Source organism: Pinus tabuliformis, chromosome X, assembly GCF_031772625.1.
Source record: "Pinus tabuliformis cultivar Carrire ecotype Pingquan chromosome X, CPIR1, whole genome shotgun sequence".
Taxonomy (NCBI): domain Eukaryota; kingdom Viridiplantae; phylum Streptophyta; class Pinopsida; order Pinales; family Pinaceae; genus Pinus; species Pinus tabuliformis.
The window spans coordinates 644404447-644476535 of NC_142308.1; positions in this window are offsets into that span (position 1 = coordinate 644404447).

Genomic DNA, 72089 nt, shown 5'->3' on the forward strand with positions numbered 1-72089 from the left:
ATTGAAGGTATCATGGATCTAGGCCATAAGTTTTTTAATATCATATTTTGTATGAAAATGTAATTAGACAAGTAAATAAAGGAAATGTGTGAGTAGAGGATATCTGAGAGGATTCGAAAGGCAAGAAGGCCATAGGACGAGAGAGGGCATATTGTAAATCAAGTTGAGAGAGCCTTTGTAAATTTGTTGGTTCATTGAATAAAGTAGCACTCTATTGTGTATTTTGGGTGCTTGGAATTATTGTCTGTCTCTATTTGAAATTATATATATATACATACATATAGATATTATTGTGGAAACCAATACTGACTGCAGGATCGAATTGATTCAAGCTCAGGATGGATTTTCCACCTTACAGGAAGGAAGGGTGCAACATAAGAATTTTCATTAATTAAGAAGTGAAAGGAGTATAGAGGAAGAGTGCTCCTAGGGAGTGGGATAAATCCAAATTGAATAGAGAAACAGAGGAACCATGTGGAAGGAAGGACGAGAACTAGATTGGTTTCCTAAATCAAAGCTCAAGAAATATACACTTTGATCATTGCTCAATGGAGGATTAATGGTCCGTTAACAAGAAGAATCAAAATCTAGAATAGGAGTGAAATAAGAGAGGCACGGTGGAAGCATGTCATGGAGCACTAAAGGAAAGGTCAACACTTAGTCAAATTATCAATTTGGAGGAAGATCATCATGTAACAGTGTTGGGGAATGACAATAGATAGTGTTGGGAGATGGTAATTGATAGCTCCAAACTAGGGGTCGTGATCCTAGAAGGAAAAGAGAGAGTGTATAAGGGAGTGTCAGGTTGAATAAGCATTAGGAAAACATGAAATGTGGTCCAAGTCGAGAACAGAAAGGAAATAAGAACAAGGAAAGTGGATTTGGGGCCGCATATTTAGTTACTTCATCCCGAAAGAGAATGCTCGAGGAACTATTCGAAACCCCAAGTATAAGCAAACAGGAAGGAAGCATTGGGACATGTCATATCATAGATAATAGCCCAAAGAAAATGTTTGGAACCTAATAGAGGGTGAGTGTCAGGATGACTCAATGTCGGTAGGATGTGGCAAGTGGCGACCACCCGGAGAGAAAGCACTGGGGGTTCCATACTAGCAGCAACTATAAAGCATCAGGCTAATAGAAGTAGAACATAAGTGTTGGTCAAGAGGGAGAGTGGGATGCCAAATTTGCATTGGTGGATTTTATATAGCACAACGGAAAGGTGGGTCAAAGATAGACCACCTGGAAGGTCGAATATGGTGCACCAAAGTTCACCACCAAGTTGGAATGGAGCAGGTGGAGCCCGCCTGACCACTGCCTAACCTAGCAAAGGAAAATTGGAATGCCCAGGCTACGCACTAAGCTCTAAAGGTTGGGACATGTTAGCAATATTTAAAATTATTCCACTATGTGTTTATGCGGGATTTCAATCTTGAGATGTATATGTGTAGTGTATAGCGCTAAGTCCTATAGCTTGGTTTTGAGGGTTATGTGGCAATGACTACACCTCGATTGCAATGAAGATACAGTTGGGATAATTGAAGTATAGTTTGGGAGAAGAAGGAACAAGAGGATAGTAGAGAGGAAAGTGTCATGTAGGCTCAATCTGAAGGAATAAGGAGGACCCTGAAGGTCCTCCTGAAGAGGCTTGAATTGAAACTAATTCTTGGTTATACTCATGTAGAGTTTGCATAACCTATTTGTTGGCTCCTCCCTCTATAAGTTGTATAAAAGAATTTATAATCTCGTAAATCGACCTTTATAAGTAATGAAGGAAGCACCTTTTGGGCAAGGACTTGGCTGTGTGGGTTCTAAGTGAACCTGTGCTTAGATATGATGTTGGGTTTGCATAAAAATATTTTGTTAAGAAATGGTTCAGCATGGATTTTATAGATAATCCTACTCCTCAAGCTCTTAAAATTGAGTACATTCCATATATTGTTAATGATTTCCTTGTTGTTTCCATAAATGTTATCAGTGCAGCGGATTTTCGTTCATATTTTGACATTTGGCCACTTACTAAGTTTCAGTTACTATAGTTGAATTAATTTTTAAAACCCAATTTTATTTATTTAATTATTTTAATTAATATTATATTTCTTTTCCTTTTGTTAATATTAAATAGTTGTTATATAAATAATTTTGGATTTAGAATATTATCAATGAAATTGGTTAGTTGTTATTAGTCTTTGTTAATAATGTGTATTGAATAATATTTATAGCTTTTCTATTTCAATATGTTATTATGATTTTGGATACAATTTGTTTTAATATTTTTAATAATTTCTAGATATTTTGTTGTTAATTAATAATTAATAATAATAATTAATAATAATTAATATTACTAATTGTGATATATTATTCTTCTATCAATTAATATTATTAATTTTTATTATTTAATATATACTAACTTCTTATTAGATAATAGTAACAATAATTATGATTAAGTTAATATTCACGAGTAGTGTTAAATACACGCACACACACTTTTATTGCGCAATAAGTTTATAGATATCTTCAAATCATTAACATACATTTAAGAATTTTTATATTCAAAATTATTTGGTAGGGACTACCCTGCATACAATCCTTGTTCCATTAATAGATTCCTTTTAATTCAAGGTCTCAGGGAGTTGACATCTAACATTTTAAAAAATATTAATAGAAATAATAATTCAATGTGTGCATATATATAAAAATAAATTCCATGTGCGTGCGTGTGTGTGTGTGTGTGTGTGTGTGTGTGTGTGTGTATGTATATATATGGAGAGATAGATTATATCCTATGGACATATGTTTTCTACTTTCTATCATGTTCAGACATCTATTAACATTTTAATGTGGAAAATGTGAATCATAAAGAAAATATTTCAGTGTAAACAATGTATATACTAACTCAACCATACAAATTAAGTGGTTGGTAAATTTTGATAAGCATCAATTCATAATAAGCATCGATCAAAATACTTACTTCATTATACATCTCATGTTTATAATATAAAAATTAAAAATTAAGAAGATAACTAAATTATAACTTTATTTTAAATTATTATTATTATTATTATTCATTATAAAAGAAATTAATATATAAGTTAAACATACATACATTTAAAAAAATGTGGAAAAATATTATTAATTATGGATATTTACCTCCACTTTACCATGGAGACTTTTAATCTATAAATAGGCTTTATTACAATACCATGGGCCAATAACATGGTTTATCATTACTAAATTCCCAAAAAATAATAATCCACTACATATGGCACTTGTTCATATAACTTTTTTTTAATTAATCAATTTAAGTAGAATGGAAAAAAAAGGGCATGATAATTAATTGAGCTCTTAGAGCTCTGCGAACTTCTAAGAATTCTTTTTTCCAAACCCTTGTTCTATGATAGTCTATTTCCTTCTTCTACTTTTCCTGTGGCGAAAGCCATAGGAGGGAGTGACAATCCCCTTACATCAGAATTGTAGTGGTTATTCATGTTGCTGGTAAACAAAAGGTCATGAATCTGGGTTACTCTAATGAAGATCCAATCATAAAACAATCAAACAAGAAACAACAAGCTAATCAAGCCAAGTGTCTTCAACCAGGTAGTTGTTTTCCAAAATAATTTGTGGATCCCAATTGTGAAGTTAGTTCCAATGAGGTTAGTGAATTCATTTAATACATGCAAGAGTACACACTCATTGGAAAATTATTAGGTATTTGGCCATCAGAAAACACCTTATCCCAATGGATTCAAGTAAAATGGAAGCCTAAGGGTCAGCTCAAGTTAGATCTTAGTTCCAAAGGTTTTTTTATGTCATTTTTGCAAATTTGGAAGACCACAATAGATACTGCAAGAACAAACCTTATTTATTCAACTTTTTGGGTCTATACCTTCGATGGTAGTCAGAGAGGTTTAATCCTGATAAAGAATATTTCATAGTGGCACCAGTATGATCTACATGTACTCTTTTCCATGATAATTTTGGGAGGAAAAAGCATCAGCAGGAATTGTAAACAACTTGGGTCAATATGTGAAAGCATCTGAAGGTACGAAGCAGGGTTGATACATTTCATATGCTTGAATATCCATATATATGAACATCTCTGAGCCTCTCCTGGAATCCATTAAAATCTACTTCCAAGATGAGCTATGGAAATAGATAATTTACTATGAGCACATTTTATTCAGGTGCAGAAGGTGTCATGAACATGAGAATTTGTATCAAGATTGTCTGATGAAGAAGCAAACCAACAACACAAAAAAGCACCAACATAATAGGGAGACGATTTAACAGTACTAGATCGGGGAAGAAGAAACAAAAAGAAGCCCCCCTGGAGACAAAGTGAACCAAAAAATAAGGTTGGGTTCGAGAACTGCTTTAGACCACTAGTTGAATCAAACGACATTGAAAATCTCACAGTCGTCCAATCAAAAAAGGTGTTGATGCAAGAGATGTTAGATACCTCTAGGAAATTAGTGTAGTAGGCCATGCAGAATATTTTGAGACTTCAGTGTAGACATTGTCCCTTCCCTCACCATATAATCTAGTCCCAAGAACATTGGCCCCCATGCATGTTGATGCCCTAAGTGATCTACTAATGTATCAACCGATTGAACTGCATGTAAAGTTTGAGGACATCGAAGGAAACCCATAACAAGTCAAGGAAATGGAGAGATATTTAGATGCTTTGAACCTTCCAGTGATAGCAGAGGCTTGGGAAGGTAAGGATGTTTTTACTCTTCCAAACTAGTAAGTATCCATGGTAGGTAGATCTTATCTCAAATATAAAAATTTAGTTGCCAACACAGGCTTAGGCTTGGGATTGTTTGGTGTTCATTCATAAACAATGAAGGAAGTAGGGAAAGCATGCAAAGAGATGAATAAAATATGTTTTAAAAAAAATTATAAATGCTAGATGGGATAGAAGACAATTTGGTAAACTCAGGTAGAGTCAGGGTGATCACAGGGGAATTTTTTGGCTCCTCTAAACACATGACATGAAGATCGTCTCATGGAACATGAGGGGATTGAATATCCAAGGGAAACACAGACTTTTGAAGAAAAAATAGGTTGATAATAAGCCATCCATATCAATGCTCTAGGAGACCAAAACACTAGGGGTTTCCCTATCCAATATTACAAAATTTTGGAGGAGACAAAGCTAAGAAGGAGCGCTAGATGTGCACGGCCACTCTGGTGGGCTAGAAATCTTATGGGATGAACAATAAGTCGAGATATTAAATATATTTTGAAACTTCTAAATTATCACTAGTCATATTCAATTTGTAGAATTGAGAGATAAGTGTTTTATTTCTAATTTATATGGCCCAAACATCCCTCCAAATAATACCAAGTTTCTCTAATCAATAGGCCAGACTAATGCATTAATCTCTCAGGCCCCATGGATAATTGGGGGATATTTTAATTTGATTAAATCATTATATGAAAATAAAGGGGGTATAAGGATATTAGAAGTGGAATCCAAGTTGTTCTAGGAAACAACGAAATAACTTGGAAGTATTGAAGTAGACATGGTGAATGTTATTTTTACATGGAACAATAGAAAGGGTGGCCAACATCAAATTTCTTCAAAGCTAAACATACTTCATAACTAAAAGCCTTTCAGGCTATGATATATTAATAGAGGCATCTATACTTCCAATCCATGGCTCATATCACTAGGTCATTAACCTAAATTTAGATCTAAAGGAGCATCCATCTAATTGGCCATTCAGGTTCGAAATTTTTTGGCTTAAAGACTTGAAGTTTTTACAAAACATTGAAAAATGTGGGAGGAAACAAATAATATAAGAGGCACAACAATGTTTTCTATGTATGTAAATTGAAATATGTTAAATGGAAACTATAGGGGTCGAATAAAGAAATATTAGGGGAATTACAGAGGTAAAAATAAAAATAGGGACCAAAATGTTAAATATACAACATGAGGTTATCTTAAATGGGCGCTCAAAATAGTTAATTAAGGAGGAAAAAACCTTAAGGTATCTGAAGGAACAAAGGTAGTAAGGGGAAATAATGTGGAAGAAAAAATATCGAGTTTATTGGTTGAAAGAGGGGGAGAAGAACTTCTCTTTATTCCACAAGTTGATGTTAGAATATATATACTATAATTAGATATCCTCATTGAAAGAAAATAATGGATGCAAGATGGAATCACAATAGGAGATAGCCTAAAAGTTAAGTCAACACTATCAAATCTTGCTCTCGAAACCATCAGAATACTGACAGGAAGTAATTTAGAAGGTCACCAGAAACATCCCCAAGATCATCATAGTTGAACATAATTAGGCTCTCATGTAGGAAATATCCTTGGATGAGGTAGAAGAAACTATCAAAGAAATTCCTCTGAAGAGGTTCCTAGATCAAATGGGTTTACTATGGAATTCTTCCAATCCCATTGGTCTATCATTGGTGAGGTAGTCTAGAGGGAAGTTGAAGAGTCTAGGAAAGCCCAAATAATCCTCAAATAATTAGATGTCACCTTTAAATCATTGATATCAAAGAAATAAAAGGTTGAGGATGCAAGGTCTTATATACCCATAGCTTTATGAAATGTGTTTTATAATATAATTACTAAAATAATAGCCAACTGGCTCAAACCCCTCCTTCCCCAACTCATATCCACAAATAAAACATGGTTTGTGGAAGGAAGATAAATTTTGGATGGAATTATGGTGTCACATAAGGTGATTCACTCCCTAAAGATGATAAAAAACTAGTTATGTTGCTGAAGATGGATTTTTCTAAAGCATATGATAAGCTTAATTGAAAATTCTTAAAGTACGTTGAGAGTTTTTGGATTCACACAATAATGGATCATGTGGATAGCTAATATGATATCTTTGGTGTCCTACTCAATTTTATTAAATGGATCACCATCAAAGAACTTTCAATCATCTAGGGGCATTCGATAGGGGGACCCTTTATCTCATTCCTCTTTATCATAACGATGAAAGGAATTGGGTGCTTATTCAAGATAACAATATTGGAGAAAAACTAAAAGGCCTTAGGTTTTTTAGGGATGACTTTCCCATAAATCATAAACAATTTGTTGATGACACAATGGGGCTTGGAGTTACTACAATGCAAGAAGCAAGATTTATTAATAATATCTTGGATGTCTTCTCGCGAGAATCAGGTATGGACCTAAACATATCCAAATCTGAAGTTTTCTTCTTTAATACTCAAGTGAATGTGGAACGATATGTGGTTAGGATATTAGGATTTAAAGTCAACAAAATCCCCTCAAACTACCTTGTGTTGGTTCCCTATAATACTAGTGATTACCCCATTACTATTGTATTTGCATCCCTTATTAATATTGTTGTGCCCCTATTATCCCCATATTGTTATTACTATGCCCCATAGAATCCCTCTATTGTTATTTTTGTGGCTTTATATTACTATTGTTAGGTCGGCTGGGTTATATTGTGACTCCTTAGACTCCTATATATAGAGAGGAGGTTTTGTCATTTGAATCATCCAAGAATTGTTCATTTATGTAATGTAAAGGAGGTTTCCCCCTCGAAGAGGCTGAATTCTAAGGCGTTGATCTATCTTTTCTATCTTTTCTTGAGCTTGTTTCATAACATTTGGTATCAGAGCTTTGGATTCTAGGGTTTCGCTGCTCCAAATAGGTCATCGTGGAATTTTCTCTATAAATTTTTTTCTGGAATGTTTCAGAAGCTAGAAAAAAACACATTTGAGAAGATATCACGATGAACCTCGGGTCCAAATTTAAGAGCTTTTCGTGCTACAGTTGCATAGATATGATCTCAGGAAGTTGGTCTTTTTGCAGACTCCTGAATTACATTCCAAACAGGTGACCTGGGGAAAATTGTCATAACTTTCTCTCTGAACATCGGATTGAAATTTCGTAAGAATTTATAGAAAGAGGACGGACTGTAGTTTATTGTAGATATTCTTTAGAGCCAAAGGTTGAAACAGTGACTCGTGGAACGTTGTACAAGTTCGCCCTACTGAACTAGTCTATAATCAAGTCACTGTGGGAGATTTCACATAACTCTTCTTTGGAGAATCCAATTTGGGTCAGACTGGTGGCATTGGAAAGAGGACATAGAGGGTTACTATAGGTCGTAATTTTAGAACTAGATGATCAGAAAGTACAGAGATACATCAGAGGCAATATCGAGCTCCTACATAGTGAAAAAAGGTGTGTAGATTTTTTTAAATTTTTTCTTGAGATTGGTTTGAAAATTTATTTTGAAGGAATTCAAAGGGTATAGTAGAGAATTATTATCGGTAATTGATGCCCCAAGGAAAGAAAATGAAGAAACCTAGTAAGAAACCTAAAATCTCTAGCATGACTCATGAAGAAGAGGGAGAAATGCTACATGATATATCAAAATTACAAGAACAAGTGCAAAAAATGTCACTCTCATAAAAGCTAACAGAAGCTAAGATAAATGGCGTGGAATCTAAGATAAAGTGCATGGAAGCTAAGATGGATGATTTGAAGATAGATTTGAAGACAGATTTGAAGAGAGACATGGCAGATTTGAGGACAGATTTGACAAATTTTCTACAAGAAATACTTACTAATGGTGAAAAGGTAGTAAAGGAAACTCATGATGCAAACAAAAGAAAGGTTAATCATGATTTATTAAACTCTAATGTGGGATCAAAGACCCACCATATTCCAAAAATTGATATGAGGAAGTTTGATGGCAAGGATCCCGCAACATGGATATTACAGATGGAGCAATTTTTCAATCTCAATAATGTGCAAAACACACAAAAGGTACGTATTGCAACTTTATATTTGGAAACAAATCAGTTTGTATGGTATCAATCGCTTTGCTCTCATAAACAAATTATCACTTGGGCAATTTTTACAGAAGAATTGACAACACATTATGAGGATACAAAAAGCAACACTTTTCTTAGCCAATTGATCAGTCTCAAACAAAAGGTTCAATAATGAAGCACATTGAGGAGTTCCAAAAAATGAACATAATGGTAAAAAATATTCTAGAGGAGCATAGGATTGATGTGTTCATAGGGACTTTAAAGGATAATATCCAACATGATGTTCGCCTTTGGGAACCGGATTCATTAGAGAAGGCATTCAAGTTAGCAAGAAAAATGGAAAGAAAAATTATGGCAACCAGTAAGTATACCACTCACAACTATAAAGATGGAAGTGTTGTTGCCCCTAGTCTTCCACAACCTATAAGGTTGACACCACAACAATTGGAAGAAAAAGGAGCAAAAGGGCTTTGTTATAGTTGTGATAGCAAATACACTAAAGGTCATAAGTGTGCTGAGAAGAAATTATTCTACATAGATTGTGAAGAGGAAGAAGAAAAGGAGCAAGAAAGGTCAAAAGAAGAGGATATACTCCAGGAACAGAGCCTAGATAAAGAAGAAATGAATCCAACCATATCTTGTAATGCATTGGTGGGAATTACCACTCCTCAAACCATCAAGATAGAAGGACAAATCAAGAAGAAAAAGGTAATAGTGTTTATTGATTCAGGAAGCACCCACAATTTTATTCATTGTAAGGTAGCAAAAGAATTGAATTGCTTCTTATATCCAACACCAGAGTGTAGAGTGATGGTTGAAAATGGAGGAACAATAAATTGCTTTGGAAAGTGCCATAATATCAAGCTATCGATGGGAGAATATGTATTGACTAGCCCAATGCTTTCCATTCCAATGGGAGGTGCTGATGTTGTAGTAGGAGTCCAATGGCTACAATCCTTGGGTACAATAGCTTTTAATTTTCAAGAACTTTTCATGAAATTTTCTATGGAAGGAAAGGAAATTGAATTAAGGGGTATTGCAGGGAAACTGAGAAAGATAATCAATTCTAACGATATGACAAAGCTTCTAAAAAAGGAACAAAGGGGTGTAATTGCACAATTATGTTCACTAGACGTTTCCACATTGCAATCATCTATTTCTCCAGATCTCCAAAAAGTCTTGTACAATCATTCTAAGGTATTTGAGACTCCCAAAGGTCTCCCACCTATTCGTGATCATGATCATGCTATTCATCTGATTCCAGGAAGTGTTCCTCCAAACATCAGGCCGTACAGATATCCCTATGCCCAAAAGAGTGAAATTGAACGTATGGTTGAAGAAATGCTAGAGGTTGGTATAATTCAACCGAGTCAAAGTTCTTTCTCCACTCCAGTAGTATTAGTGCACAAGAAGGATGGATCATGGTGCATGTGTTCGGATTATAGGGAGCTCAACAAGCTCACTATTAAAGACAAGTTTCCCATTCCCGTCATTGATGAATTATTGGATGAATTGCATGGATCAATTTACTTCACCAAGTTGGATCTTCATTCAAGATATTATCAAATCAGAATGAAGACTGAAGACATTCTGAAAACAACATTTAGAACTCATGAGGGTCATTATGAATTTTTGGTCATGCCTTTTGGCCTTACCAATGCACCTTCAACATTTCAAGGTTTAATGAATTCCATTTTCAAACCATTCCTTAGAAAATTTGTGTTAGTATTTTTTGATGATATACTAATCTACAGCAAGTCTTGGAAGGATCATGTTGAACATGTTGACAGGGTGTTACAACTATTGGAGGAGAAACAATTATATGCAAAAATATCCAAATGTTTCTTTGAGTACAAGAGGTGGAATATCTGGGTCATATTGTATCTCATGAAAGAATTAACTTAGACCCTAGCAAAATTAAAGCCATTAAGGAATGGAAAATCCCCACATCCATAAAGCATCTACAAGGATTTCTCGAGTTGATAGGGTATTATCGTAAGTTTGTTAAGAATTATGGGAGAATAGCAGCACCTATAACAACATTATTGAAGAAAGATGCATTTTCATGGACTCCAGAAGCAACAAAGGCCTTCGAACATCTTAAAGAGGGAATGTGCCAAGCATCGGTCTTAGCTACATCGGACTTCACAAAAACCTTTATTGTGGAATGTGATGCTTTAGGAAACGGAGTTGGTGCTATTTTAATGCAAGATGAAAGACCCATTGCTTTTGAAAGTCATCCAATCAAGGGAAAGTTTTTACACAAAGCTATTTATGAGAAGGAAATGTTGGCAATACTCCATGCACTTAAGAAATGGCGACCCTACCTAATGGGAATCCACTTCAAGGTAAAAACGGATCATGATATCCTTAAATACTTTTTAGAACAAAGATTATCCTCTGAAGAGCAACAAAAGTGGGTCACAAAGATGTCGGGTTATGACTTTGAAATCATCTACAAAAAAGGGAAGCAAAATGTGGTGGCAAATGCACTCTTAAGAAAGGATGAGGATGTGGAAGCATTGTTGTGCGCCATTTCTATTATCCAACCAGATTGGATAAATGAAGCAAGGGAGGAATGGAAGAATGACGAAGAAGTGTGGGAACTTATTAGAAAGTTACAACAATATTCTAGTACGTCTGATACATTTGGCTGGAAAAATGATTCTTTATGGTACAAAGATTTCTTATACCTCTGTAAGAATTCCCAACTAAAACAAAAGATTCTTATGGAATTGCACACTTCTCCCTTAGGAGGGCACTCAAGATTTTTAAAAACTTACCACAGGGTTAAGAAGGAATTTTTTTTGGATGGCCTTAAATCGGATATTCAAAAATTTGTGGCGGAATGTTTGGTTTGCCAACAAAATAAAGTTGAAACAATTAAGACACTAGGTCTATTACAACCTTTATCCATTCCAAGCCAATGTTGGGAGGAGGTTTCAATGGATTTTATCATAGGTTTACCCAAGTCTAAGGGAAAGAGTGTCATCATGGTGGTAGTTGACAGACTTACCAAGTATGCACACTTTTGTGCATTATCACATCCATTTAAAGCCAGTATAGTTTCTACTACATTTATGGAAACAATTCAAAAGCTACATGGCAACCCAAAGATTATTGTAAGTGACAGAGATCCCATTTTCACTGGAAATTTTTGGACATAATTATTTTCTTGTCTTGGTACTTAGTTAGCTCATAGCTCATCTTATCATCCTCAATCTGATGGGAAAATTGAGATAGTAAACAGATGTTTGGAAGGATATCTTCGTTTCTTTGTATCTGATAAACAAACACAATGGGTCAAATGGTTGCCTCTGGCTAAATGGTGGTATAACACTTCCTTCCATACATCAACAAAAATGACCCCATATATGGCACTTTATGGATATCAGCCACCATCCATCACATCATATTTAAGAGAAAATTCTAAGGTTCAAGCAGTGGAACATCACATCGAACTTCAACAACAAGTCCTCCAACTCTTAAAGGATAACCTCGTGTTGGCGCAGAATAGAATGAAATAAGAGGCATATCAACATCGCAGCGAAAAACGTTTTGATGTAGGTGATTAGGTATTCCTATGGCTACAACCATATAAGCAAATGTCCCTCAATCAAGCTAAGAAGGATAATAAATTATCACCAAAGTATTATGGTTCGTACAAGGTGTTGCAAAATATTGGTACTATGGCATACAAATTGGAGCTTCCTGCAGCTTCCTGATTGCACCCAGTTTTCCATGTTTCATGTTTAAAGAAGGTTATAGGCGACAAGCTCCCAGTTCAAACAATATTGCCAAAACTTGACGAGGAAGGAAAAATTATATTGGAACCGGAAGCAGTCACAAAAACAAGAACTCAACAGCTACGAAATCGATCAATTTCGGAGTATCTTATCAAGTGGAAGAACTTATCCACTGAAGATTCCACATGGGAGGACGAGAATTTTATACAGAAGCATCCATAACTACTCAAGCATTGAGGACAACACTTTTTTGAAGGAGAGGGGCATGTTAGGTCCCTATAATACTAGTGATTACCCCATTACTATTGTAGTTGCATCCTTTATTAATATTGTTGTGCCCCTATTATCCCCATATTGTTATTACTGTGCCCCATAGAATCCCTCTGTTGTTATTTTTGTGGCTTTATATTATTATTGTTAGGTTGGCTGGGTTATATTGTGACTCCTTAGACTCCTTTATATAGAGAGGAGGTTTTGTCATTTGAATCATCCAAGAATTTTTCATTTATGTAATGTAAAGGAGGTTTCCCCCTTGAAGAGGCTGAATTCTAAGGTGTTGATCTATCTTTTCTATCTTTTCTTGAGCTGGTTTCATAACACCTTGGCAATCCTTTAGTGGAGAGATATCTTCATTGGAATGTATGGGAACAATTGATAATAAGAAATCATAAAAATTATCAAGTTGGGCTTTCCAATATATCAATATCGTGGTGTGCTTAATATCACTTAAAGCAATTATGTAGGCCTTACTGGTGTATTTATTCTCAACCCTTATGGCCCCAACATCCATTCTTCAGTAATTTTGGAGAATTCAAATGTGATATCCCTTGACTTGAATATTTTATTATAAAATTGTAACTATGGTTGGTTATGATTGTGCATAAATTTGAAATATTTATTTCAAAACAATTTATTGACTTGATAAAATGGTAAAGGTTGAATGTAAATCTTGTATTTATAGTGTTGTTAATAAAACAATTATTTGGGGCTCATGCTAGAATTACACCTAGTTGAAAAAGTTATGGCTGCAAGTTAATTGTTGATATTGATTACCACTAATTAAGTCCTAGGAATTTAATCTAAATGATTAAATTATAGATGATCATGGAAGCAATTGATCATAATTTCCCTTAAAGAGAGGAAGTTTTCTTGGAAAATAGGGAAGCGGAGCTCATAGATGAGCTAGTAACTGCCTACCACTTGTTGGGTGAGGTGGAGGTAGTTACCAACTACCAAATAAATGGTAGAGAGGATAATCCAATTTTGGTAACATTGCTGAGAAAAATAATCACACAAAGGAAATACAGTGAGAAGTGTTGGGAATGAGTCCCCTAGGGTCAATTTTGGGGTTAAATGCCCAAGTTTTGGGGCTCAAAAGCCAAAGTTTTGTATAAAGAATGTAAAGTCTCCACATTTTGTGGGCATGGAGTGTGAATATGTATACAATAAAAAAGGGTTTCCACCTTTAGTTTAGGAAGCTTGTGTCGGCTTGATGAGATCCACCCTTGGTCCATGGACTATGGGAATGTATAAAAAGAGAGTCTTAGAAGAGTCTAAGGCAGTTCAAGTTTTAGGAAGGTTTTGGGCAAATGATCGATGTAATGGGTTTGTGAGAGCTAAGAGAAAAGAGTCTTAGCGTAGGAAGAGGCTCTGTAGCTGAGTGCACAGAGGCCTAGGGTAGAAGTCCATAGCTAAGTGCGCAGACCCCTACAGCTGTGTGCACAGGGAAGTTAGAGTATGTACTGGAGATCTGAACTATCAATACAGGGAATTATTCTGGAGATATCTATTTATGAGCTATTTTTACTTATGTTATGAATGTATGTGGCTATTTTATGTTGAATACTGGGTTTATGATTTAATGCTATATTGATGTGCAAATCTATGTGTTTTACTTTGTCATATGAATGCAAGTAAGAATATCTATTTATGTGTAGATAATCATAACGCATGTTGAAGTTAATCAATACTCAAGCTAATCTGGGTGGACACAGAAGCAAGAGTAATTACAAAGACACATAAGAGTCTGAATTTCCTATTTAGGGTCTGCGAAGGACGATCACAGACCTTCACGAAGGTTCCAGAGCCAGGTAAGAGAAGTACATTGGTAAGCCTTAAAAGGTTTATCGACCTGAGCGAAGGAAGGGTTAGGGTAAGAAACGGCATCAAAACTATCTCAAGGTGTAGAAACCTGGTTCCTGCATCCCCCCATACTGCTTCGAGTGAGACTTCAATCCACACTCCGCGGATTGATGTCGAAAGGGCCAGTAGTGTAGGGATTTTCTTAGCTAATTAATGCTGAACCTAGGTCATGTCTCATCAAGCCAACTAATGTTTTCGTTGTCGGGACCAGGATCTGCATAACGAGATGTGTGATGTCACGTCAAGGGAATCCAACTAAGAAGGAGATCGAAGACTGGTTGGATAGAAAGATCCATGAATTCATGGCGCAAGAGAATAAGAATCCGCGATTGACAAAAGAACAGTGGTTGGATAGGTACCTGTACACAGAGATACACGAGATCTTCTTATGTTGCTTCCTGATCAAATTTTACGAGTGGAACGCAAAATTAGCAGATGGCCAAGGAAGGTGGAGGTTTGATGGTCCAATAGTCTCGACCCCGGAGTTAGTGCAGAGATTAGAAGCCTCTGAAGATAAGATCTCATGCGCTTTAGATCATTGGCTCGATCATATCATAGGAGGGTTCATGACAGAGTTTGTGGTTGATACCTCAATTAGTTATAGCGAAGGAGAGCGTCACTTCTTCAACGACGAGCGAGGTAAGTATCTAAAATCATTAAATACCTGGATTAAGATGATCTTATGTGATAAGTGGGTTATACATATACCTTGATGTTTAGAGTTATGCGAAGTGGAAGGACATTTAGAAACAAGGGGAAAACAGGCCCTGAATATAGCTAGCTAATTGAACCTCCTCTAAGTGACGATGAGGAAGCAGCATGGGCATCTCCACAGAGCGTTGTTCAGTTGATAAAGCAAGGGTTCCTGCAAATACCCCACCCACCCACCCTTCCTCCATCTTCACCTCCATCGCATACACCTTTGCCTACACCACTGCCACCTCTGCCACCATTCAATATGGCGAACTCAGTAAAGCTACGTATGATCAAGGTCATGGGAAATGAAGGTCCAGATTAGTTTTTGTTCGTCGTGAAGGTTGTATGGGAAGCTTAGGGTATCAAAGATGATAAAATGAAGAAAGAAATGTTGGTTAGTGCTTTGTAGGATCACGTGATAACGTTGTACATTAAGTACTACATTGATAACCTGATGTCCACATTGGAAAATATCATGACTGCGCTGAATAAGGAATTTAGTAGACCTATGTTTGAAGTGAAATCAATTGTGGGATTCAAAGAGATCATGATGAAGCCTAGTGAGACACCCTGGGATATGGATCATAGATTGAAGTGTACAATACATGAGGCTAACATGAATCTGACTGATGGGAAGCACCACAAATGGTTTGTGGCTTTGCTCTTGCCTCATCTGAGGGTTGTGCTATCACAATAGAATATTGGGACCCAAACAGAAGCCCTGGAAATTGTGATGAGACTACATCAAACACCGATACAAGATGTTATTCTGGGGGTTCATGAGATTCATGCGCAGTGGCAGAACCTTTTCCTAGAATTGTAGAGTCTGAAGAAAGATAGAACATCTTAGCCTAAGGTGCGCGAAGAAGTCTGGTGCCTAAAGTGAAAAAGCGAGGGGCATGACAAAGATCACTATCCAGTTTTCGCAAATTATGTTGTAGTAGGGGGACCAATGCCTCTGAGGCCAGAAGCTCTAGCATGGCCAAGTACAGGACCCACGCTATGGTGTGCTATCTATAAGGTATCTAGGAAACATGCATCAGACAATTGCCATTTGTTGTAGAATTTTGTATAGACACCACAATATCTCTTCTGCAACTTCTGTCAATCAGTGGGTCATGGTGAGTGCAATTGTTGTAGTTACGAAGTAATGATGGATAGAACGGCTACATATAGGGCGCAGGCAGAAACCCGGCCTCCATACCAAGGCACTGGGGGAGCGTGATGCGAGTATCAGTGGTGCGAATGAGGTCGAGGTGGAGGAGGACCTGGTAGAGGTCGAGGGCAGGTCATTTGTTACAACTGTGGGGGACCAGGACAGTACGTACGAGGCTGCCCGAATCCGATGCGTCTATCATGCCACTATTGTACTCAGTTTGACCAAGGGATGGAGGATTTCCCTATATTATCAGCTAAGATATGCAAAAAGGGGGCGCAACCTCAGTAGCTGACTCAGAACCTGCAAATGATGAGTGCTCAGCCTCGCGAGGAAGATCCTAAGGTGAATATTGTGTTGCAGAGGGGAGCGACAACTGATGAAGATAAGGGGAAGTAGCCTGAAGAAGGTGAGAGGGTCCACAAAGTGCTAGAAAAACGGAATGGATTTGATCTGGAATGTGCAAAAGAAACGTTTATGGTAGCAAAGAAAAGCTTCATTGAGGCCTCTACCTCAGGTAGTCAACAAAATCCAGTAGAAGAAATGGACACGTCAATGATTACTACTTTCTTAGAAACCTGTATGAAGCTACTGCGTGATAGCAAGGCTATGAAGGGACTGCAGGAGCTGATCAATACGTGCACTTGGAAGGAAAACTCTACTGATGAACCACACATAGTCAGGAAGATTGGCAGGCATAAGGTGAGAATGGGGCGTGAGATAAGTCTCATTACGCAGATAGGAGAATATGTGATGGATCAAATTATTCTAGATCTAGGGTCAGATGCAAATGTTTTACCTAAACAAACATGGGAAAGGATGGGGAGACCTACACTATAGTGGTCTCTAATTCAGCTAAGGAGGGCGAATCAACAGAAAATCATCCCCATGGGAAGATTGTAGGGAGTAACGGTTGATATTGAGAGTGTGAGTGCACTAGCTGATTTTGAGGTAATAGAGATTGTGGATGACAACAATCCCTACCCCGTGCTTCTTGGGATCGATTGGTCCACTGAGAAGAATGGGCTAATTAATTTGAAGAAGTGGAAGATGATATTTGAGAAGAAATTGCTCTGCGTAGTGGTTCCCCTAGACCTTGCAGAAGGACTGCGCTATACTAAACCAGTCTGTGATTATGAAAGTGATGACGATTTGAACCAGATTTACAAGATAACAGCGTGATATCAGGATTGGGTGAATCTGACAACAGATGGGCGTATTGCATGGGACCATGGAAGTTCCTTCACATCATATTTAGACGAAGAATTGGAGCACTAATAGAATTGACTACATGAAGTATCTATGCTGCGCTGTAACATGATGACCAAGTTATTGCATTGTGTAAATATGCCTTACTATGATGGTTTAATTGATGTTGATAAATTTTTGGATGCATTCGAGAGAGAACTGCCAGAGAAGCATCACTTCCAGGCCTTGGACTAGGCACTACGCGCTATGCCTGCATGATGGTGGGGCACGCACAAGGACAATTTTGATGATTAGAACATGTACATAAAAATGATGAGAGTGTGGTTTGGTCACCCACAAGAGTGCCTAGCAGAAAAATATGATGGGAGGAATGACTCGCCCGACCATTTGGCCAAATGGACTGAAGTGTATGGAGCGGAGCCTCAGCCAGAGTGGGTACATCTGTTTTTTCATACCTTGGATGTTATACCAATGAATTGGTACTTGGAAACAGAGCTCCACCATGGCACCAAAGAATGGGATGTTTTGCGCTAAGGATTCCTGATGACTTTCAACTTTGAGGATGGGTTTGAATGTATTGATGAAGCGTTGCAGGAGGTCAAGGCAGCAATCTTTAAGATACCATAGGATAATCAAGATTTGATTCAACCTGATTGGACTACCCAGCTGAGCCACGTGCTAGAGTGCTATAATGTGATAGCGGAAGAAGAAGAAAAAGATACGAGGAAGATCAATATTCCAGAGACTGAAGGTCACCACGAAGTTCAGGGACTACAACTAGAGAACCCAAACATCACTGAACTACTCAAAACTAGATAGGTGAACATTGGCACGGAGGCAGAGCCGAAGTTTGCAAAGATTGGGGACTACTCAGTCGACACAACAGTAGATAAGGTGGTTGAATTTCTCTGAGAATATCAGGATTTGTTCCCCACGAAGTTTTCAAATCTCAACGGGATAATAGGGGACTTGGGCATCATGAAGATCACTCTAAAATTAGACACAAAGCCAGTTAAGAAAAGGCCTTACCACCTCAACCCGAAATATAAAGAAAGGGTTTGCTTGGATTTGGATAAAATTCTTGCAGTAGGAATCATTGAACCAGTAGAAGAGTCTGATTGGGTGAGCCCCATTATAGTTCAGGACAAGAAACAAAAGGATGAGATACAGATATGTGTAGATCTCAGGAAGTTGAATGGAGAGCCATTCTAAGGGAAGGTGAATGGTAGCTGATTGAAGCCATATACTGGGGATCTTGCTAGATGACTATATGGTGGAAGCACAATCTTAGCGCTCTAGGTAGCTGAAAGGAGGCGTGGGACTATAAACTACACTGCCAGGGTTGTAGAGCTGTGTGATTGGGGTACTGCACAAAATGGAGGATTGTCACAGTGTCAGCATAAGCGTGAGGGGAGTTGTGCTATTGAAGGAGAGACCATGTAGGGCAGTGAGAAAGTGACCATTATGGTCATTGTTCATGACTTTACATTGGGGAAAGGGCTAAATCTAGTGTGGGGATGGAAATTAAGTCAGAATTTAAGAGCAAGATCTTTGAAAATCTACCACCACTCTAGCATTTATGAACAGATTTTGGGGGGAACGATTGGATTCAAATTTGAAATTGCCTATAAATTACAGATGGCTGACCAAAAAAAAACACTTGGCATTTTTAGAATTCTGCTGTTGAGCTATCAGGCGCACATGAACCTTGAATATTTCGAGGCTTTGGTAGCGAGTTCAGTGTTTGAGAAATTTCTGGAGGAAACTTAAGAGCTTTTAACTGGAATTATGTCGGCACTCTTCGAGACTGCAAGTATTGGAGAAGTGATGGCAGGTGAGGGAGCTGCCCTAGAACTAGTGATTGTAGAGGTACCTACAGAAGTACCAAAATCATTGAGGTCACCCAGTTCGAGGCTTATGCCACCCAAAGAGGGTCCCAAGACAAAGAAGGATAAGCATATAGAAACATAGTTGGTGCGTGAGTCGCCAAGGAAACACGAGAAGAAACAAAAGCCTACTGCACAAGAGAAGGGCAAGGTAGTAGACCTGGAACCTGACGAGGACATAGAAGACGTTAGTGTGTGCGTGGAAGACGTTGACATGGGGGTAGAAGACATTGATGTTGAGGGGGCAGACCCTATCTCCAAGCTGTTGTCATATGTCCCTCCGCATCGAGGCAAGGAAAAGGTACCAAAGGACATCGATGAGAACAAAATCACACATTTCACCCCGTTGTTGCTAGAAAAAATCACATTTGAAGGACCATGCATCCCCCATTTAAAGCTAGAGGATTGGGATTTGGCAGATACAGAGTGCTTTCCCGACTTGGCGACTGATACATTCATGCACCATGTATTCTATAAACACTCTGGTTTTACCATGCTAGAGCCAAGATAGTGGATAAAAGGGGTGGATAAGGTATGACTGTTGAACCTGCTATGGCTGTCACATTACAACCGTGTGTCCATAACTTTGATAGTGATCAAGAAGTTGTTATGCTTGGTGCACGATGGGTGCCTGTGGTTAGGCTTGAATCTGACCACAGCATTTGGTGGAAAGACATGTGAGCGCGACCTCGCTGAACGGATGAAGGACACGTTCAAGATTGCAAAGAAGACACACGGCTACTCCATCTCCAGCATAGCCGACCCTGCGGTTAAAGTAGCCACCCTGATCCTAGTAGGGAAAATCATCAGGAAGTGTCACACAGGTGAAGTGCCGACACCGGTTGTATCTTTAGCAGCCCAGTGTGCGGAGGACGTACAATTGAACTGGGTGCACTACCTCTGTAGCAAGTTCCTCACGAATTGAAGAGAAACACAATACCAAAGCAATACCTTGCACTATGCATGGTTGCTACTGTCGATTATACTGGTTACGTGGGACTTGCTGGAGGATAGTCAACTTCCTCCAATTGCATGAGAGCTGCCAGAAGCAATGAAGTTCGATTCACACTGGGCCACGAAGGACCCCCAAAGGGTCAAGGAAAACAATATATTCTAGATTCTCTTGAATCAAGAATCCACACCACAATCAACCATAAGTTGCAGCTCTGACCAACTGTCTTTGAGTAGTTGATTGAATATGTGGAGTTCAAGGTGAACTTCCATTGTGTTTCCATCAGAGAGTGGAAGGACCCCGCACAAAAATGGTATGATCTTCCATACTTGGCGACAGATGATGCAGTCGCTACAATTTTGGAAAGTTGGCTAGCAGAGTGGTGCATGGCTTTAGACTTATCAGCTGGGTCTAGTAAGTCTGCTATGAAGAAAAAGAAGGAAGAGGCTAGGTTAAAAATGGAGGAGTTGGCCGAAAGATGGAGGAAGGAAGCCAAGGACAAAGCCAAAGTAGAGTGTGTGGCCAAAAAGCAGGCAGAAGGGGAGGAAGAAGAGGGCGAACAAGACTCTAATAGGATTCAGAAGTTTCCTTCTCCACAAATAGAGGAGGATGAGCACTGCTCAGAACAGGAAGGAGCAGACCTGGAGACTACTCCATTTTGGGTTAAGAACTCAAGGGAGAAGGAGAAATTAGGGTCATGGAAGAAGTCTAATGCTGGAAAATCATCCGTTGACCCAATCACCTTGATAGAGGGTGATTTGAATGATATTGGTGATACAGTAAGGGATGAAACTATGGAACTACTGTAGCAGTTCAAGTAGCAACAGAAACAGGGCTTGTTTGCCATTCAAATGGGTCTGCATGAACTACAGATCTAGGCTATATAAGTGCAAACCAGTGTAGGGCGGGGCAGCATGGTGTCGAGCAGTTTGACACCTGGAACCTCAGATGTAATAGAGATGGTCCACTCAATGGATCCTCGGGCAGTCGTGTTGCTAGATGGAGCATTGACCACAGAAACCAAGGCTGATAGGGCCACTGTCAGTGCTCTCAATCAAGTTGGGTTAAACTTTGCCGTGCTTCCAAGTGAATCCCTTCACACCCTGCACGATGGTGTGATTGCGGAACTTTGAGCTCGAGAATAATGCACATTTAATGTTATCAGGGAGCAAAAGGTGAACAATACCCAGATGTTCATATAAAAGATGTCCGTGATTGATCTTCTTAAGCATATCATAGAGAAGAATTAGTGCACAACAGTTGTGGTGGCTGAGGCATGTCAGACTATTCCAGAGCTCAACATCCCAGAAGATGCACCATTTGACGCAATAATTTGGGAGCTTGCTACAAGTGTGTGTGAGGCACAAACAAAGCTAGCTAAGGTTCAATTTTATTTGAACCTTAAGATCACCAAACGTGAGTTGAGGGCCCAGCCTTTGACTCCACCAAAAGTTAGAGAGAAGTGCAAGACCAATGTCAAAGATGTCATTACAGTTGTCGATACCATAGTAAAGGATTGCATTGTGCTCTTTGAACAAGAACTCGAAGTAGTTACGAATCTGTAGGAAGATCCCAACCTGCGAAGGCTAGAAACTGAGGCACAAGAGCTATAGTAGAGGTATGATGAGGTCAAAGCAACGATGTGCACCATCGCCATCACACAGAGGTTGGCAAAGCTGCAGGAATCAAAGGCACTAAAGGAACAGGTGGACATAGCTCAACGAAAGGAGGCAGTACTAAAGGCCAGATTGGGGCCTTGGCTAGAGGAAACCTATGTGATCATGGCCTCCATTGAGGGAAAATTGGTGAGTCTACAGGCAACACAACAGAAAATATAGGTGGATTGCGTAGGACCAATGATGAAGCAGCTAGTCGAGGAGGCCAAGAAATCGACAACGGAGTAAGCACCGAGGTTACAGTAGTATAGGTGGAGCTGGGAGGTCTTCACGACAAGATCTTTGTACTGGCTGAGAGACTCGGGTCGAGTAACTAGATTTGTGTTGGGGGCCTATTGGGAAAGGGTCCCGTAGGGTCAATTTTTTGGGTCAAAAGCCCAAGTTTTGGGGCTAAAGGCCAAAGTTTGTTATAAAGAATGTAAAGTCCCCTCATTTTGTGGGTGAGAAGTGCGAAGATGTATACAGTCAAAAAGGTTTTCGACCCTTATTTTAGGAAGCTCGTGTTGGCTTGATGAGATCCACCCTTGGTTCACGGACCATGGGAATGTATAAAAAGGGAGTCTTAGAAGAGTCTATGGCAATTCAGTTTTTAGGAAGGTTTTGGGCAATTGATCATTGTAATTGGTATGTGAGAGATAAGAGCAAAGAGTCTTAGTGTAGGAAGAGGCTTTGCAGCTAAGTGCATAGAGGCCTATGGTAGAAGTCTGCAGCTGAGTGTGCGGAGATTTGAACCATCAATAGAGGGAATTATTCCGGAGATATTTGTGTATGAGCTATTTTTACTTCTGTTATGAATGTATGTAGTTATGTTATGTTGAATATTCGGTTTATGATTTAAAGATATATTCATGCGCGAATCTATGTGTTTTACTTTGTCATATGAACGCAAGTAAGAATATATGTTTAGGCGTAGATAATCATAATGCATGTTGAATGTAATCAATATTTAATATAATCTGGGTAGACACAGAAGTAAGAGTAATTACAAAGATGCGTAAGCATCTGAATTGCCTTTTTAGGGTCTGCAAAGGACGATCACAGACCTTCGTGAAGGTTCCAAAGCCAAGAGAAGTAAATTGATAAGCCTTAAAAGGCTTATCAAATTGCGTGAAGGAAGGGTTAGGGTACAAAATGACATCACAACTATCTCATGGTGCAAAAGCTTAGTTTCTTCATCCACCCATACTACTTCAGGTGAGACTTCAGTCTGCACTCTGCAGATTGATGCTGAAAGGGCCAATAGTGTATGGATTTTCTTGGCTAATTAATGTTGAAACTGGGCCAGGGCCCATCAAGCCAACAAGAAGGAAAGAAAGGACAAAGTGAAATTGTAGATATATGTGTTGAGGAGGATACTACTGAAGAAAGTATCAAAGGTTGGGAGGAGCCAAATAATTATTGTATCACTTTCAGGCATATTTAATCAAGTTAGTACCTTAAACTTCTATTTTATGAGAAATTTTCTTAATGATAGGAAAGAGTATGGTAATTTGTTTTTTTTTTTTTTTTTTATATATGCATTTGTGTATGCTTTAAAATATTTATACAGAAAGAAAGCCTTGTAATAGTTAGTTTTAAGGAAAATTGTTATTTGTTCTATACATTTTATGCACGCAAGTATAGTTATGTATGTTCAAAAGAGTGTGTGTGTGTGTATAGATATATATTGCAATGAAAAATTGTTATAGTTCAGAATTTACGTCGTATTCATATGTATAGATACAAGTAGCCGATGTTTTCATTGGCTACATATTGATGTAAAGTATAAATTAGGAAATAGTAAAATACATATATTCTATATTAATATAGAATAGACATCATTGTAGCATTAACAATGTTCATACTTGAAGTATTTTAGACTTAAGAAATCGAGTATATATATATATATATATATATATATATATATATATATATATATATATATATATATATATAGATATGTATATATATGTATATATATCTATATATATATATATATATCATTGGTAAATATAAGTGTGAGTTGTATTATGACTCATAGTATTTGAAAGGAGTAAGTGAAAGAATAATAATTCTTAGAAGAGTGACTGTAAGTCCTTGAAGAAAACAATAGAGATAATATTTGTATAGAAACAAATTTAGCATGGTGAAAATGAACAATAATACTATATATAAACTCTAGAAGATAAAACAATTAAATTTACACAAAAGAAAAGAAAAAAAAAAGCAAGAGTAAATACAATCATTGTATAAGAAAATTAAAATACAAAAGACTGTGATATAATTTCATAAATTCAATACATAAACATTTTATGTATATGTTATTAAGAATAATAAATAAATTTATTTAATAACAATATAGTTCGACATGAACTCATTAAGTTAGAAATTGAGAAAAAAAACTGTGTCGAAAAGAAACCATAAATAATTACAATAGCAGGCATATATGCATGTAGATTAAAAATATTCCAAGAAGGAAGAAAAAAATTAAAGATCTATAATTAATATAATTTAGAAGACAAATGACCGAGAATCCTGAAGGAATAATCACAAATATGAAGAGAAACTGGTCCAAGGTTTCAGAACCTACGAACCTAGAATGATGTATTTGAAATCTCCATGAGAAAAAAGGAAACCCCATGGTATTTATTTTAAGGAAAATTCCAAAATTTTACTTTAAATGTTTAGTACTTATGTGAAAAAAAGGGATATATAGTTAATGTTCTCACATCAACATATAAATGACTTGAATACTTTCTAGCAAGAAGGAAAAGTGATTAATAAGGATTATTACCTAAAAATACCTCCTTACTAGAGAAAGTTCCGGAGCTTTGAACGTAATGAACAACTTATATTAGGGTTTGGAAAAAATTGTCTAAACTTGACTAAAAAACACAATATATAGAAACAGAAAGGAATATTGGTAATCAACCAAAGGAAAATGTGTGTGTGTGCACATATATATATCTATATATATATATATATATATATATATATATATATATATATATATATATATATATATATATATATATATATATATATATATATATATATATATATATATAGAGAGAGAGAGAGAGAGAGAGAGAGAGAGAGAGATCCCACTATTATAATAAACCCACAAATCGTCACACCATACATAGGATTACTATTGTTTGCATAGTAGCATATAATAGCCAAAAATACTAATTAAGAAAATTCGAAGTGCTTATAAAAAAATACAAATTGTACTAGAGGGTTAGGGATTTAATTTAAACTTGTTTAAATTCTTACAGTAAAAAATGAAGGAGAAAGGTAAACATACAAAATGTATATACATAATTAAATATATATGGTTATAAACCCTACCTAACGATTATAAAATTTACCCTACATGGACCTATGGTATCCAGAGGGCTAATATACTATTATTAATAGAATACGCTAAGTCAGAAACCCAATTTTGTTGGGATTCAAAGTATTTGAAAACATCTATAGTCACACTAAAGGGTTAGGGTTCTATATTTTGAATACCAAAACCACAATAAAAATATGAAAATAAATGAGAATGAAATCGAATGTTAACCTAATAGAAGAAAAAAATATTGCTTAAAGGAGTTACCTGAGAAAAATAATATTTAAATTTAATATATATTGAACATAACTTAGAGTTATCCCCGATGGGGGTGTCGAGCAATGTGATTGCAAGCCTTGAAGAACTCTGTGGGGATTGGTGATGGGCACATGGATGTCGATACGAAGGGCTACCCCCAGGCCTTCTCCAATTACCTTGAGATTAGGGGAACTGAACCTTGAGTGTGTGAAACATTTGCTTGAATGTACGTTCAGGTGCTGAATTAGGGAAGCATTCATGGCCGGGGAGGAGGCCCATTATAACCCAGAGAGGGCCTAGTTCAATTTTGAAATCCTGCATGGTGAAAGGTGATATTATGGCTCTTAGTGTGTGAGGTTGGAGAGGGAAATTTCTAAGTCATGAATGTGACTGGTGTGGGAAAGGTCGCAGATTTACTCTTAACAATCCTTCTGCCTCCTGCAAGGTTATATCCTAGTGAAGTATTGGTTAAGTTTGCGCATACATTTAGTGGGTCAGAGCAATCGATGGGATAATTCAATTTTCCTAGAGCAATAGTGGTTCATCAGAGGGTGGAGAATTATTCTGTTGAGAAATTGAGGTAGGGAGGTGCGTGTTTAGGCATGGAGAGACTCTGTTCTTGTTGGCCTCACTAGTTCTTCAGCTAGGGTAATTTCACCTTAGTGGTGTAGTGCACCATGGGTGGAAAACTGGGTGGCAAGAAACATTTTCTCCTCATGCATCAGTGGTTATGTGTTGCTGGTGGTGAGACCAAGTGCCCAATAGCTCAACTCAGATAGTAGGAAGATAGTTCCGGTGGTGGAAGGAGGGAAGCCCTCCATTACTCTTTTTGTTAGTGTTTTCTAGTGGATTGGAATGAGGTCAACACCTTGTATTTTGTGCAGGTATTCCCATCCGAAGCCTAATTCAATAGACCTTGTGGGTGGTAAGAGCCTACTCTTGATGGCGCCAGCATCTAGTTAAAAACATAGAGGACACAGTGGTTCTAGGGGTGGTCGTCTTCAACAGGATATGAGGAAGGAAGATCTAGTGGAAATTGCAAAGATGGTTTCAAGGTTCGGGGAGGCAGAGGCCTGAGAGTTTCAATTGGTGGTTGAGGTGGCCACACCATGAGAGGCCAAAAATGAGGAGGGTCTGCTCGTCAGAAAGGAGGACAGAGTGACAGTGTGGCACATTGTGGAGGAAGGGGGTAGAAACAGACATGTTGCATGGATCATTGTCAGGACATTATGTAGACAATTATGGATAGATTGGCTGCTGCAGAGTGTGTGAGGCAGGAGGAACATGTAGATCTTATTGCGACACTGAACAAGATGCATTGTTTTCAATGCCATACCCGAGAACATGTGGTGGTGGTATGGCACAACAAGAATCTACTCTGCAAGAAAGTTGAATAGATGGAGGCCTGGATGGCCCATTTCGAAGAGAATGTGAAATGTACCTTCCGCACTCCTTTGCCTCCTGGTACAATCCCGGACAACCTAGCCTCCATCACTTTTAAAGATTGATATGATATCAGGTGTTTAATGTATCTTTCTTATCTTCTAGTGCTTCTAGCCCTTTCATGTGTGGTCTTTGTTACTTTCTGTTATTTTTTTTTACTACCACTTGCTACTAGCAGTAGTCAACAAACCTGGTCGAGGTGAGACTACTTGCATTTTTGTTAATGATGTACAATTTTTTGAAGAATGAATAGAAGACCGATTCATAAAAAAAAAAATAACTAAGAGTTAAATATTTTGCAAGTAGTCATTTGTCAAAGTTTAGTCATGAAAGAAACCTACAATAATTTTCTATGAAAAATACCTTAAGGAGGAAAATAATAACAAAATTAAACCTTAGAGAAAAAATGAACAAAAAAACAAAATTTAATTAATAGTGGATTGAAACAAGATATTAGTCCCTTATAACCGTACATCTAGTGACGAGAATGCTAAGATACTCTCGTAGAGTGAGCATAACCAATGGATTTTGTTAGAAGAACAAACCCTAAACATAAACTAGAAAATCCCAATTATATTTGCAAATGAGAGAATGGAAAGCATAAACATTTTCTAAATAATGACAAGATTATATGTATAAATTAACATAACTATATAATTATTGGAAAACCGAAGAGAAATTACTTCATAAAAGAAAATCCTTAAGTGCAAATAAAATTACACTTTGTTCTAGGTAGTTGAAGAAAGAAAGAATTGTTGAGCTAAACTCTCGTTGTCATATAGACTGAAATTCAGTAAAGAATTGAAGATGGTTGTAAAGAAACAAATTTCTACTCCAGACATATTGAATGCGTAAAATAATGTCTCACAGTTTGGAAAGTCATTTAAACCACAAAGAAAAAAAACTTATTTCATCACCACCATAGATCATTAGGGTTTTAATCTTAGTTGATATGATCGAAAGGACTAGGTCGATGTGTCAATTTCTTATCATAGCATGTCCACAGAAAAATACCATATTTCGTTGTATAGAAATCAATAAAATATTTATGTAAACATTACACCACAACTCTGAATGTAAGCTTCTATGAGTAGATTTATTTAGATATCTATCTTCTAGATACATTATGGATCCGAAAGACATATATCTAATTTATACCACATTGCATATGTAAGAAAATATTAAAACATATATTAACAAATATGAACCAACGCAATGACATATCATTAGAAAGGTATGTGTTATATGATATCAAACGTTGAAGTATCGTAATGATATAACACATCACAAGTGTGGCTAATATATATGTTTATATGTGTAAATATGTGCTAGGTGTAATACGAAATAAAAAATATTGATCCGGATTTTAAATGAGACATTTGACGTGGTAGGTTGGAGGGACGAGCGTTGGGGATTTCCTGTTTGCGCGACTGAGGGTTTACATAAAATGGCCGCCGAAGCTGCAGGGTGCCCTTCCGCCACGGGAGTCGACAGCACAAAGGTCATTGTGCAGCTGATGCAGAACAATCGAATCAGCAAAGAAGGTTTAATACGGTGGGGGACTTGGTACCCTCTTCTAGAAAATGAGAGATCTATTGTAGATCTGGAACATGGTGCGGCGGATCGAGATTTTGGAGCACACAAGAGAACTGTCACCATTCTACTGACTACATTCCCCTCCCAATCTGCTGCAAACCAGACAGATCTAGCTCCCTGGGGCTGTAACAATGACAAATTCAAAGAAACGCACCTGGAAACAATGAGGAGGGATTTTTATCTCATTGTATTGGCATCTCCAAAAGCATACAACTATACGCTGGCTCAGATCCAAGAAGCTCATAGCGACCCAAATCGAGAGGTAAGGGAGTGTAAACTTAAACTCGTTGCATATCAAACCTCAGATCGGTACTATTATGATGCAGACCTTGAGTTCTACTTGTTTGAGCTACTGTCAATGAGTCCGGATTGGGCAACATATATCTTGATCCATGGTACTATGCTTAGATCGAGCCTTGGGTTCTTCGATCTAGATCCTCGCATGGAAGATTGAACCCATTTCTAGTCAAATCTGGAAGTCCATCCACTAATTAGAGGTGAGCAAAAGTTGCAGAACAAAAACTCAGCGTTAGATCTACCGAATACAAGATCTGGATCCCCGGTAAGAGGATTCCAAGTATCTGTAAAACTCCCAGAAGGAAAATCAAAACTAATTTGGGTAAAAGAAACTGATACTGTTAAGCAAATGCATGAAATTATAATGCAACAGTCGGGATACCCCATCAGATCACAAAATCGGATACATGGGGGCAGAGCGCTTCAAGATACAAAATACCTCTGGGAATACCAAATTTCACCCCTGTCAAAAATCATCCTCAATCTGAGAATAAGAGGGGGCACATCCGTCAAGAGCATGAATCCTTACAGGGCTGAAGGAATTGGTACTGGTTCAATTGGGAAAAAACCAGATAGCATTTCCTTCAAAAACATCCTACAAGGGAAAAACACAGAAGGAGCAGCACCAAATCAATCAGGTATGGATGCCAGGCCATACATTGTGGAACAGTTGAATCATACCCCAGAATACAACATAGATACACCAAAAATAGATGAGCACTGAACTACATATGAAAGACAAGCAATAATATGCAGATTTAACTGCTATTGGCCCAAACCGGTTGATCTATTCCATTGGATCTTCACGAACTGGACCATGCAATGCGAAATACATCTCTGTTCCAAAGGATTTTTCATAGTGAAATTCTTATCAGCAATAGACAGAGACATAGTAATACAGGAAGGACCATGGTTCTGGGGATCCATAGGACTCTTCATCACACCATGGTTTCCAGAATTTGATAGAAACACAATGGTCGTTTCCAAGATGCCAATTTGGGTGCAGCTACACAATCTCCCAATACATTTCTGGAATGATCAAGTACTAGCTGGAATCGGAAATACTATTGGGCGTTACATCAAAATGGACACCAAGCGAGTGGAGGAATGAATTTATACTTTTGCATGAATATGTGTGGAAGTAGACCTCAGCAAAGGCCTGCCAGACTAGATTCAATTGAAGCATAGACAGAGGAGCTGGACACAGGTTCTAGACTATGAAAATACTGCTTTCATATGTCGAATACACCGACAAACAGGACACCTTCAAAGTACGTGTCCAACAGCCAAAAAAGAAAATCGCAGAAAGAAGAAAGCGGAAAAACAAGTAAAGAGATGGCAATTTCCTCCACCTACCTCCGATGACGAGGATGAAGAAGAGATGGATTTTGCTAACCCCAACCAGACCAATCAGATGAACAAAGAACTAGCAGCAGAAGACACAAATCCACAGGAACATATAGACACAACACTGGCAAGTTCATCAGATACTATGGATATGGGAAGAAATAAATGTCAGCACATATCAGACTCTGATAAAGACAATCCACAACCTGTGGCTGAAATAGCACTAGCACTTATAACTCCAACAGTGTCACAGGGGGTTTGGAGAAAAGTTGAGAAGAAAAAAGGGCGAAAAGTCTGAATTTTCCCCACATGTACATAAACATTTCTGCGTCACATATTTATTTATTGAAATCCGTACACCCTACATGGTGATGAAGGATCTTTACATCTTTTTTGAGCATCATTTTTGAAATTTGTTTACAGCATATGCAGAAAGGCATCTACAACATGTAATTTTTCAATCATAATGAAAGATTACGATTTTTCCGGTGGAAAAAATGTGCTAGGTGCAATATATTTAAAAATAAAATAGGTGATGTACCAATAAACCATACCAAATCATACATTGAGATAAATCAATCCCATGTGTATAACATATATATTTATAAAAGGACTTAATCTATTTTTAAGGAAAGATAGATTCAAATTAATATAGCACATATGCATTACAACCATAAAATGTATTGATAACAATAGGTCATTTTGACAACATTAAATGAAAATTTCTTGATTTAATCAAGGGTATAGTAGGTATGTATACCCACTTTTGACAATTTCACCATATGGAGAACAATAGTTACAAAACAAGAATCTTTTGTTCCTTTATGACTAGAAGGAAAGGGGTATTGATATAAATATCCAAGTAATCGTTTAATGAGTTAAGAAATTAAATCTAAAATACTATTGTGTGAAAAGAAAAAATATTTAGGAAAATAACTCAATGATAGGTAACAATGAACTTTTAATATTGATTTGGAGATTGTAAAACAAATGTAGAATTATTATTATTAGATGAATAAAAGGGAAGAGTCATTAAGTGTAAAATTTCAAGCTAGTAATATAAACATATTGCTTACTAATTAAAAAAAATTGTGTTAAATGAGGTATATTACAACTTACAAGTGTTACCATAGCTGATGAGCCTCGATATTGCAACAAGAATGTTGCAACTCCCAAGGCTACCAACTTTAATTATCAACTTGGTGTTCATACAAACTTAAGAGGTATCAGCACTATATGTTGAGCATACAATGTGTCCTTCCTTTGATGTCATGATGTAATGGAGAGAATGTAATAAAATAAAATCCTAAACTAATTGCAAAAAACGAAATGCTTGAAATGGAAACCTTAACCTATTGCAAGAAATAAAATAAGAGGAAAGAAATCTATTCTAATTACATAAAGTAAATATCATGAACTATCTATCGACCATTACATTTCAAAGATTTTAGATCCCTTAACAGAGTTAATTGGATGTGGCAATCACCATTGTATTATCTATTGTTGGCATTATGATGCATGTGTTGTACTTGATGGAAACCCACTCATAGAAGAACATCTCACTTATTTATAACTAGATGAATCTACAGAAGAGATATCAGATGTGACTGAATGCATAGGATGCAGGACAGGTCAAAGGAATCAGATGACAGTTCTCAGTAATGACAAGTTAGCTTTGCCATCAAGTCCAAAGGGGGAGATTGTTGGCATTATGAGACAAGTGTTGTCCTTGATGGCAAATCACATAGATGACAGATCATAGTGTAGCAGGTCAGTAGCAAAGAGTTGATGATCAGACTACAAAGAATGAAGAAAATAAGGTATACGCAGGTTCCTCTTATCAAAGTCACGTATCCATGTGAGATCATAGATCAAAAGTCGCGTATGCGTATACACGCACTTTCAAGCAAGGGAAGGCGTGTACATTGGGTTTTGGTCCATGGTATTAAGTCGTTGGTATTTGGACCTATGGTTTTGGACCATGGTATCTCGTCAGAATTGTTGATCCCAAGTATTAGATCCATGGTATTGATTTGTTATGGTTTTGGACCATGCTATTGAGTAAGGCCTAAGACTATAAAAGGAGAAGAAGATCATTAGGCAAGGGCATGGAAAAGACTTGAATATCTGATGAAGTATGAGATCCAATATGCAGGTAAAGCATTTATGATGCATTACTTGATCTAAGCTAAGGAGGAATCTCACCGGTTGATGGAGAACAAGGTCTAAGGATAAATCAGGATCAAATGGTTTGAAATGAACTATCTCTATATGGTTGATTATGATTGTTCTTGATCTGTATACTGACACATGTAATGTTCTAAACTGGGTATAACTTAAGTTTGAAATAGCTGCAAGTCATGATTGAATATTTATAGATCTGTACGCGGGTTAGCTTTGGTGAAAGCGCGTATGTACGCGGGTTTGGTTCATTGTAGTAGCGTATACCATTTGAGCTATGATGTTTGAAGTTACAGGTGATTCTGGTTGTTGATGAGTTATGATGACAGTTTAATGGTGTCAGTATTCTGCATATCCTGTTTGGTTGATTGTGTTTAGCTTCAGTATTGATGGATGAGAACTAATATTGGATCAGGATCATAATGACTCATATTTATGTGATCTGATGGACTAGATCTGGGTGCTAACACACATATTATCCTTGTATATGTAATAATCTGGATATGTATGAAGTCAAGAAGTGCATCATGTTATAAGTAAGAAATTGATGACATATATGTTGGTTCACCTTGGTGAAGTTGCGTATACACGCTAGTTCAGCACTTCCAATTAGCATATGCACTTTGATGCATGATTTTGATGATACATTTGGTTCTGAATATTGTTGCAGAGTTCAGTGTTCTGCTCTGTGTTCTGGTGACTGTGTTGATGACATGGTTTCAGTGTTTCAGTGATTCAGAAATTGATGATGCTAGTATTGATTGTTTTGTGCTTCAATGATATTTATGGGTCCAGTATGAAAATTTGATGAAATGTGGCCTTCAGACTATAGTGTTGTGCTTCAGGAGTATCCAGTCTGAAAATGTATGAAATGTGGTCCCTGGAGGATGAAAGGACATTGTAGGTCGGCGCCTACGTACTAGTACATCAGCTAGTACAAGAGCGAAGGGGGTTGTAGCTCCCATCCAGGAGAGTCTGGAAAACGAGAAAGGGTTGTAGCCCTCTATAGGTAGAAGCCTGTGTACTGGTATAAGACTGCACCAGTACAGAACTATTGTAAAATGAAGTTTCTTATTAAAAGAAGATAGAGACAACTTGCAGCAGGTGGTTTTCACCCACATTGGGTTTCCACCTTATATCATGGTGTTCATGTGTGCTTCTTGTGTGTGATGATCTGTTCTGTTTTACTGCACCTGCTTACTATTCATATGGTTAATGAAGTTCTGATGCACTAACTAAAGATCAACATTTAATGGTTTAACTGAATCATAAGTATTATGGATATACGTTAGTTGCATTAGATACAGTTGCATATACACGCAGTTTCCATTAACTGAAGTAGCGTATATGTATCTAAGTATGGAAATGAAAAAGTTTTATTGATTTGATAATACTGATTCACCCCCGCCCCTTAGTATTATTTCCAACATCTATTTCATAAACTTGTCCATTAACCCAAATTGCTACAATGTTTTGCATGGGTAAAGAGGAAAGTCCAAAGGGGTATTTAGTTTTCCATAATAATTTATTTAGAGCCTAGGAGTCTTGATTCAACCCTAAGGTACAATAACCAAGCTTCTTGTGCTAATCTGGGCAAGTATATACATGTTGGAAGACTACTACAGGAAACAACAAATTTACTACAAGAAACTATAATTCACTGAATGACCAAGAAAATAAAATCCAAATTGGATGGGACAATTTTTTTAATAACTAGGATGCCTTAGGTCTCCATTCCAAGTGGAATTACTCAAAAAGGCCTTTGTTAACCCATGCTACAAAATGGCAGAAAATTACTACTCTAAAATCTAGAAATTCGAGAACTAGTGAGCTAGTAAATCTATCAAATGCCTAACCTAATCAAGTGAAAATGCAATGGGGTAATTTTTTTTATTAATTGGGATTTTTTTGTGATCTAATTCAAGTGGAATCAACTCAATTGAATCTCGTTAGTATTCTCTAAAAAATAACAGAAATTTATTGTTATTTACCACAAAGGACTTCCAAAAATCTAGATTTGGGAATAAGAAAACTAATCCAAGTAACTAAATGGTTACTATGACCTTCCAAAGTTGTTCCAATGATTAAATGATGTCTTTTGTCCTGTAAAATAACTTAATTCAACCATTTTTCCCAATACTACAACAAGAAATCATTAATACTAAAAGCATAAATAGAAAATAAGCACAAGAGATGCATGTGAATAAGAAGTGAAAGGAAGAAAAGTAAATGATACAAAAGGGCTCTGAGGCTCCTGGGATGGCTAAGTCTAAGGAAAATTAGAATCCTATGGAGGAGACCAAGATTTAGAAGTTGAACATGGCACCAATATTCAGTATTTCCATCGATACAATTACATTCGTGCAAGAAATGACAGTGGAGCTGCAAAAATACGAGTTGTCTCCACAACAAGACTAATAAAAATCAACATCTAGACGAAAAATCGACTTGGTAATTATAAAAAAATGATTAGGAATCATTCCCTATGAGAGGAGGAATCTTTCCCCACCAAAATCCCTTCATTAGTGGATTTGGTTCCCAATACTAGGAGTCTGCATTAAATGGCAGGGAACACATTCCTAAATTCTCTCAATCATTGGAGCTCCACAATCTGTGCCATAATTCCATAATATCGTGTTGATTTATTATTTAATATTGATCCTTCTATAGTAGGGAGAAAGTCCCTAGATTATCTCCTCCTCCAAATCTCCATAATTTACCCAATATTCTCATAATATTCCACAAAAATAAATAATATTAGGCACACATATACGATTATCCAAAAACCTTCCTTATGAAAATACTAAAGTTAAAAATATATTATCTAATGCAAAAAGAGAGGTTTAATGTGCTGAAGGATGGTCATATGGGCCCTAATTTATGTCTAATTTAGATGCACAGGCTTTAATTTATGTCTAATTTAGAGGCCCATCATACACCCTGATGAAAGTGTTACTTACCCTCTCAGCAAATTAGTGACCTCATTCTGCCTCATTCATGGCCCTGGTGGCCTCTCTCTTGTGCATTCCTCAGTCCTTTCTCTTAAGAATATTGGTTTTAACTTATGCAAGGACAAGCACAAAAATGTAGTTGTCCTTTTCATGATTGTTTAACATTCTTTCAATAAAAAAAAATAACTTTCCTCTTTGCAAGTGAACTTTGATGGCTTGTAGATCAATTTCATCTGCGTCCTCTCCCTTGAAACCTTAATTCCATTTTCACTCATTTCTCCAAAACTGTTTGTGCATAGAAAAAAATCACAGTGTTTCTTGAGACCATTAGCATGCCTTCTTCCCCTTATTCAAGATGGGTTCCTGAATATTTTCAGTTTGGCAAGGTCTTCCACATCCTTTTCCAACCTCCTGCTACCTATTTTCACCATCTGGAAACCTCCAAAACCTTCAAAAAGCCTTTGCATGAGAACTAGGACATATTGTACTAATTTGTGTACTAACAATAGGAAATCCTACAGTAGTTCTTGTAGTACTACAAGAAAGCCTGTAGGAGTTCCTGTAGTACTACAGGAAACCCTCTTTAAACCTGTTTTGAGTAGAAATGATAGTTTCAGCCTAGGGTTGGCCCTCAACTTGAGTTCCATGCCTTTCTCCCATTTCTATAACATCTTTTAAGCTTTGTACAAATGCTAGAAAGAGATTAGAGACCTCTTGAAAAACCTCTTTTCATCACTACAATTTGAGTTCTATTTTGATGGTGAACGCCTTCTTTCCTTTTCTCACATTCTTCTTCTATTTTTTGGCCTAGATGATTGCCTAATGCTCTTGGAGTTCTCTATTTTGATTAGGTCTCTCTTAGGCACTGCCATTTTGGGTTTTAGCACAATGTTTTCCTTTCTTCCTCCTTGTAGCAGCATTTTGCCTTCCTGTAGCAGTCATTCCTCCTATTTTGGGGTCTTCTAACTCTATGGAAGTGATGAGAATTATGTAGAGGGTTTGGAGGATGTTAGAGTGAGTAGTGTAGGTTTGTGAAAATGGAGAAGATGTGCTCTATGTGTTTTTTTCAAGAAATTTTTAGGGCGAGGCAGAGTGTAGGGTTTGTTCTTGAAAAATATTAATTTTTTTCTTATGAAATGGGATGGATGAATGATGGATAGATAATGGATATGAAGTTTATGGAGGGCTTGGAATGTTGTGGTGACTTTGCCTTTGCAGAAATTTCTTCTTTTAACTATTGTCCCCATTCCTCAAAATAATAACCCTTCATAATTTGGCTTTTCCACATTGCATGACTGAATGAGTGAGCTTCAATTAACTAGTTGAAGGCGACCGATACTGCTGACACATTGTTATCTGGAAAACTAGTGTCTATGCAGAGCTGCTAGTCCCACTAAGGCTGGTAGCTACCTTAGAAACAAACAAGCTAAAAACTACTTTCGTTTTCCTTTATGAGAAATAGATAAGAGGGGAATAAGGAGACCAACCTCTGTCTTGCGCTTGGTTCCTTGCTCTATTCCTCTCCCTTCTGATAGGTCTTCACCACTCGCTTCCTCATCTGCCCAGCTTCAAAGAGCACCTGTAGAATCAAAGAAGCATAACACTATCCAAGCACATAGAACTATTATCATAAACAATATAGGACCAGATATATATTGACCACACAAATGCATATAACATCAATCATACAAGAATGTGGAGGAAAACTTGAATAGCTTTATTGATAATCAAGAAAGAGCAAAGAGGATTACAACCAATTGTTCTGACCCAGCATCATCCTCTCAGCAAGAAAGCCCTTCTTCACCTCATGAAAAGCTTAGATCACCCAACACTATGATATTGCACCAAGAAACCAACAGCACTTCCTTACAAGATACAAAATTCCAGCCTCCGGATCTCTGGGATGAGGGATCCATATATAGATTTTTGCAAGGGGGGTGAGTCAGCTTTTGAAATTTGATTAGTGTCCTCTCTCTGATAGTTCTTGATTCCACTTGGAGATTGATGATCTCTTACTCATCCCTGGGCGAATGCAGAGAGGCAAGTGTCACAGGAGAAGTTTCTGATGATTCCATGCTCCTCCACCTTGCAGATTGACCCTGCCATTTGTCCACTCTCGCCCATCGCACCCCATAGAAGGGCTTTCCAACATGCATTGCACCTACTGTGTGTATTTAGGTGGGATGCAATGCACTTTGACCATGGAGCAGGTGAAATGGTCCAGTTTTAACCAGTTCTAAGTAGTTTTTCATGGAGAACTTCTGGGACATGCTGTAATCAATTGACCTTGTTCATTTAGGGGTTGGAAAAACACTTTTAGGGACTTAGGAACCCTTGGTTTATGGACATTTGTGATTGGGGTTGCAGTGCCCAAAAATGTCTATAACACACATCCTTAGCCTATAAAACCTCATCTCTCATGCATTAACAAAAATTTCTAACTATAATATTCTCAAGAGAAGATGTTATGAATATTGCATACTTGTACCTACCTGATGGTCGTTGGAGAGGCATGCATGCTTCCCTTCCCTATACCTTATTCCACCATTATACACCTTTCCCACGCTTTATTTCACATTGCGTACCTTCCTATAACTTTCAGCCTGTTTCCTGTATTAAACTAGAACATAGTACTACACGAAACAACAACAACCTTGTTTTGTCCATATCACCCGAATGGTAGAATAGATTGACTTGAAATTTTCTGAGCATGTAGCCATCATCCTTATGCACCTCCCATAAACACAATTTTTCCAATGGATGCATGAATCTCGAGAAATTTAAAAATGGTTGAAGTAGATGGAGGTTGATTTCTTGGAAACCATACATTGGAATTTGCTGAAATTGCTTGGACATGTTACCATAATCCATATGCATCCCCACTTAAAACAACTTTTTAAATGGATGCATGAATATTGACAAAATTCAAAAATGGTTGTAGATGATGGAGGCTAATTTCTCAAAAAATGTGCACTGGAATTTGTTGTAATCGCTTGAGCATGTTATCGTCACCCATATGCATCTCCACCTGAAACAAATTTGCAAATGGATCCATGGTTTTCGAGATATGACAAAAATAAACTTATGCTCTATGTATTTATGTTTCCTATAGTAAAACAAAGCATTCTTGTAGTATTTTAGGACATCAAAGAAAATGAATGGGCAAATCTTGGGAATGATGGGTGGATGGAGGAAATATATGAGGGTGATGGATTCGAATGACCTTGGTCCTATTGGAGCATTTGAGCAAAGGTGGAGAAAGTCAAAATTTGACTTCTTTTGACTAGGATTTTGACCAATTTTTTATTTTTTTGGTGCCAACTTGTTTTTTTTTGCTTTCAGATGTTGGAGAGAACCTACATTCATCAGAGAGATACATGGAGCAAAGATTTTTTTATTTTACCTTTTTTTCTTCTAGGCCTACTAGCCGCTTCAATGAGGTTTTCAACTAGTAGGTTTTCCTAGGTGCCTCAAAGGAGGTTTTCATCTAGGTCTTTTCTTTTTCTCTTTTCTCTATTTTTTCCAACCCATTGACTGCCTCATGGAGGTTTTCAATCAATGAGCCAATCTCAGGCACCTCAAAGGAGGTTTTCACCTGAGATATTTTTTTTCTCTTATTTTTCATTTTTTTTTACTTTTTCTACCCTACTCTACTTGAAAAACAAAATCACTTTCAAGTATAAGAATACTTCCAATGGATCCATATGCACATCAATATGACAAACAAACTGATGTCTAGGCTTGAAATGTATGCTTTGACATGTACCTGAATTTGAGAGATCAAATGATTTGACTTTGATGATATCAAGAATAGTTGAAGAAGAGAGTGTTGTTGCAACTTAATGACTATCTAGAAACAAATTGCAATATAGTTGTGGTGCCCCTGGTCAACTTGCTGAGTTAGATCATCTTGGATGTCTTCTTCTTCCATGACCTTTAAATCTTCCTCTTTTTTCTAATTTTTCTCTTGAACACATGGAGGATTTTATGGTAACCATCAGGAAACTTTCTCAATCTCTGATTATGGTGTCTGATCTTCATCAAGTGCAGCCCATGATCCTTTGGTCTTCTCATGTGAATCTTCTTCTTATGGATGTGGTCCTTCAAGGACATCAATAGAATCTATTTTTTGTGATACTCTTCCTGAGCTAATATGAATATAATTTAGATCAATAAGAGATGTTAGGAAGTTTTGTACCTCAGCATTGTAAGTGGGCTCAACTATTTCATTCTGTGGGTTCGGAAATGGTGGTATAGGTAGTTGAGTGGGAGTGGATATTTGAGATGGATGTGGTTGGCGTTGTGGTTGTGGTGGAGGTGAATGGTAGGGATAACATGGATTTGGGTATGGAGGATATTGATGAAAATATTGAGGATATTATGGATGGCTCCCATAAGTTCTTTTCCAACCTTATTTCCACGATTGGTTTTGGGATTGAGATGGCCAAGGTTGCAAAGGAGAGGTTGTGTTCCAATTACTTTGAGGTGAATGTGCACAAGCTTGAAATTGTGAATTAAGCTCTTACATCATATCAAGTTGAATAGGTTTCCATGGTCCTCTTGGAGCTACATAACATAGTGGCATTGGCAATTGGCTTGCTCCTTTGTCCTCTTGGCAAATTTCCTTCAACCTTGGTAATGAGGGGAAATATTTAACATCATGTGATTCTGCATGGACAACAGAAATATCAACATCTTCTTTTTTCTCATTTTGTATTCTTAAAATTTTTACTTTTTCAGTTAGATTGCTAAGAATTTATGTTTTAAGGTCATCAAATAAATTTCCAAGTTTAGCTTGACATATTGATCTTGATGCTAATTTACTTACTCTTGCCCTTCCTCTTGATATGTGTTTGCATGTTTCAAAAATTTATTCAAATGATAATTGGTATACATCACCTTTACTCATGAGATCAAGGAGATCAATCCATTTATCCCTAATTGTTCTAAGTAAGAGGGCTTTCAGTGTGTCAGATCCTAAATGATGTAGTATTTCCCTCTTAAAATTATACGTCAACCTCTCTATTAGATCCTCAAGGCTCTCTTCTTCTTTTTTATTCATTCTAAATATTTCTTCTCTAAGATCATGATCTTTATATTTTTCCATAAATATATTTTTCATCTCACTCCACGATGTTATTGAATTAGTCCCTAAATTCATGAACCATTTAAGTGTTCTATCCTTCAATGTTTTCGGAAACAATCTCAATTTTTGAGAGTTTAATAAGTAACCATAATATCTACAAACAATTTCAAATTCAAATAGAAAGGTTTATGAATCCTCTGACCTTAGCCCATGAAATTTTGGAAGAAAAGATGGAGGGTTGTTCTTCATATGCACATTGATATGAATATATTGAATGGAAAATCTAAAAGGATCTTCCTCATTGTCATCATCTGCATCCATTTCTTCTACCTTATTTTCCACCTCTTCTTCTTCTACTTGCAAAAGTGGATGGTTATGTGGCTCTTACTACACCATGTGATCAAATGGGGGGATGGGTTGGTGTTGGAGAACTTTTTTGTTCTTATGATTGAATGAAAACACTAATGAAATACACTTTACTTTTTTTGAAATGAAATATTCCTAATGCAAATATTTTTTGTTTTTGCAAAAATTAAAAAGAAATGAATCAACGAGGGAAGAAGACAATGCATACTTTGAAACCTCCTTGGTAACGGTGCCAAAACTTCATGAGCATCGGTATTGCAATAAGAATGATGCAACTCCCAACGCTACCAAATTTAATTATCAACTTGAGGTTTGTACAAAATTAAGAGGTATCGAAACTATATGTTCAGCATACAATGTGTCATTCCTTTGATGTCATGATGTAATGGAGTGAATGTAATAAAATCAGATCCTAAACTAATTGCAGAAAATGAAATGCTTGAAATGGAAACCTTAACCTATCACAAGAAAGAAAATACGAGGAAAGAAACATATTCTAATTACATAAAGTAAAGATCATGAACTAAATTTCAACCATTACATTTCAAAGAGTTTAGATCACTTAATAGAGTTCATTGGATGTGGCAATCATCATTGTATTATATATTTCATAAATTTGTACATTAGCCCAAATCGCTAAATGTTTTGCATGGGTAAAGAGGAAAGTCCTAAGTGGTGTTTAGTCACCAATAATCATTTATTTAGAGCCTATGGGTCTTGATTTAACCCTAAGGGACAATAACCAAGCTTCTTGAGTGAATCTCGGCAAGTATATACATGTTGGAAGACTACTACAAGAAACAAAAAATTTACTACAGGAAACTATAATTGACCGAATGACCAAGAAAATAAAATCCAAATTGGATGGGACAATTTTTATATTAACTAGGATTTCTTAGGTCTCCATTCAAAGTGGAATCACTCAAAAATACCTTTGTTAGCCCATGGTAAAGAATGCCAAAAAATTACTAGTCTAAAATATAGAAATTTAAGAACTACTGAGCTAGTAAATCTATCAAATGTCTAACCTAATCAAGTGAAAATGCAATGGGGTGATTTTTTTTATTAACAAGATTTTTTTTTTGATCTAATTAAATTGGAATCAACTCAATTGAATCTTGTTAGCATGCTCTAAAAAATAGCAGAAATTTACTGTTATTTGCCACAAAGGACTTCCAGAAATCTAGATTTGGGAATAAGAAAAATAATCTAAGTAACTAAATGATTACTATGACCTTCCAAAGTTGTTACAAAGATGAAATGATGCTTTTAAAGCAATAAAATAACTTACTTCAACCATTTAACCCAATCCTACAACAAGAAATCATTAAGACTAAATGCAGAAATAGAAAACAAGAACAAGAGATGCATGTGAATAAGTTAAAGGAAGAAAAGTAAATGATACAAAAGGGATCTGAGGCTCCTTGGATGGCCAAGTCCAAGGAAACTTAGAGTCTAATGGAGGAGAGCAAGATTTATAAGTTGAACATGGCACCAATATTCATTATTTCCATCGATACAATTACATCCCTACAAGAAATGAGAGTGGAACTGCAAAAATACGATTTGTCTCCACAAGAAGACTAATAAAAATCAACACCTAGAGGAAAATTTGACTTGGTACTTATACAAAATTATTAGGAATCATTCCCCATGAAAGGAGAAATCTTTCCCCACCAAAATCCCTTGATTAGTGGATCTGGTTCCCAATAGTAGGAATCTGCATTAAATGGTAGGGAACACATTCCTAGATTCTCTCAATCATTGGAGCTCCACAATCTGTTCCATAATTCCAGAATATCTTGTTTATTTATTATTTAATATTGATCCTCCTGTAGTAGGGAGAAAGTCCCTAGATTATATCCTCCTCCAAATCTCCATAATCTGCCCAATATTCTCACAATATTCCACAAAAATAAATAATATTAGGCACAAATATACAATTATCCATAAATCTTCCTAATGAAAAAATGAAAAAAGAGAGGTTTAATGTGTTGAAGGATGATGAGATGGACATTAATTTATGTCTAATTTAGAGGCACAGGTATTAATTTATGTCTAATTTAGAGTCCCATCAATAACTATAGGTTACAACATTGGGCCTCTTATGGGTTCTAAATTGAAATAAATATTATATTGCATCATGATCAGATAATCAAATCTTTTTGAGGAAATTTGGAAGTATGGTTGAAGAAAATATTGGAACAAATTTTATAAGTTCACCTAGAGGAGGTGAGGAACCTGATACTAAAATTAGAATGATGGGAGGAGTATCTAATAATATATACAATCAAAAATATAAAATCCTACAAGTAATGTGTAGCTTGAAGGTAGCTTTAGATAGTATAAATGACAATCAATAAAAAATTTCCAAAGCTAATGATGAGCAATACGAGATTAATGGATACTTATTAAGGAAACTGGAAGATAATAGATGCAATAGGAAAACATGAGAAACTCATTAAAATATATCTAAAAGTGAATCCGTTGATACAATTGATTTTATAACTTCTAGTGAAATTAAGACCCATGAGTTTGATGAAGGGAAATCAATGACCAAAAAGAAAAGAACCACATTTCAATTTCAAGGAGAATTCAAAAAGATTAAACCTCCAAACTTTGACGGAGAAACTAAACACGGAGCAGAAGCATTGCTTCTAAACATCTCAAAGTATTTCGAGGTATACAATTATCTAAGCATGTTGAAGGCCATATTAGATATGTCAAGCCAGGATATAACTCCTTAAAACAAAACTCTGTTGTATTCATTAAGGCTAAACATTATTGTATACAAGAGGGAGTGACTGTTCGGTTCATCTCCCAACTCTCTATCTTCTCTATTATTTATTTACATTAATTATAGTTGTTCACCCAATCCTTCTGATTAGGTGTCAACATTCCCCCCTTAATCTGAAGGGTTGTTTATGAGTCCAAGCATCGTTCTGAATCTTTCAAGCTTTTCTCTTCCAAGTTCTTTGGTGAAGATGTCTGCAATTTGCTCATTAATGGAACAATGGTGGAGATGGATTGTTTTTGCCTCAACATGATGTCGAATCAGATGATATTTAGTATTGATGTGCTTTGTTTGATCATGGAACTTTGGGTTCTTGGCCAACTTTATTGCAGATGTATTGTCAATCATGAGTGGAGTTGATTGCACTTGTTTTACATGCAAATCTTCAAGAATTTTCCTGAGCCACACAATTTCTTTTGTTGCCTCAGCTTTTGCCATATATTATACCTCTGTTGTAGAATCTGCAGGAATTGATTGTTTGTATGATCTCCAAGAGATAGCTCCTAATCCAAGACTCATAGCATAACCTGAAGTAGATACCCCTGTTTCTTTATCTCCATCGAAGTCTAAATCAGAGTATCCAATCAAGCTGAAGTCGTCCACCTGTGTATACTTGATTCCAAAGTCTTGAGTTCCCTTCAAGTATTTTAGAACTCTTTTTGCAGCAAACCAATGTCCCTCACAAGGCTTTTGCATAAATCTGGAGAGGATTCCAACAACAAAAGAAATGTCTGGTCTGGTAGTTGTCAGGTAGTTGAGACTTCCTACAAGCTGTCTATACTTTGTTGCATCCTCAAATTATTTTCCTTCATTTGATGTGAGCTTTAAGTTTTGTTCCATTCAAGTAGTCTGAGGATTGCATTCAGTCATACCAAATCTATTCAACAGATCTCCAATGTATTTCTTTTGAGAAAGGAATATGGACTTTGGATGTTGAGTTACTTCAATACCAAGATAGTAATGAACATAGCCCAAATCAGTCATTTCAAAACCTTTCTTCAATTCCTTCTTTATGAATGCAATGTAGCTTTCATTGTTCCCTATTATCAAAATATCATCTACATATACAACAAGATATACAACTATTTTGCCAACATTCTTGACAAACAGAGTTTCATCATCAAGATCATAATGTTTGAAATTGAGTTTTAGAAGATGCTCCATCAATTTTTCATACTAGGCTCATGGTGCTTGTTTGAGGCCATACAAGGATTTCACAAGTTTGCATACTTTATCTTCATGTCCTTTCACAGCAAAACCTTCAGGATGGGACATAAAAACATTTTCTTTTAGATCTCCATTCAAGAAAGTGGTTTTTACATCCATTTGATGGACTTTCCAACCATTCTGAGTTGTTAGGGCAAAGAGTGTTCGGATGGTAGCCCATTTTGCTGTGGGGGAAAATGTCTCCTCATAATCAACCCCTTACTTATATGCATAACCTTTTGCGACAAGTCTAGCTTTTTGCTTTTCAAGTGAGCCATCAACTTTATACTTGTTCTTGTAGACCCACTTGTAGCCAATTTGTTTGGTTCCCAATGGAGGATCAACCAGCTTCCAAGTGCCATTCTTTATCAGGGCATCATACTCCTTTTGCATTTCTTCTTTCCATTCATCATGAGAAGTATCTTCTTTGAAGGAAGTTGGCACAAAATCTGTAGACAAATTTAATTCACAATCATACGAAACATCCATATCAACAGGTGCATCAGAGTCATCTACATTACCTACATTTTTCTGATTTGAATTTCTAGTTCCTGTTTTTCCAACCTCTTCAGGATGAACACTTTCAAGTGTCTTTGTCAGCCACTTTGGGGGACCTTTCTCAGATGGTCCAGGCTTCTCTGTTGACTGAGATGGGGCTGAATCAAGATTGAGTCTCCCAATTCTGTCAATCACATCACTCAAAGTATCATCTGTTGTTTGAGATTCATGTAGGGGAGAGAGTGCTTCTGAAGAAGATTCCACAGGTTGATCTAGTATAGGAATCTGCCCTTCAAGATGTGGAATCTAATTATCAAATTCTTGAAATGATTTTGCAGTTGTGAATCTATCGAAGCGATCAAGTTTCCTTTCAACAACATTGTTAGTTTTGGATGATTCAAGAAAGATTACATCTCTAGGGACAACAAACTTTTTGTTGACTTCATCATAGAGATGGTATGCTTTGGAGGTGTTTGAATAGCCCAGAAAGATACACTTACGACTTCTTGCACCAAGTTTGTTTCTATGTACTTTTGGTATTAAGGCATAATAGGTGGAACCAAAGGCCTTGAGATGCTTTACTGAAGGAATGTGCCCATACCACATTTCATAAGGAGTCTTATTTCTAATAGCATTAGATGGACATCTATTCTTTATATATACAGTGCATAGAACAACATCAACCCAAAACATTACTTTTACATTTTTGAAGAAGAACATGGAGTGTACCATATTTAAGATTGTCCTATTCATTCTTTCAACTACTCCATTCTATTGGGGATTATAAGGCACAATTGTTTGATGTTTGATCCCATGTTGGTGAAGATAGTTTTCAAATTCATTTAAAGTGTATTCGTTTCCATTATCAATGTGAATAGATCCAATATGAGATTGTGCATCATTTTCAATCCATGCATGAAAGTTCTTAAATGTTTGAAAATCATCAGATTTGTTCTTCAATAAATATACCCAACACATTCTAGTGTAGTCATCAATAAATGTCATCATATATTTATTTCTATTTGCAGAAGAGACAGGCATTGGACCACATAAATCTGAATGAATGAGTTTAATTTTTCTATGTGCTCTGGAATGTGAATCATGAAAGGGTTGTTTGCTATGCTTTCCTAGAATACAAGCATCACATTGCTTAAGCTTCCTAGGAATTGTAGGCAATCCAGCAACACCATTTTTCTTTAATAAGCGAAGGCTGTCATAGTTCAAATGTCCAAATCTAGCATGCCATAATAGACTTGATGGAAGTGTACCTTCTTCATAATTAGAATTGTATGAGAAATGTTGTGCACGAGCAGAGGTACCTTGCAGCTTGAGAAGCCTTTCTTCTTCAATCCCTGTCATGACAAGTGAGTGGTCAGATGCTTTTCTTACCTCAAGCTTGCCATCAAACATATGAATGGAGTGGCCTTGCTGTCTGATATGGACCAAGGACAACAAGTTTCTCCTCAACTGAGGGAGATATAGAACATGATGCAGAAGAAAGTCTGGAAGACCAGGCAATTTAAGCCTGATTGTGCCAAGCCCTAATGGCTTGAGTTTTGATTGGTCTGCAAAGTAAACTGCTCCATCAACATTGTCAGTGAATTCTTCAAAAAAATATTTTCTATGAGTCATGTGGCAAGTTGCTCCTGAGTCAAGCAACCAATCATTTTTCCAAGAAGCAAGTGAAGCATTAAATAAGTCTTCATTTACTCCAATATTACATTGTGCCACAACATAATGAGCTGATTCAGGTGCTTTACCTTTGTCTGTGTCATTAGTTTTACCTTTGGGTTGGTTTCTTTGCTTCTCAATTTTATCCCTAGGTATCTTGCATGTGGAGGAATCATGTGATCCATTTCTTTTACAGTGTATGCAATGAGAATCTAACTTTTCTCCTTGAGAGTGTCTACCCCCCCTGCCTCTGAAATATCTTCGTCTTCCTCTTCGACCACCTCTTCCTCTGGAAGAGTCTTGGGCAAGACTCTTTTCTTTATGAGCAAGGCACACAGCCTCTTCAAAAGATTCAGTGGCTATTTTCTTTCCAAAATCTTTCTCTCTTTCAACAAATTTCTTTATAAGAGAGTCAAAGGTGATATCTTTGAGATTTCCATTTGCTTGCAATGACTCAAGATAATTAGAGTAAGTAGGATAAAGTGCTTTGAGAAAAGTAATCAAAGGAATATCCATTTCAACATTAGTGAGTTTGATATCATGAATTATTGAATTTACTTTGGATGCTAGAGCAAGAGGATCATTATTTTGTAATTCAAGGTTGAAGAGTTTAATCATAAGTTGAACAATTTCAAGTGCAGAGTGTGAGTCATAGAGTTCCTTCAGCTTTTGTAATGCTTCAAATGCAGTTGAAAATGGTTTGATGTGTCGACTCACCTCTTCACTTACAGATGCAGCAATCAATGCATATGCTTTGCTATTTTTATTCTCCCAAATGGCAAGCTCTTTGTCAGAGGTAGGCTGAACTGGGTCTTTGTCTCCTTCTCCAACACACACTCCTTTCCACAGCTCATTAAAAATAAGAGTGTGTTGGAGTTTCCTCAACCATTCAGGATAATTCTCTTTTCTGGTGAGAGTTATTCCCACAATAGATATGATTGAATGCATATCAAACAACGTAATACTTTCAGTGTTCAACGTTCACCCGAATACCGGAGTCAGAGTCTGACTGTAACTATTTATGGCAGAAATGAATAGTGGATGATGAGCAGCGGATGAGCGGAGAAATAATGCGGAGGAGGATCGTTGATGGTAGAAGATCAACAGTTATCGGAGGCGAAGAAGTCCAACCGTTAACAGTTATCAGAGGGTGGTTTTAAGGTGATGAGCAGAATATCAGATAGACGCAAGGCGGTAAGTGGTTTAGAGAAGGGAGCGCCTGATTCCATAGAGCGACGGACACATGGCTCTGAGGAGAGAGAAGAAACCACTTCTATTGGACGGGAAAAGGTTGAGCATGTTGGCTGCGTGATATTGATGTGGGCCATTAGATCTGAGGTCAAGAGATCTATGGTCGAGGTTGATCAGGAGGAGAGAGAAAAAGGTGTGCATATCGGGTGGGTAACCGTTGTGAAACTTATGCGCTCGATATCATTGTCAGCCGTTGGATCTGAGGGTGGAGATCAACAGTTGAGAATGAGCCCGTAAAAGCTTGGGAACGGTGTCTGAGTGGGGTCCGGTAAGTGCGTCAAGCAATAGGAAAAAACGGTGAATCAATGAATATATCAAACAGTGGTGAAATATGGTGAATATGGTAAATATATATAAACAATTACATGTTGTTCTTCAAATGAAAGAGCAGCAACAGAGAAAAATCAAGCTATTACAACACTATTCAACACAATAGAAACGTATTAGAATTCAAACAATGAGCATTCACAAAGATCTGACAAAGATGTTAGCCTGCAAGAGATGAAAACAAAGAGTGAAGGAGTTAAAAATTTAAAAGGAAGGCCAAAAATGGTGTCTGCTCTGATACCATGTCAGGCCAGGATATAACTCCTTAAAACAAAACTCTGTTGTATTCATTAAGGCTAAACATTATTATATACAAGAGGGAGTGACTATTCGGTTCATCTCCCGACTCTCTATCTTCTCTATTATTTATTTACATTAATTACAGTTGTTCACCCAATCCTTTTGATTAGGTGTCAACAAGATACTTACCAATTAACTAGTAAAACAACCTCATGGTGGGAGGAAAATAAAGCCATAAAGAGGATCATAAGCAAAAATATGACATAGAAACTCTTCAAAAAAAAAGCAAAAAAAAAGTTATCGAAATTATATTTTGATTAGAAGGCCAGAAAGTTCCATGAGTTAAGGTTGGGATAGTCCACCATCGATGAATTTGTAAATAATTTCATGAGTCTGTTGAGATATGTACCATCTTTGAAATAGGAAAAATAAAAAATACAAAGTTTTATTAGATGCTTTCCTTTATTTGACAATCCAAAAACCATGGCTGAGACTATAAGGAAGAAGGAAGGAAAATTTGTTTTTTAACTAGAACCAAAAGAAGGGTGACAAATCTAAGGTTTGGATGACCAAGAAGCATCAGAAGTTCAGTACTAAGATAAAGGGGTTTAAGAAACCTACCTTTTCTAACACCTTTAAAAGTAATCAAGGAGGGAATTACAAAAAAAGTGTAAATTAGCATAAAAATCTAGGACATAAAGGAAGACAAGGGGTAGGGGTTGAAAATAGGAATTTTGGTGAATCATGTAGACCACCAGTCAAGTGCTGGGATACAATGATAACCATTTGTGGAGATAATGTCCACAAAACCATGTAAACAGAAAATAAATAGTAAATAACATGCAAGAGGCTGATATAGTCAATGATATTACCTGGAATACACCAACGATTAGTGTGTCATTCGATGCGAGACAAGCAAAACACCAATCCACTATGGTGGAAATACAGGGAAAAAATTATGAAAAAAATGTTTCAGTACTCATTGACCCTCGATCTACTTTAAGTTATATTTACCATGCTACAATTTAGAAGTGTAGACTTAAAATGGAAAAACAAAGTAAGCCCTCGTTAGTACAATTTCCCATAGGAACACAGGGGAAAGTTATTGAAATAATCAAACATTTTTTATTAACTTTGAATGGAATAAACACTCATCTGAATCTAAATTTTTTATCTTTGAGGTTTGTTGTAGTACAAAACAACCCCCATTATCCTTAAGACTTAGAATAAGAAATAATGGGGACCCTTTAAATTTTTAGGAAAGAGTCATTTCTTGTTTTCATAAACTAAGATTAGTTTTAGATTTTTAGCTTTTAAAGAAAATATTTTAAATAGGTATTTTGCTAAAATAAAACCCTTTTGAGACTTAGGAACCTTTCCTTGGTTTTAAGGAAATAATTTGCAAATATACATAATCTCATTAAACTATATTTCCATTAAAAAAACATTTAAAAACATCATTGAAAGTTTCAAAAGGTTGTTTGAGTAAATAAGTGGAAATATCATAAATGTTGGTCCCATTAAAGAACTACATGTAAGTACTTATTAGCTTATCGGTGTCGACAATTTCATAGTAAGTACCAAAAATGACATTGTCGATAGCGAAATGATGACAACGATATCATCGATCATGAAGTTCCGATTGCAAAATGTCAATTGCGATATCGTAGTCTGTCACTTATCGATATCACGTTCTGTCAACTTAAGAACACAAATATCACATTCTATTAAACCCTAAAATTCTAATATCAAACATTCTGCATCCCTATTTGTGACCATATCAACATAATATTGGAAAATTTCATGTCACAAAGTCATGTTCATATCATCTGATGCCGAAATGTCGATAAAGAAAATCTTTGATATAATGACAAGTGTCAACATCACATGAACAAACGTTTTAAAATTAAATGGCCACTCTATGTGTTTATAGTTTCGAGGTTTTAAATGATTTCCAATGATTTTCATATAATGTAGAAGCATGTTTTCATTAAAACTTGCTTTCAATTGATAAGTCTCTTTGTGTTTCACAAGTTGTTGTCGCTCATCTTGGTTTACTTCTTAAATAGGTGAATTACAATAAACAACAGTTAAAGGAAATGTCAAGGATAATCAAAGCAAGAATAAAGTATGTAGTTCAGCCGCAAACAATATTGCCTCCTAAAGAATTTCATGAGATGGAATTATTCTTGATAGATACTACATGCACTCCATATGTAGGGTCCTCCTCCTAGGAGGTCATATACAAATTGTTCGAGGATGAAATCCCAATGGTAATTGAGAAATAGAGTACTACTGCTGATGCTCCCACTTTGGATGCTAGTGATGCATGGAATGATGTCACTAATTTGTTTTTACACAGAATTGTTGCCCCTCCTAAAATGCTACCCTATACAGACATGGTAATATGGGTCATTGATAACCTAGATATTGTAGACATAATGTTTCTAACTCCCAAGAAGACAATCATTTGATCGTTCAAGGTGAAAGATTTAAGGAAAATGTATCATATACCTCCACCACATAAGAGGTATTATACTCAATTTTTCCAAAAGTTCATGCACAAGAATCCAAACCCAATAGATATTATCAGGGAATGGAGGAGGTACCCAGGTAGACAAAAATGAGAAGATAGGGGTATGTATTCATTACCATATATTGTTGGTCCTTTCTCTCCTATTGCTGCTATGATGTGTCATCTCTATGGTTACCCAAATACACATGAATTCTAAGAGGAATGGGTACTGCTGATAGAGGTCACTTCTGATGGATATATCATGCATTGGAAATATATTTTGTCCAATAATTTAACTACTCAAATCCCCAATTACAAATAGAAATGCAATGCTGTTGAAAGAACTTCTCCCCCTTTCTTTATGAGCTCCTATATCATGGATGCTATTTGATTTTCTTATGATTTTGCATCTATAGGTTGGAAGTCGAAAATTCAATACCCTACCCCTATTTTTATTTACCTTTATATCTTGTGGGAAACCAAGTATCATCATCATTTTTATAAAATCTATCATGAAATTATCCTGCCCATCCACCAAGATGTCTTTGGCAACAAAGCGCCTATACTCTCTTCTAAAGCTAATAAGGACTTAAAGCCATTAGGAAAATGGTTTGGGGAAGAAACATTTACTTATATTTGATTTTTTGGCAACCTTTCCCATCCTCATGTTTTTCATCTTTTTGTTCCGGAAAAATTAATGGCCAAAGAAATTGCCTATCAAACAGTTGGTAATTGCTTGACTAATTTTCTCAAGGATTCAAAGAAAACTCTTTGGCCTTCCTTTCCTATCCCTTATGGTACCTATGAGTTAGAAAATTTAAGGCATGCTCAGATTGAAATTGACCAAATTTAAGTTTTTATTTTTCCAACCATTCTAAAAAGACAATATGATCCCAATGGTGCTGCAAAATATGTAACAACATAGGCTCGAATGAGTCAGTTTTCAAGCGAGCCTAATGAATTTGATGATTTATTTGAGATGGTTCCATAATATTCTATGGTTCAAAAGTTAGCAGCTGAACGCCTAAATCCTAAATAATTTATTATTTTTAATCAATATCGAGAGAATAGAATAACCCATATGCCATACCTTTTGTTAAGATAGTCTCGACAGAAGCCTGAAGTTTCAAATACACTAGCCTCCTCTTCAGAGAATCCAATTATTTCCTTGGGTTCAGAGATAGTGACTGCAACTGTTAAGAAAACGATTAAAATCAAAGAAGAAAATAAGTTGGATGAAGTATGGGAGGAATTTAATCATGTTTTATCTAATCAAGAAACTTAGGATGTAAATACAATAGTAAAATAAGAAACAGCGCAAGTCACAGAAACTGAAGGGACAACCTTTTTCACTATTGATGTTACCGAAAAGACTATTGTTCATGAGGCTCCTGAAAAAGATAATGTTGATGATGTTACCAATAAAAATAATGTTGCTGAGGATATGGAAATTATCTCAGCATTTCCCACATCGCAAATAGTCCTAAAGTTTGATGAAATTCCTCCTTTGGATGTATTCCACAATCCAAAACGTAAAGCAGTAATGAGCAAGTCAAGAAAGAAGAGAAAGCTAGAACAAGAATAAGCATCAGTTTTAGACCAGACTCATTTTTGAGTTCTCTAGCAAGGATCCCTAACAACTCCTGATGCAGAATTACATAGAATTTCATAGTTTGCAAGAGCTTATTCTAGTGCTACTATTGACAAAGACGCAAAAATACATCTGCTTATGAAGGAAAAAATACCATAGAGTTATTCAATTAGAACAAGATTTCCAAAATGAAAGATAGGTGATCGAGAAACAAGCGTGGGAAAAGCTTTCTAAGTTACAGAAAAGTTTTCATAACTTAAATTTACAGTTTGAATTCGAAATCAAAGACAAAGATGCACAGGTACAACAACTGCAACAAAATATTAACCAGTTGAAGGATAGTCCATAAATAAATGAATTATAAAAGGAAGCAGTAGAACTAGATACACTCCTAACTAAGCAACAGGTTTTATTTTGCCACAAATTACCTTTGGTTCATGATCTGCGCAAAACTAGTGAATATTTAGTTAACCAGTTGTCCAATATGTGGACATTTTATGAAGAAATTGAAGAGAAAATAGCTGAGCATATAGATTGGAAAGGCAGTGCTGAAGGAAGATTAGTTGATCTTCCTCGAACCGGTTGAATCTCAAAAGGATATCATTTTTAGTGACTGGGACATCAAAATGAAACAAGTAGAAATGGCTATTATTAGAGCCAAAAATCTTACTTCAAACATCACCAAGTATATCACTGATACCTTATGGAAAATGAATGTAATATAGGAATGCCTGAAGGAAACTTTGCCATATGTCAAAACTCTGCAATTGTGATGGAAAGAAGCATCCAAAAAAAAGGTCAACGATATCCAAAGTTTATCAAAAGTGAACCTTCAAGCTTATTGGCATTTCTTAATGAAACCACATAGTCAATGGCTAGTGTTGAGGTGTCTCTCTAATGCAATGACTCAGTTTCTTCCAGCACTCAGTGACGTAGTATTCATAGGACAGATGTGCATGTAGCCGGTTCATCCCCCCCAACTAAAGCCAATGACAAATATATGTGTACTCAAAGAACGAATCAAGAATCAACTTCGAGCACAATGATGGATTTCTTGTTGCAACATATTACTATCTTTAGCTTTGATTTATTTTTGGCTTAAGTTGTTAAAGTTTTTCTGAGAAATTTTATTTAATTTACTATTTTTGTAATATTAATTGTCTAGTCAATTTAACGTCTTAAATTGCTCTACATAAATTATCAATCCGGGTATCGTAAACTGATGAAGTGTGGTGCACCATATGTGCTTAGTTAACCTTTCTCTTACTTCGTTGTTTTATAGTTTATGTTGTTTTTGGCGTTTTGTTCTTGTTGGTTTTCTAAAGTGTTTAATGCAAATGGAAATCCTATTCTAAGGTCTTAAGAATACTTTTAAAGGACAAGTATGGATAAAGATTTCAAGACAAGGCCTATGTCCCTAATGGTAACTTCCAAAACTTAGCACTTCAAAAGAACTTAAAACATGTTATTGATGGAGTTAGTATTTAAACAAAAGTGTACATATACAACTAGTTCAATCAAAATAAAATGCAATAACCAAACAATGAGCTAATGACTATGAGACCCAGTATCCTTGCTGCTTCAGCAAAAGGACAAGATGATTCTATCATGTCATTAGTTCATTAAAAGGCTATGTGCATCACTAATCTACAATCAACTTGAAAGCAATTTATGTATAGCTAATATACATGAGAAAAATGTAAAACAACAGTAATCAAAACAACTTTGTTATGTACAGCTAATATACATGAGAAAAATGTAAAATGCAAAATTAAATAACAACTATACAAGGCAGGGGCCCTCTGCCACCTATGAAATCAAAGCAAAATTGAACACACTTGCATGAACTAAAATTGCATGAATGAAGAATCTAATCTATCAAACTTGAAAGCAATCAAATAACATAATCAAATCAAAGCAATATTTACAAAATGAAATCTACTCTACCTTACATTCTACAAAGCAATATTTACAAAATGAAATCTACTCTACCTTACATTCTAATATGCTCCATGACATCTACTTCACATCTCCTTCCATGTTGAGAACATCAAAGCTTTATTCAAATTCTTCAAAAGTACAAAGTACAACAAAGTTCTCCAAAGCTTTCAAAAGCCATCAAGGAAGAACTACAAACTTAAGAACTAGGGACTAAAAGACTAACAAATGAAGGAGAGAGATCTCCTATTTATACAAAAAGATGAGAGCCATCTCATTAATGATAGTCCATGAATCTCTCCCTCTACCTCTAGAGTCCTAATGAAAATAGGAACTGATAAGACACATGTCTTTTTAGAGTTACAATACAATTAGGAGATGTGACACATATCCTCATGATCCCATGATTCTTTCCACTCAAATTCGAATTTGGCCTTGGGGTGCCACATAAGGGTCTTCTAGAAGCCTCCTTTCAACCTACACATGTCAACAATCTCAACCCATTTGTTAGGTATAAGCATATGCACATTATTTTCTAATGTTTAACCACAAGTTCACTTAAAAGGCTTAGAAATAATAAAGATTGGAAAAACATAAAGGTGGCCCAATGATAATGAATGTGGGATAAATGTGGTGACATAGTAGTGAAATGGAGGTGAAATGGAGGTGATATAATGGACATAATAGTGAAAGTGTAATGGAAATGAATGACATTTTCAAGACTCAACATTAATAGGCCATTTAAACCCCTTTCATCCATTTAGAAAGGGGTTCTCAATTTTTGAAAGACAACTTTGAACTTGCACTATTCTTTAAATCCAAAGTTATCTTATTGAGAAGCGGAACCTGAAACTATTTTTTTTTATGAGCAGAGTAATGATGTATCAGGTACTACTATCTTTCTATTACTGCTATGTTTCATTGAAATAGATAGTGAATTTCTTATAAGTTGTTTCATGATATAAATTATTTGGAACTAATCATACATTGTCACTATTGATGTGTAGGATTGTATCGTTGTGATTGTCTATGAGATAACAAATTCTTATATGCGATTAAGTTTTAATCAACTAAATTAATCAACTATTTAATTAATTTAGTTTATCTTATTAGTTTTTCTTTCTTTGGATTGTTTTCTTCTTGAATGTGTATGAAAAGAAACTACTTTAGGCTATGGATGACAAATAACCCTCACAATAAAAATGGTTGTTAAACAGTGTAGATCTGCAGCAAATGATAGAAATAAAAGCTACCAAAGCCCTGATCTATGCAACAAACATAGTTAAACAACAAATGGAATAGTAAAATAAGTGGAAATAACTCCAATAATCCAATGGAAACCATATATATAAAGAATATATTTTATTAAACAACACCCTTGAAGGGAACAAATAATGTTACCAGACCCCCTCTATGGGATGGGTCCTTGGCTATCCTCAATGTCTTCAACTTTTGTAGAGTCTCTCACCTCTATAATGTGTAAAACCCAGCAAACAAAACATTTGAGGTCAATCATAACTCAAATGAAAAAGAAGATGGTGTGTGAAAGTGATAAAAATCAGAGCTGCCATAGTGAGTGCAACAATGAAAATAATCGAAAGTGAGGAATGAATGGAAAACCCTTCTATTTATACCAAAATATTAGGTTATCCTCGAATAATGAGAAATAATAAAATATTATTAACCCCATTCTAGAATTAACCATTTGGAATATTTTATTATATTTGGTTAGAGGGAAAAAGTATTTAAAATTTTATTTAGAAATAATAAATAAATAAATGGTTTATTTATCATCTCATGAAATATGGTTAAGGAACAATAAACAAATAATTATTTATTTAACTATTGTGAAGGAATTTGGTCAAACTTGACAAGGAATAATAACTAATTAGTGATTAATTAATTATTCATAGAGAAAAATAAATTAATTAATGACTTGTCTATTTATTTCTCATAATTGTGTTAAATGTGACAAGGAATATTAATTAAACAATGGTTTAATTAATTATTCCTAGAAGATAATTAAATAAATAGTTATTTATTTAATTATTCTTCATGGGTTTAATTATAAATGACTTAAAAAATATGGTTTATTAAGTAATTTCTCACAGTGAAAGCAATTTTACTGTGGTAAAATTGGCCCTACATGGTGTACTTCGATCCATCTAGTACATTATGGCTAGATGATCATTTTTTTGTGATAACAGATTTCCCCCCAATGTACGAGTGTTAGGAGAAAAATGTATGACCAAAGTACATTGTAAGGAAACAATCACTAGACAATGAAGTGGAGTTAGAAAGAGAGAGAGAGACCAATGGAGTTGAGGCGAAAAGAGGATAGCAATAGACGGGGTGAGACCAATGTAAGTCTCCTTTTATATTGTGGTACCGAATCTCAGTGAGGCAGGGGAGGCATACCTATACCTGCCGAGATAACTTAGTACAAAAATAATGATGCGCCCAAAAACATGAAACTGAGCAATAAAATACATGTTGAATGGTACATGACATGCTAGCATAATTGAGCCAGAAAATAATACAATGTGTCCCATATACATAATGCACCTAGAAAAAGCATGAGCAAACACTGAATACACTAACATCTAAGTACATGAGATATAATGGCCCTTCCCTCAAAAAATGGGTGGGAGGTAGGGTAGAACAACCAAAGAAGACCTGCTGAATAGAAAAGTGCTTTGCAAACTGAATGGATCATCTGAAGGAGACATGTATGTCATGAGCGCTGTAAGTAGTAGGAGTCAAACCCACCAAATCTGCAGAACTTCATCTAAGGTTGTAGCATAATATGAATTCATATGGGCATGTGGGGGGCTACCTGAAGGGTCACCCCCTCATGAGGTCTGAAACATCTCACACACACCTTGGAATCATTGGTACAATCTGTTGCACCACAGGATCATCAAGTGTGTGAATCACGAGCATGAAAAAATCAATTCAAAGGGCAATGATGGTTCCCTTTACTTGATTGAAGTCACCGAACGAGAGTAGAAGATGGAACCAAGATACATCTCCCTCTAGGCCATTCTTCTAGAATACATGTGCTGATGTTGACAGAATAGGGCCCACCATAGGTAAGGCATTGAGGATCCTCAACTAAGGCACGAGGGAAAATAGTAATGTTACTGATGAAAAGACACTAGGAAAAATAGGGAAAATGGGACTGAGGGAAAAACACATGACTTCGCTTGTCAGACCATGAAGTGCATGGTTGACCTTGCAATGACTGACTCAACTCCGGAGGGGATGGTGGACAGTATGACTAAGGGCTAAAATGTGCAACACAGGATGAATGGTGTGGAAATATGGATGGAATACTATGACATGGTACAATGGGACGTGAAACAGACTCCATGGATGTAAAGGTGAGTCATCACAGATGCTCTGAACAAGGGTGACTCGATGATGCTGCCACACAAAATAGGCCTGGTGGGGACCATGAAAGCATGAGAAAATGATGGGTTCTCATGAAGAAAATCGGCACATGAGATGACAAGTGTCAAGGGAAGTTGCATCCCAAAGTGAAAGTCTTTCTTATGAAGAAATTTAATTTTAAAAGGTGACAAAGTGACCCTTCTTGGAAAAATGGCTTCATGGTGAAGTGTCAAATCATTAAAAACTAAGAGATACCCATTATAGTACTCGATGAGAGATTTTCAATGGTGCTAACAGTTCATCAAACTGAGCTATGATTTGTTTGGAATGGGCGACCGACAAACTATGGGTGTTTCTCTAAAAGGACATTATCCCTCCAATTTGAATTCATTTGCTAATTGAGTTATGGTGAATTTGGGGAGGAGGAAAAGGCCCTAAATCTTGTGGAGATCATAGCAAAAAAATCAACATTGGAATCAGGATCAATGACTTTTAGGTAGGTGGCCTTACTCATCTCTTCAGTTTCAGTGGTTTATTTCCTAATTTTTGTACCCTGCAGCAACCTGGGATACCCCTGCTCTTCTTCTCAGCTAGATCACACTTTTTGGGCCCATAACTACATTATGTCTTATAGGAAAGAGGGGAAAACCTACGAGCTCGTACTTTCTGGGCAAAACACTACGATTTGGAGCTGAGAGGGAGAGTGGTATGTTGGCCTGATGGGGGTTGTAGCTTGATTAGTCAAGACAAGTGTTCTCTTCTCTAAATTGACAAGACATGTGGTGTTTTGAAAGTATGGCAAAGTTGAAAATCAACTAGTGTGAGTGATATTTTGACATCCATCAATCTAAGATTCAGAGGGATCAGGGGATTCAAGGGGCAATAAATCGCTACGGGGTTCTTAGGTTGGTAGAGAGCCCATTGATGAGGGTAGGTGAGCCCTTGTTATCAAGGATCGTGAGCTATTGGGATCCAAACCTGGAGGTCTTTGTGGTGGAGGGGCATAGTGTCAAGTTCACATTATAGGATGTTTAATTTTTGACCGGACTCCCTCCCCTAGGGGTGGTGGGGGATATACATATGGGAGGAACACTACAGAGTTTGTGGAGTTCCATTGTCCACGGGGTGTTCGTGTGAAGGGCACGAGCATTCCGAACGGTGATCTAGATAGGCTAGAGACACGGGTTGTTTTCGCATCAATTCTATGGGTCTTGGGCAGCTAGGTGTTCCACCACATCACTGGTGGGCAGATGATGCTTGTTGAGAGTGTCTTGGTAGGGACCTACTATGGGTGGGCCAAAATGATGATGTCGTCAGTGAAACGACAGTTGATTCTATGTAAGAGATAGGTGAATCACGACTATGCATTTGGTATAGTGCTATGTGCTTTCGTCTTTGTGAATATACCCACCATTCGCCCTCATGTACAGATCTAGGATGGGGGCCCGCAGGAGCCTAGGATGCACCGCTAGGGGTAGCTATTGCAGAGAGGGGGAGGATAGGGCTCGAGCATGTATTCTGACCTGAATTTTTCGCACACTGGGATAAAATACCCCTTTACATCGATGACCATCCTTATAGCGGGATGAACTATCAAGGTCATCCTGACGTACCACATCCACCCAGATGAGCATGGGAACTAGACGGTAAGTGATAAGTTGATATTTTTATGGTGCATTTCATATTTTTATCACATGTATATGGTACTGAGTGAAAAATATGTGGTATGTAGATATAGCATTGGTAAAACCAGCAAGATATACGGGACAAGCCGCAACACCAAGGGCTGCAGATTAGGGAACATCATCATCATCATCATGCCATAGTCCAAACGATAGTGCTCTACTCATTGGCCTATGTTGTAGGTGTGATGTGCTCATAACCAGATTTTCTGAGTGTGGGTGGAATGAATTAGATGATCGGTACACGGATGATTGTACAGGCCTTCCCTCAGAGTGGCGAGGGATCATGCGGTGCATGGCAATGGCTAGTGAGGAAGTACGTGATCTACGAGCAGGTCAAGAAAAGCCTTTGGCATGGGATCCCCTAGACAGTGACTAGCGACGGGGACATGTGGGTCTCCATTATTTTGATTTTTGTAACATGTTATGGGCATGTCATATGTATTTACAACTATGGGCTCCAAACACTTATATGTTCTATGTGATACATAATATGATTATGTGTCTTTTATATCATGATGATGGTTCACCATGTGTTGTTTTTATGGTTGTCTTCTATGGTATACATGTGATAAATGCCAATCTCTAATGTTATTTATAATGGTATCTACATAGTTATTTTGGGCTCTAGGAACATGACTGAAAGTGATGGTTTCAAATTCACTTACCAACAACTTAACTCGTAGATGTTTTCTAAATAGGACTCGGTTATGCACTTGATGCACACCATTCAAGTTCATGACAAGCAATAGGGAATCTAAATGAGCATGAACATGGAGGATGCAATGATCAAGGGAATCGAATAACAGACCTCTATATCATATTCATCCTGGTTATTGGTGGATGATTCAATGCACACGTCATTTGAATGGACTAACATATGAAAAGGGGTGAAAATGGCCTAGGCTACCAAGGCTAGATTCCTAGAGAAGCGACTCGCACCGTCAGCATAACCAATATATGGTGTGGATGATTAGTCCATCTGAAAAGTGTAAAAGACAACAGATGAGATGATGCAACCTACACAACTTCATGATAGAAATAAAGGCACGTAAATCAATGGGGTATGATATGAGTGAAATTTCTTCAGGTAGAGTGCATTGGGAGGATTAAGAAGGAGGTTGCCTTCAAAATCCTTTAGAAGAGATGCCCCCTTGCCTAAGTGCAAGGGTAATTAGGCGTAGACATAACTTCCATGATGTCCACATCAGAATGGAAGATGGACGGGTGGGAGGAAGGCTAATTACATGATGAGGCAATGGTACTTGGTGCATCATCATGAGAAAGAAGGTTCACATATGCATCATATGAAATGGTAGACGATGAGCTAGTAAATGGAAAATCTACCGATGTTGAGACCTGGGTTTTTTATGAAGGAGGTTCGATAGAGACACACGTAGAAACCTCAAAAAGGTTTTCTTGCAAGGAAATCAAGGATGACAACCATTAAGGATATGGACTGTGGAGTCCATCATCTCAACATTGAGGGGAGGGATTATGGTGGTGGGGCTAGAGTCCCCCTGTTCTAGTGTACTGGTGGTACCAGAATCCACAGGTAGAGGAGTAGGTGACCCACTACGAGTGGCCTTGTATTAGCAAAGTGCTTGAAGGCAATCAAAAAATTCGTTGAGATGAGGGAAACAATGGGAATAGTGACCATAATGATCACACAAGGCACAAGGGTGATTTGTGAGCAACGTTTTGAGTTTTTTGGCAGGTCCTAGTAAGGTAACTTGGCCCTCAGGGATATTTGACTTAGGGAAATTTTCATGAACCAAAGGTTTGAGATGAGGAAGTTCAAGAAAATTATTGGTGGCATGCCCAACACCTCACACAAAGTGCATGGAGGTATCAGCTTTGGAGCTTTGGGAGCTGGAGGTGCTTGGGGAGCCTTCTCCTTAGGTTCCTTCTTCTTGGATTTTCCCCTTACTTGGATGCTTTCACAATAGGAATGGATTCCTATTGAGGTTGCGGTGGAACTGGAACAGTGACAGGGGTCACAAGGATTAGTTGAATTGAGGTCAAAGCATGATATGGTCTGAGCTAACCAGGCAGAGTGTTTGCTGGGGGGATCAATTTACCACACTAGATCCCAAAAGTCATATTAGGGAGAATCAACAAAGCCATGAGAAGTACAAAAAATATTCCAGGAGGAGGAAACAAGAAAGGTATCTGTCCTGTGAGGTGATGTCCTGGTGGAACAACTCCTCGATGGTTGAGACCTGGAGAAATAGTTCTTGGTGGGAACAAAGGGGAGCCACCTACAAAAGGAGGAGTTCCTTGAGGAGTGGTTCTAGATGGATTGACTGAGATGATAACAGCATGGTGCTAAGGAGCTCGCTATTGATCAGACATACCAGACTGCTTTTGAGAAACCTATGATGCTTGTAACATGCAAACACTCAAAGAGCTAGGCTCAAAGATAGGAGTGGGAGGACCAGGGAAATCACCTAATAATGAGGAATCTTTGTAGACTCTGACTGAAACACCGGTGAGAGTGGTAGAATACTAATTTTCTGACATCAACGAGATAATCGACTCAAGGGATGTCATGGATGATGACTCGTAGTATGTCAACTCATTAATAGTGAAGATCTTTCCTTCATGGGGGAAACACGTCTTATGGAAATCCATAGATGTGGCCGAAGACATGGCATAAGTGTAACTATGACCCAAGAGAATGTTTTAATCTAGAGGGCCATTGATAACTTCAATGTCTACATGAACAGTCTTGCCCATAAGAGTCATTGGAAAATTGTGATACATGCCGAGGTGTTGGGAGGAGTGGTCATCCCAAGGACACAAAGTGATGGTGGATGGGGATAGATTAGGTGACTTGATTTGCATCCAAAAAGCATCGGACATCACACAGGTGGATGTGCCTTCGTTGATAATGCATCAGGAGATGATGGCATTATGGACTCTGACTGGTACATGAAAAGCAACAAAGGGAGGTAATGGAGGATGTTCTGATGTATCAATAGGAAATACAATAAAATGATTTTTTGATGGATATACTGTGCCCAAATTAGTTAGTAGATATTTATTCTGATATGGGCATGACTGGAACACCTCCAGCATGAACATGGAATCATGTGAGTGTTCCAAGTCGTCTACTGTGTTGTATGTATGGTCAGCTCAGTTTGAAGTCATGTTACAACATAATGGTCCCTTGGGGATGACTCAACTTAGGTTGAGGGATCTGTAGCAGATCATTTGGTGTGATAAGAGGCTTAGTATATTCTTTGGTTTTGGACTTAGTGGTGGACGAAGTTGATGGCTTGTCATATTGACGCGACCAATTTTGCAAGTTGATATCAGAGGTATTGACCTTGTCATAATTCATCATGAGGATCTAGTAGTCACTAGGACGAGAAGGTTGGGGAAGGTGGGCTGTTTAACCTTGCTGAGGTTGAGGAGCAGCAAATCCTTGCTGAGGGAAATGGTTTGTGAACATGGTCAGTTGAGATGGTGCAGGATTCTTAGGCAGTTGTTGCATGGGCGGTTGACCTCTAGAAGCTGCTTGGGCTTCCCACATTTGGCACATCTAGGGTAAGAGGGAACACTCATGGGTATAATGGCCATGTACAACAAACATGCAAAAGGAATTTTCGTAATAGCCTTGTTTGGCTTGGGTTGGTCGCCTTGTTGCTAGTTGTTGGTGTTAGGATTGGTTCCCTTGAGGTTCATTAGGTTGATTACCTTGGTTACCCTGGTTACCCTTGTTACCCTTCCCCTTATTCCTTTTCTTAAAATTTTTGGAATTGGTCGCACTTTGTTGTGCATACAATTGACCCTGAGGGGGTAGTGGTTACTGGGGCTGAGGATGCATGGGACGTTGCGGCGCTAATGCCTGAGGGGCTGGAGCGCGGTGCATAGGTGTAAGATCATGACAGGGAAATGGTATGGTAGACAGGTTGAGCACTAGCTGTCTGTAACATCTACTGATGTGGTTGGGTGAATGCATATAAGATGCTTTGTCCTACATCCATGTTGCTAGTAGGAAGGGCATAAGTATTGGAGGAACTAGTGCCCCTGTGCGGATAGCCATAACTCTAATGAGTATATGGTAAGGGATGTGAAATAGCTCCAATGATACCATCGACGGCATGATATGCCCCTAGTGCATTGGCACCACCAGGACGGGTGAGGTTTGGTATAGTGGTATAGGCATAAACAGATTGAGCATAAATCAAGTCATATCTCAGAGTAGTCTGGAGAGCCTCTTCCTCTGTCTGAGGAAAGTGAGACGCAACATCTTTGGCAATAGGTGCTAAAAGAGTCTTAAGAAACCAATCAAGGTAGACATGATCTTCGAAGGGTGGATCATGGCACATGCTCCTCCTTATACGCCATTCTTGAACATGATCGAAAAGATGGGTGGTAGAGCAATGATGAAATGTGGTCAAGAGCTTCATATTGGTGCCATATCGAATAGGTGACTGAAAGCGTGAAAGGAATTCTTTATCAAGCATCACAAAAGTGGAAAGAGAGGTCGCAGGCGGTCGGTTGGTTTACATACCACTTCGTAGCATCTCTAGTGAGTGTGCGTTTGAACAACCGAAGGCAAATGGAATCATCATTGATGGAATTGGATGAACACCACATATGGAAGGAGCAGATGTTATTGGTGGGATCCTCTCCAGAATTACCCTGAAACTTGGGAATGTCAAAGGGAAGCTTAGTCGGCATAGCTGGACAACCAACATCGTGGTGTATAGGGTAATTAATCAACTTGCTAAAATATGGGAGGCTTAACCTAGCCATGGAAGGTAGCATTAGAGGTGTCGGAACGGTTCCTGTAATGGTTCCACTAGATGTGACTACTAGGGTAGAACTAGAGCCAACACCAGGTTAGTTTCCTCAACCTGTAGTGGGTCTTGACATGATGACGATATGCGGTGAAGGAGGCTCAAAATCAGATGAGGAATCATATGGACCAGAAGAAGAGTTAGTATGGGGACTCAGGGGACAATTAACTAGAACCATGTGGGAGGAGTAATAGGTCCAAGCGGAAACTAGGGTTGAAGGCCTAAGAGTCTCCACGACAAACACCTTGGTGGCGCAATGGTTGTAAGACACAAGTGACATGGAAATGGTGAAGGGAGATAAACAATATGTTTTTGTCTCTGTGTGGGAAGATGAATTAATTAATTTAAGTATTGGCTTGGTGGTGTAAACCAAGTGCCGTTCGCTTAAGGTGTGCTTGTGTGTGCAAGTGTGTTTATTAATTAAACCCAAACTGTGTTTGAAAAAAGAAAAAGATTGCTGAAATAAAATAAAATTAAAAGAAAATCAACTATCTAAACCCCACCCAAACTGGTTTGCAAACACTATGCTGGTTGGTCACGCAAAAGATGCCAAGATATCTAAATGTCGGTGTGACTAGGATCAAATGACATTATGTTGCTAGAAAGTGGCAAAATAATAGCAAAAAACTAGGGAGGAAAATCGTTGCAAAAAGATAGGAAGATGGGTGTGAAACTTAGGATGAATAGTGGCACCCTAAGGAAAATGACAAAACAAGGTTCAAGATGAGAAATTTGTATGGAAGGAAACTAGCTTTGAAGATCTGAAATAGGAAGGTACAGATCTAGAAAATATGGCTGAAAGCTCTGTAAAAAACTCAAACTTATTACTCAGCTAAACTCCTCCTATAAAGGTGGAAGCGTACTAGAATACCTAAGGGGCTTAATTCCACTTTGACGAGTGAAATGGAGTAAATCAAGGCCTAACCGGGCTAAGATAGTGGTAAACCAACCTAGTAGATAGCTCTTGGCAAAACCTAGAAATAGATTAGAAAAATCCTAGAAAACCTAAAATCATAGGTATTGACCTGTTTAGGGGGATATCACACTTTTTGGGCCAAAACGTGTGCTCTCAAACTCTAGATCGCACTTTTGGGGTAGTGATCTGAAATCACTTGTAAATGACCTTAGAGAAATAATGAAGGTATTATAGACTCAAGTGCTGGGGTGTGCTTATGTTATCTTATTCAACGGATCGATAAGATTGCGAAATACACAGACACTGAAACAATAAGAGAACACAGTAAGCAAACATATAAACACAAAAAATTTAATAAGGAGTACACCCAATCCTCCTGGGCTACGTCTCCTAGTCCAGCCTTTAGTGGTGGCCTTTCTATTTTGTCTTATAAAGCAAAGTTTTACAACAGTGAGCTCAAATTGAGTCTCACTTAATAGATAATGATCAGTAGGATTGTACTTGGATTCCCCAAGTCTCTAGAGTACATAGACTCCCCTTACTGAATCTCAACCTCAACTTGTCTCAGTGGTATGAGTCCAATTTGGTACTCAATACCTGACAGGTATACACAGAGGAGTTTCTTGAACCTCTCAAGCCTTTTCTAGAGTTCACAGATTCTTGGACTCTCTCTGTCTCTGTCTGCTCGATACTGCCTTTGCTCTGTAGGTCAGCTCAGCTTCTCTGTTCTCTGCAATTTTTTCTTCTCTCTCTCTTTGCTCTCTTTTTCCTACTTCTCCTTCTCCTTCTCTACCTATTCGTGGCTTAAAGCCAATCTGCTCTGTGATTGTCTGTTTCTTCTTCCCGGCTCTCTAGATCTCCTACCTCTGTTCGCTGGAATTCCCCTACTCTACGTCATCATTACTGTAACGCTTCACAGAGAGGTGGCCACCTATTTCCTCATGAACTGAGTGTCAGTTCTTTTGAACGGTTGTTATTTCCGTTGCTCCAAGATTTCCCGCGAAACTGATTCCTCTGCCAACTCATCGGTCATGCCAGATCTCAAATCTTATCTGCCTCAGTCTATTTCCCTGTCGAATCTGGTCACCCATCAGATTGCTTCTCCGCTATTGATCTAGGGCCTCTAGATCCTATGGTCTCCGTCCATATCATGCAAGTAAGTAGCATGACCTTTACCTGCATGATGAGAGTGGTTTTCTCTCTCATCCACTGGATGCGTGTCACCCGTTGTATGGAATCGCATGGGACTCGGCTGAACCTGCTTATTGCTTGAGGGCCTTCTGATATCCTGCCAGTTTAAGCGTGGGGCCTGCCTTCTGATGGAATTGGCGATTTCCGTGTGGTTCTATGCTTTTCCCCGTGACTAAGTGCTTGTGGCTTTCCTTCACTGAGGGGGACGCCCTATGACACGTGTTTAGCACTAATCGCGTATCAGAAAATGACTCTGTTTTTGGATCTAATTTCTTGTTTTGCCAGTTTGCGCCAACACATGGTTACCATGGGCCAACAGTTTGTGTGCTTTGAGCGAGGATCCTCGTTGCTCCGTGCTAACCACAAATTGCCATTGTGAAGAGGTTATTTCTGATAAGCTCGACATCCATAGCACTTTGAAACTTTGGTATGAGTTTTACAGAGTTTAGGAGACTTTTAAGAGTGTTTGAGAATCCAATTCGAATCACAGCCTTCCCACTGAAAAAGCTTTTGGACCACCAAAAGTTGGTTTTCAAGCATCGATTAAGTGAGGGTATAGTTGTCTCAGTTGTCCAAACTCTACCCATTTTGCACTACTTGGCTTTGAACCCTTGAGTCCAATCTTGAGGTACTCAACATCTCCACTGCACGTCGTCCTCAATTTCCTGTCCAGAACTGTGTCTTCCTGCAATTCATTGAGATATTCAAGTAACATATCATCTATAGAAGGAAATTGACTCTACTCTTTGGGATCTTTAATTAATGAAGGTTCAAATAGTCTCAAGTTGTTTGCATTAACAACTAAGTGGATGTGCATGTAGGCTGGTAAATCAAGGCGAAAAGCATTCTCACCAATTTTCTCAAGTGTCTTGAAAGGTCCATACCTTATTGGATTTAGCTTTTTACCTTCACCTTCCATTCTGTCTTTGTTGATATACAGCCAGACTTTATCACCAACTTGGAAACTATGCTCTATCCGATGCTTGTCATGCCTTGCCTTGTATTTGGCTTGGCTCTTTTCCAGCTGTTCCTGTACTGCCTAGTGAATCTATTGGATTTGTTCAATGAACTTGGTTGCCTCATCCACATCACTATGTCCATCAACTTCTATGTCTTTACCAAAGAAAAAATCCAAGGGAGACCTTTGTGTGAAACCAAAGCATGTCTCGAAAGGAGATCTCTGTGTAGAAGAATGTTTTGCTTGGTTGTAAGCATGGTGCAAATAACACAAATGTTCATCCTAGAGTTTGGGATGCTTGCTGCAATAGCCTTTGAGCAACTGGATCACTGTCATGTTGACTACTTCTGTCTAGCCATGTGTCTATGGATGAAAGGTTGTGCTTTTCTTCAGTTTGGTGTCCATCAGTGCCCACAGACTCGACCAAAACTTCCCAACAAATCGAGTGTCTGGATCAGATACAATGGAAGTGGGTAATCCAAAATGAACCCATACATGCTGAAAGAACAAATTTGTAGTTTGTTCAACTGTAATCTATTTATTACAAGGTATCAAAATACACATTTTGCTGAACCTACCCACAACAACATATAAATAGTCATGACCTTTCCTAGATTTAGGAAATCCTCCAACAAAGTCCATGGAAACACTTTCCCAAGGACGAGAAGGAACTGGTAGTGGAGTGTACAAGCCTAGTTTTCTATTGCTCGGCTTGCTTTTAGCACACATGGTACACCCTCTTACATATCTAGAAACTGTCTCATTCATTTTTGGCCAATAACAAAATCTTTGCAGCTGTGCAACCATTTTACTTACACCAAAGTGACTTGATATTAGAGAAGTGTGTGCTTCCTGAAATATCTTTACTCTTTCAGTTTGTGGAATGCATAACTTCACACAATGATGCAAGAGTTGGTCCTTAATGTGATAATCCAATTCTTCTACTCATTTTCCTTGACTTAAAGTTGCATATACATCTCTAAAATCTATATCTTGAGCATGTCGTTCAATGTAGCTCTCATGCAGTACTGAATTATGCTTAAGTATAGTGGATGTATTTATAATAGGTCTAGATAACATATCTGCAAATTTATTGTGTATGCCCATTTTATATCTGATGACTAAATGAAATTGTTGTATAAAACCCATCCATCTATAATGTCTTGATTGCTGCAACTTAGTTTGGGAGTGTAGATATTGAAGTGGTTTATGATCAATATGTATAACTGTCTCTTTGCCCATTAAGTAACTCTTCCACTTTTTCACACTCTATACTAATGCATACAATTCTTTATCATACGTGGGATAGTTAACTACGCAGAATTAAATGTCTCAGAATGATAACATATGGGTTTACCGTGCTGCATCAACATTGCTCCCATGGCATAGCCACTAGCATCCGTTTGGATCTCAAATGGTCTTTGAAGATCAAGCCGTGCTAGTACTGGTGCTGTACTAATCTTTTCTTTCAAGGTGTCTAAGGCTTTCTGCTATTTGCCTCCCCACTGAAACACCTTGTTCAATCTTGTTAAAGCATTTAAGGGAGCTACAATTAAGGAAAAGTTAGAAATTAACTTTCTCCAATATTGTGATGCTCCTAAGAAGCTTCTAACTTCTGTAGCAGATTTGGGTTTAGGCCAGTTTACAATGACTGCCAACTTAGAGGGATCTATCTTCAATTCACCACCCCTACTATATGTCCCAAATAATTCAGAGATGTTTTTCCAAATTCACATTTTGAGAGTTTAACATAAAGTTTTTCTCTTTCAAAACATCTAGTGTCTGCGTAACATGCTTTAAATGTTCTTCCCACGTTTTGCTAAATATAAGAATGTCATCTAGATATACAATAACAAAATCATCAAGAAAAGGTTTGAGTACATCATTCATTATTCTCATGAAAGTAGTAGGAGCATTGGTTAAGCCAAAAGGCATAACTAGCCACTCATACAATTCCTGCTTCGTTTTGAAAGAAGTCTTCCGTGCATCTTGTTCTGCAACTCTGACCTGATGATATCCACTATGCAAGTCTAACTTGGAAAAATAAACAGCTTCCTTTAACTGATCTAATAGATCATCTATGCGAGGAAGGGGATAATGATTTTTTATTGTTATCTTATTCAGTGCTCAGTAATCAATGCAAATTCTCCATGAGCCATCTTTCTTCTTCACCAAAACGATTGGAGACCCACATGGTGATGTGATAGGTCTGATGAATCCCTTCTCGAGCAACTCCTGCACCTGCTTCTTGATTTCTGCATTCTCTAAAGTAGACAACCTGTACATTTCAATGTTAGGCAATGGACCATCTTGGTACAAATTAATATCATGCACTATTTCCTTTTTGGGTGGCAGACCTTTAGGTTCTTGAAACAAGATATCATATGCTGAAACAACATTTTCTAAATCAACTTGTTTTTTAGCATCACAACCCTCCAATACATTGGTTTTATCAGGTTTCTTTTCCTTTACAACCATCAGTAAGAATTGTTTGCATGAATTTACAATTCGTTTCATCTACCCTGAGTTTATGAGAGTATACTTATTCTTAAGCTTATGAGCCCTTACAAAGTATTCTATTCCATCTTTAACAAGTATATACTTGTTCTCAGCTCTATAGAAAACAACTTTGCTATCATACAAGTAAGGACTTCCTAAAACAATTCCACATATATCCAAAGGAACTATATCTAACTCAACCTCATCTACAAATGCTGACCCAAAAGAAAACTTAAGTTTACATTGTCTAGTCACTTGTAGTTGTGCTCTATCACTTAACCAACCTAATGGGTATTAACCAACCTAATGGGTATGGTTTATTGTGAGGTGTAGTCAGTAATCCCAACTTCTTTACAATTGCTTCAGAAATTAAATTTACTTGTGAGCCACTATCAAACAAAGTATCAATCTTTTGATGTTTGGAAATGACTCGAATATGGAAAAGCTCATGTCTTTTTCTCTCATTTTCTTCATCATTAATAGATTGTGCAGAACTACTAGTGGATGCTTAGAATTTTTACCTTTTATACCTGTGGCTGCAATGGTTGTTTCATCTCCTAAGTCCGACCCCAAATCTTTCTGAATAGCTGCAGCAGTCTTCTTCTTCTTGCCCTCGAACTTCTTAGGTCTGAGCTCCGGATGCAGAATCCAAGAGTGCTCATCATCATGCCCATCCTTCTTATAGTGAGTGCATGAAGACTTTCTTTTCAGTGCAGTGTTGGCCTTCCTCTCTTTCCATTTTTGTTTTATATTCTCCTTATTCTTGCTTGCAATGGGCTTGGATGATCCCCCAACTTCCAGGTTCCCATTCTTTCCTCTAGCTTCTAGATGCATAGCTTGAAAAAATACCTCATCTATACTAGTGGGATTAAACATGAGGATAGTGTGCCTTATGTAGTTGTGTAGACCACCTATGTACTTCAACAGAGTCTCAAGTGAGTCTAACCTCTTCCTAGAATCAAAGCTCTTTTCCTAAATTCTTGGGTGTAACCTTGTACAATTTGCCCTTTCATTTGGCGAAGAGTTTGGCAGCTCATCATGGCTTGTTGTGTGTAAGCTAGTGGATAAAACTGCTTTTTGATTGCAGAAACAAATTCACTCCAGACAGAAAGAATCTTACCATGTTTCTTCATGTCAGCTTGTGTCATGCCTTCCCACCATACCAAGGCAGTGCCTCCGAGGCATAGGCTGGCCAGCTGAATCTTATTCTTGTCTGAGTCGATACTCTGCACTCTGCAATAAACATCAATCTGTCTAATCCAATTATCCAGCTTCTTTGCATTCAACTCTCCATCATATATTGGTAAATCAAATTTAACATCTAATTTAATCAAATATGTCTTCTTTTTATGTTCAGGGCTATTAGGAGGTGTGAGAAAATTTTCTTCTTTCCCTTTGCCTTTTGAGTGGTCATGGACGAGAGACTCTTCTTCTCCTTTATCTTGTTTGGAGCCTGATGAATCTTCATCTTTATGTTTCCTAAAGTCCCTATACATTTCCTCTACCATTGACCTCAT